The sequence below is a fragment of the Natator depressus genome, chromosome 6 (assembly GCF_965152275.1).
Source record: "Natator depressus isolate rNatDep1 chromosome 6, rNatDep2.hap1, whole genome shotgun sequence".
Taxonomy (NCBI): domain Eukaryota; kingdom Metazoa; phylum Chordata; order Testudines; family Cheloniidae; genus Natator; species Natator depressus.
The window spans coordinates 13,034,972-13,100,207 of NC_134239.1; the positions used below are offsets into that span (position 1 = coordinate 13,034,972).

The following is a 65,236-nucleotide window of genomic DNA, read 5'->3' on the forward strand; positions in this document are numbered from 1 at the left end:
GTACTGGGTACACCCTGATCCCTGAAGACTGGAAGGCACTGTTGCGCATGATGCTGACGCCCAGGCAGTATGTTATTTGGCTTAGTGAGTATCGGCAGATGGCGGAACGCCAAGCCCAGGTATATAGAGAGCAAGGTATCATTTATGAGCAGTTGGCAGGGGAGGGCCAGTTTGCTACCGTTCAGCTGCAGTCTCAACTCCCTCAGGCCGTCTTCCCCATTATTTCCGCCTGCGCCCAGCATGCTTTCCGGAAGGTCCCGGATTCGGGCAGGCCTACTAAAAGCTTTGCCAGTATCCGTCAGGGTGCATCAGAGTCCTTTATGGATTTTACCAACAGATTGCAGGAGGCCATCCTCCGACAGGTGGATAGCCCTGCAGCGGCTCAGGAGATCCTGCTAAAAATGGCGGTTGAAAATGCAAACGAGGATTGCCGCCGTGCTCTCCAGGCTGCACAAGCCTCTGGAATTCTAGAGCTGTCGGACATGCTGCGGGCGTGCCAAAACATCGGAACCCAAGCACATAAGGCTGGAGTTCTGGCTGCCGCCCTGCGAAAAACCGGGAAGGAGGGGAAGCGTTGTTACCGCTGTGGTAAGGAGGGTCACTTTCAGCGGGAATGCCGCTCATCGACGGCGCCCGCCTGCCCCTCAAAGAAGTGCCCCAAGTGTCGGAAGGGCTATCACTGGGCTAATCAGTGTCGTAGCGGGTCGGGAAACCGCACGACGGGTCCCCCCCGAACCCAGGGCCAAACGGGGGTGTTTCCCACTCAGACAACTGTTCCTCTGCCTTACAATCCATAGACTCCATGAGGGCGGCGACTGCCAGAAGTGCAGGGCTTGATTTGATTATGCAGGAGGACGCTGATTTTCAGTTGCCGGGGGAGGTTTGTGCCATACCTACACAGGTGACGGGACCTCTCCCTGCCGGATTTGTGGGTCTGTTTCTCCCTCGCTCACACGCTGGGAAACAGGGTTTTTTTGTCATCCCAGGAGTCATCGATGCTGATTACACTGGTGTTATTAAGGTTCAGGTGTGGACCCATCTTCCGCAATTGCTCCCGCGTGGACGGTCAATTGCACAATTGATTTTAGTCCCCTATCAGGTGCCAGCCGCAGAGGATCGAACCCGGGGCGGGAACGGCTTTGGATCGACGCTGTCTCAGTCGCCGTCTCACAATACGTCCTCTCCACTTGTTGCTCTGACAATGTCGGTCTGCCCCTCGAAACCTCAGTTAACACTTCTTTTAAATAATGTTCCTTTTACAGGGTTGGTGGACACTGGAGCTGACGTTACGGTGATTCGTGATCCGGAGTGGCCGGTCGGTTGGCCAACAGTTCCTTCTAAAGAGTTGTGGGGGATCGAGGGTAGCAAACCCGGGCGCCAAAGTTTGTCTTGGGTCACGGTCTCTAAACCAGGAGGCTGTGCCCTTGCTACAATCCGCCCTTTTGTACTCCCTGTCCACCTCAATATTTGGGGCCGTGATTTACTTACAAAGCTGGACACCACCCTCGATATTAATATATAATGGCCCCAAATCCTCCCTCACCCACCTTGCCATCCGCATTACCATTGGTATGGCAATCCTTAGAGCCCGTATGGATTGACTAGTGGCGCCTCCCTCTAGAAAAGCTGAAAGCGCTTCATTTACTTGTACAACAATATTTGCATGCACAGCGCTTGGAGAGCTTTACTAGTCCTTGGAACTACCTGCTGTTATTTTGGCCTTTCAACTTTTTGCTGATTGTCCCTTTAATTTGATTGTGGACACGCATTATGTTTATCAGGTAATTGATTATTACCCCTTGCCCTCATTACCCCTCAGGTCGATGCGGACCTCCTTCGCCTGTTTTTGTCCTTACAGTATTTCATCACCACTCGTAATTTCCCTTATTTTGTTGCTCATATTCGCAGTCATACCCCTCTGCCTGGGACACTCACTGAAGGCAATGCGCGTGCCGATCGCGCGTTACGTGGTCAGGTAAATTCCCTTTTTTCTGACCCCATTGAAAGCCATGCCTTTTTTCATCAGTCTGCCTCTGTCTTGGCCCGACAGTTTCACATTCCTGCTGATCATGCACGTTCTATTGTTCGTCCTGCCCCCACTGCGCCGCTGCTGCCCCTACCTTTTCTTATGCCATTAACCCCAGAGGTACCGCAGCGAATCAGCTGTGGCAAATGGACGTCACTCACGTGCCACAATTCCACCCCTATTCGTTTTTACATGTTTTCATTGATACCTATTTGGGATTCCTTTGGGAGACCCCACAGCGTGGGGAAGCCCCTCCCAAAGTTATTCACCATTTGCTAGCCTGTTTTGCTGTTATGGGTCACCCGAGCCAGATAAAAATGGATAATGCCCCAGCCTATTGCTCCATAGCACTTTTCATCTTTTGTGCCCAATGGGACGTCCGTCTCAAACACGGGATCCCTTATAATTCCACAGGCCAAGCTATTGTTGAACGTGCAAATCGCATGCTAAAAATCTTGCTCGACAAACAATTAAAACAAGGGGAGCTGCGTCTCCGAATTTTAGGAGACATTCAGCAACAACTGCATATCCTTTTGTTTACTTTAAATAATTTAACGCTGAACGCAGATCAGCAGACCCCCACGGATCGGCATTTTCACAAATGGAAAGACTGCGTGTCTATTACCATCAGCTGCCCAATCCGCAGTGGCTGGGCCCAGTACCTCTAATCACTTGGGGTTGGGGATATGCTGCTGTGTTTCTCTCTGCAGGACCGTTGTGGGTTCCAGCCCGGTGTGTTCGACCGGCACTGAAACAGCATGGCGTGGCACCAGGGGCTGTCGAACCCCATACCGGAGTTTCAGCTGACCTTGGAGGAAAACGCGGTGCCTCCCGGGTCGACAACGGCGGGACGGAGATGGAAGAGACGTAGCGTCCCAAGCCAGCCCGTGACATGCGGAGCAGTAAAAGCATTGGTCGCCGCGGCTCAACGAAGACTGGCAGCAAACCAACAGCCAGAGACTCTTGAGACTTTGTTTGTGGCAATTCTCGCCCAAATTACTGCTAATTCTGTACTGATTGTATGCCTTTTGTGCCTGCTATTTCCTGGAGGGGTTGATTCGGGAGCGCTTTCTTCATTACGGGCCCGAATGACATATAACCTATGGGAAAGATTGGCTTTAATAGCAAATGTTACCCACTTTTGTTTATTTGATTTTGTAGCAGCTGAAGAATTGTTAGGTATGTGCCTTATTCCAGTATGACATCACCCTGAGGAAATTGGGAATGAGATGATGCTTGCCGCTTACTCGAACCTCTCTTCCCAGTACTCTAGCATGGCTAATTGGGGCCCGGCCAATCACACTTTACCTTTTTAAGCTTATTTTTTGCTGCTGCTGTGTACAATGTATTCCTTTTTGTTAAGGCTTTATCGAGACCCGCCCTGGCAGGCTCCACGAGTTATGACCTTGCCTGTCCGGGAGTTAATTGGCTTGCAAATGCAAATTGATGGCTACCATGAGATGGCTGAGCACAAATAAACAAAAAAGGAGGGGATGTAGGATTCATAAAGGTTTATGCGCTTGGCAACATTCAGGGCACACCCAGAGTGTTGTGTAGGAGTAGTGCACACACTGCTCCATCCAAGGGCATCAACCTTGGAATCTCGCCAAGATGATATGTATCGTGGGAAGCCTCTCAGGACTGGGCTCAAGGCCCAAGAGCAAGGAATGCGGTAGATAGAAATTGGTAAATAAGAATGTTAAACAAAGCCAGTGTATTCCTTTTATCTGTTGGAGAATGTAATGCGCGGGGGGAGAGAGAGAGAATAAAGGGGAAGGTGGAAAGCTGACAGGCGGAAGCCCGTTAGCAGAGACCAGCCTGCTTGCTTGCTAAAAGCTGTGTTCTGTCTTGTCATTGAACCGCCACACTAATGGCATTTTGGGTTGTATAAATTGGGGCACTGGAGAGATCCACACCCCAATCTCAGGGTGGAGCTGAGGTTTCACACCTACCCCCAAGATGAAATGAATCTTCTTCTCTAGGACTGTGTCTGTACCTGTATAGACTGTGTCTCTACTTCTTCTCTAGGACTGTGTCTCTAGCACTTATGTTGGCAAAACTTTTGTCGCTCAAGGGTGTGAATAAAACACCCCCCCCCCCGCCCCGAGCAACATAAGTGTTTCCGACAAGCGCTCATGCGCACAGCGCTATGTGGGTGGGAGATACTCTCCCCCCAACAATGCTGCTGCCGTGCGTCCAGCTGGTTTAATGCTGTTGACAGAAGAGCTCTCTGCTGTCGGCGTGGAGTGGCTCCACGAGTGAGCTTACAGCAGGGGCATTGGTACAGCTGTGCCGCTCAGCTTGTCCGTGTAGACCTGGCCCACAGGCCGCCCGACTTCTGCTAGCCGGACATGCTGCTGCGCCCACATTTTCACCCTGTCGGAGCCCTTTCAGGAGCACATTTGGGTGTGACCCCTTGTGACCTGAACAGCCAGCAAACGGGTTAATTTACAAGTCACAGACCCTGCCCACAGAAGGAACCAAAGTAACTGAAGACAGGGTTCTTGTTCACAGGCCCAAGCTGCTTTCAGCCAGCAACCCTGAGCCAGGACTTCTCTCTGGGCTCCTCCCAGGATGTCAGGACTAAGGCCCTGCAGCTGGGGTGGCTCAGTCTCCTGACAGCCTAATGAGCTGCATCCGCTAGACCGCCTGACAGCGGGCCCCATCTGACTGGTGGAGGAAGCTAGCAGGCTGTGCTCTTAAACCCAGCAGCTGCTCACACTAGCGTTTGTCCAGTGCTGGTGCTGTTTCCTGTGTCTGTTTGTTCCTAGCCCCACCCCTGCCTCACACCAGCTCTGCTTTGCGGGTAACCTGGTCCTGACCGTCGGCTCCAATTTCTGACTTCAGCTCTGACATCTGGCCTCTGACTCCAGTTCTGACCTTGGGTTCCTCTTCCTGCCCATTGACTCCTGTTCCAACCACTAGGCACATCCGCCCATGTCCTGGTCTCTGACACAGGGCCTCCCCGTTCTTACTGCTGCTGCTTCGCTTCCTTTCTCCACTTCTTCAAGTGATGGTCCCTATTGTAGTCCACTGGAGGGGTATGAGCCACGTGCCCGGAGCCGGAGCTGTTCAAAGTAGTCGTGTCCGTTGGTCTGCGCATGCGCCCTTGTACCGCCTCATGGTTTCGACCAAGGGGTGGGGCCAACTGGCCATGCCTTCAGTTCCTTCTCACTGCCACATGGTCCGAGTCGGAGCTTCTGCCTTTCTCTTGTCCCTTGTGACGCACTTTCCAAACATAGCAAAAAAAGACTGTTTTATTCTTGCTCCTAGTTAGCATCTGTCAGGGTTCCCTCCCCACTCTGAACTCTAGGGTACAGATGTGGGGACCCGCAAGAAAGATCCCCTAAGCGTATTTCTACCAGCTTAGGTTAAAAACTTTCCCAAGGCACAAATTCTTCCTTGTCCTTGGCCGGGATTGCTGCCAACACCAAGTGAGTTAGACAAAGATTCAGGAAAAGGAGCACTTGGAGTTCCTGTTTCCCCAAAATATCCCCCCAAGCCCCTTCACCCCCTTTTCTGGGGAGGCTTGAGAATCATATACCAACCAAATAGGTAAACAAGGTGAGCACAGACCAGACCCTTGAGTTTTTACACCAATCAGGTTTTTAAAAACAGAACTTTATTATAAAGAAAAAGTAAAAGAAGCACCTCTGTAAAATCAGGTTGGAAGATAATTTTACAGGGTAATAAGATTTAAAACACAAAGGATTCCCCTCTAGGCAAAACTTTAAGGTTATAAAAAACAAGAATAAACCTCCCTCATAGCATAGGGAAAATTCACAAGCTAAAACAAAAGATAATCTAATGCATTTCCTTGCTTTACTTACAATTTTTGTAATCTAGATGCTTATTCCAGGTAGGGTTTTAGGAGATGGTTTTTCCTGCCCTGGTCCCTCTCTGTCCTGGAGAGAACAACAAAAGACCGCACAAACAAAACCTCCCCCCACAGATTTGAAAGGATCTTCTTCCCTTATTGGTCCTTTTGGTCCGGTGCCAACCAGGTTATTTGAGCTTCTTAATCCCTTACAGTTAAAGGAGGGATTTTATGCTGTCCTTAGCTGTATGTTTATGACAGCATCTACTTGGTTTTGTGGCAGTTTTTAGTGTTAGTGATATTTTCTTAGTGTTTAAAGAGTTTGGGACACTGCTTCGGCAATTTTTCCTGCCAACTCCCCCCTCCCCGCACCCATGCCTGGGGACTTTATTATGCTGAAGGCACCTAAGCTTGTCTCACCTCCCACACACACCCAGGTCAAACAACAGCCCGTGGAACCCCTGACCACACAGCACTAGTTTCTGGGCGGACTCCACTGTGCCTTGTTTTAGGTGGGGCTCCGTAACTGTCTCTTACAGCTGTCTTAAATGTATGGTGCTTTCACATCCATCAGTTTCAATGAGGTTTTAACCTGACCCATCGCATTATTGCAGGTCTGTGTTTCACAGAATAGTAAGGCCTCAGCTGTTTCCCCCCTCAATCTGCTTTCTTACTTTCCAGCATCTCACCACCTTCTTCAAGTCTCTCTTCTTCTCCCTCCTTCTCAGCTTTCATTTTGTGCAGATCGATAAGGGGTTAACTGAGTCCAGGTCTACACTACAGACCTATATTGGTATAACTGATTTAGTTGGGGATTGGTCCTGCTTTGAGCAGGGGGCTGGACTAGACGACCTCCGAGGGCCCCTTCCAACCCTGATATTCTAGGATTCTATGAACGACATCACTCACCCCCCTGATTTCACTCCCCTGGGTGATGCAGTTATACCGACCTAACCCCCATGTAGACAACGCTATGGTGGCAGGAGAGCTTCTCCCATCAAGAAAGCCCTGCACGGATAAAAATTGATATCCATGGACCCAGATATTCGCGGATATAAATTGGTCTCTGTGGAACCGCAGGGCTCTCCCAGGAACCGCAGCGGTGAAATCAGCAGATCACATAGCCACCACTCCCAGAAGGTAGCTATCCCTGGTCGTGCTCCTGTGTTCAAGCAGCATGCATGCTCCCGGACAGGAGATGCAGATAGGGAAGGGAAGGGACAGGGGAAGGGACAGGAGCAGGGCTGAGGGCGGGACTGGAGGCAGTACAGCCACGCCGGAGGAGCTGGCAGTGCAGGGCGCTGGCTCCTGGGAGCAGTGGCTCTACGTTCTGCTCTTTTCGCTGCTGCAGTTTTTGGGAGAGCCCTGCGGTTCTGTGGATACCGATTATAGCTGCAGATATCCACCTCCGCGGATATAAATTTGTATCCGCGCAGAGCTCTACCCATCAACATGGCAGGTGGATTAACTATGCTGATGGGAGAAACCCTCCCAAAGGTGTAGGAGCATCTTCGCTGAAGTGCTATCTGCACCGATGCAGCATTAGACCTGCCCTGAATATCCCGAACCTGACACTGACACACTGTTACGTTTAGTTACTTTCTAGTCCCTGACTCCACTAAATAGCGACAAACACTTTGGCCCAAAGGGACATCTCTATAATAAGATCCCAGGATTGTGACTCAGTCTTTGTGTGTCACTTGGAAGCCTAGATTGCCTGAGTACGTGTGAAGCAATGGAAACAGTTATAAACATGGTTGCGAGTTCTCCTTTTGTTTATAGGTTCAATAATCACTGGGATTTGCAGCTGTTATCCAGTTTTTAAGTTCTCAGACATTTTCAGCTTTTTTTACCCACTTCTTTATAAATCAAACCCATGTGACCGCAAGGGCCTGCAGATTGTTTTAAAACAATATTTCCCTTCAATGTTTCCGGATATCCTTTGAGATAAATTTATTTTGTTTTTCAACTTAATCCCAGAAAGAGAGAGAACACTGCTGAACTTTTCCATCTGTCGTTTAACCCGTTCTGCCAGATGGTCTGGATCTTCAACTGCTCTTTAGAATATACTGAATGAGAGGACAATGGTAGCAAAGCTCTCTGTGTTGGAGAGCACAGGTTGGTATTTGTTGCAGGGAGGTATTGGTTGGCTAAGTGCTACTTCTCTGAGTTGTGCAGGCAGAGTCTCAGGGTTGCAGGCACGGAAAGGAGAGTTAGCAGCGCAATTATTCTCCCACTCACACCACAGTGGCTCAACAGTGTGATTGCAAGCCACAATCCCCTCCCTGATGATTTTTTTACTGCAGATTTTATGTACAGCATCTTGATGGCTTTTCCCTGGACAGTTGAATGTAGTTGCATCAGAAATGGCCTTTCTTTGGCTCTTCACTGGACACTTTCCAATTTTTCCACATCCTTCTTGTAGTGGGGGCCGAAAACTGGACACAGTACTCCAGATGAGGCCTCACCAGTGTCGAATAGAGGGGAACGATCACGTCCCTCGATCTGCTGGCAATGCCCCTACTTATACATCCCAAAATGTCACCTCAGTCAGCCTCACCTCAGTCCCTGGAAAAATCATGGAGCAGGTCCTCAAAGAATCAATCCTGAAGCACTTACATGAGAGGAAAGTGATCAGGAACAGTCAGCATGGATTCACCAAGGGAAGGTCATGCCTGACTAATCTAATCGCCTTTTATGATGAGATTACTGGTTCTGTGGATGAAGGGAAAGCAGTGGATGTATTGTTTCTTGACTTTAGCAAAGCTTTTGACACTGTCTCCCACAGTATTCTTGTCAGCAAGTTAAGGAAGTATGGGCTAGATGAATGCACTATAAGGTGGGTAGAAAGCTGGCTAGATTGTCGGGCTCAACGGGTAGTGATAAATGGCTCCATGTCTAGTTGGCAGCCGGTGTCAAGTGGAGTGCCCCAGGGGTCGGTCCTGGGGCCGGTTTTGTTCAATATCTTCATAAATGATCTGGAGGATGGTGTGGATTGCACTCTCAGCAAATTTGCAGATGATACTAAACTGGGAGGAGTGGTAGATACGCTGGAGGGGAGGGATAGGATACAGAAGGACCTAGACAAATTGGAGGATTGGGCCAAAAGAAATCTGATGAGGTTCAATAAGGATAAGTGCAGGGTCCTGCACTTAGGATGGAAGAATCCAATGCACCGCTACAGACTAGGGACCGAATGGCTAGGCAGCAGTTCTGCGGAAAAGGACCTAGGGGTGACAGTGGACGAGAAGCTGGATATGAGTCAACAGTGTGCCCTTGTTGCCAAGAAGGCCAATGGCATTTTGGGATGTATAAGTAGGGGCATAGCGAGCAGATCGAGGGACGTGATCGTTCCCCTCTATTCGACACTGGTGAGGCCTCATCTGGAGTACTGTGTCCAGTTTTGGGCCCCACACTACAAGAAGGATGTGGATAAATTGGAGAGAGTCCAGCGAAGGGCAACAAAAATGATTAGGGGTCTAGAGCACATGACTTATGAGGAGAGGCTGAGGGAGCTGGGATTGTTTAGTCTGCAGAAGAGAAGAATGAGGGGGGATTTGATAGCTGCTTTCAACTACCTGAAAGGGGGTTCCAAAGAGGATGGCTCTAGACTGTTCTCAATGGTAGCAGATGACAGAACGAGGAGTAATGGTCTCAAGTTGCAATGGGGGAGGTTTAGATTGGATATTAGGAAAAACTTTTTCACTAAGAGGGTGGTGAAACACTGGAATGCGTTACCTAGGGAGGTGGTAGAATCTCCTTCCTTAGAGGTTTTTAAGGTCAGGCTTGACAAAGCCCTGGCTGGGATGATTTAACTGGGAATTGGTCCTGCTTCGAGCAGGGGGTTGGACTAGATGACCTTCTGGGGTCCCTTCCAACCCTGATATTCTATGATTCTATGATTCTATGATTCTAAATGCCATTGGCCTTCTTGGCAACAAGGGCACACTGTTGACTCATATCCAGCTTCTCATCCACTGTAACCCCTAGGTCCTTTTCTGCGGAACTGCTGCCTAGCCACTCGGTCTCTAGTCTGTAGCGGTGCATGGGATTCTTCCGTCCTAAGTGCAGGACTCTGCACTTGTCCTTGTTGAACCTCATCAGATTTCTTTTGGCCCAATCCTCCAATTTGTCTAGGTCCCTCTGTATCCTATCCCTACCCTCCAGCGTATCTACCTGTCCTCCCAGTTTAGTGTCATCTGCAAACTTGCTGAGGGTGCAATCCACACCATCCTCCAGATCATTTATGAAGATATTGAACAAAACCGGCCCCAGGACTGACCCTTGGGGCACCCCACTTGATACCGGCTGCCAACTAGACATAGAGCCATTGATCACTACCCGTTGAGCCTGACAATCTAGCCAGCTTTCTATCCACCTAATAGTCCATTCATCCAGCCCATACTTCTTTAACTTGCTGGCAAGAATACTGTGGGAGACAGTGTCAAAAGCTTTGCTAAAGTCAAGGAACAACACGTCCACCGCTTTCCCCTCATCCACAGAGCCAGTTATCTCGTCATAGAAGGCAATTAGATTAGTCAGGGAGGACTTGCCCTTGGTGAATCCATGCTGACTGTTCCTGATCACTTTCCTCTTGTGTAAGTGCTTCAGAATTGATTCCTTGAGGACCTGCTCCATGATTTTTCCAGGGACTGAGGTGAGGCTGACTGGCCTGTAGTTCCCAGGTTCCTCCTTCTTCCCTTTTTTAAAGATGGGCACTACATTAGCCTTTTTCCAGTCGTCCGGGACTTCCCCCCGATCGCCATGAGTTTTCAAAGATAATGGCCAATGGCTCTGCAATCACATCCGCCAACTCCTTTAGCACTCTCGGATGCAGCGCATCTGGCCCCATGGACTTGTGCTCATCCAGCTTTTCTAAATAGACCTGAACTACTTCTTTCTCCACAGAGGGCTGCTCATCTCCTCCCCATGCTGTGCTGCCCAGTGCAGTAGTCTGGGAGCTGACCTTGTTCGTGAAGACAGAGGCAAAAAAAGCATTGAGTACATTAGTTTTTTCCACATCCTCTGTCACTATGTTGCCTCCCTCATTCAGTAAGGAGCCCACACTTTCCTTGACTTTCTTCTTGTTGCTAACATACCTGAAGAAACCCTTCTTGTTACTCTTAACATCTCTTGCTAGCTGCAACTCCAGGTGTGATTTGGCCTTCCTGATTTCACTCCTGCATGCCCAAGCAATATTTTTATACTCTTCCCTTGTCATTTGTCCAATCTTCCACTTCTTGTAAGCTTCTTTTTTGTGTTGAAGATCAGCAAGGATTTCACTGTTAAGCCAAGCTGGTCGCCTGCCATATTTACTATTCTTTCGACTCATCGGGATGGTTTGTCCCTGTAACCTCAATAAGGATTCTTGAAAATACAGCCAGCTCTCCTGGACTCCTTTCTCCCTCATGTTATTCTCCCAGGGGATCTTGCCCATCAGTTCCCTGAGGGAGTCAAAGTCTGCTTTTCTGAAGTCCACGGTCCGTATTCTGCTGCTTTCCTTTCTTCCTTGTGTCAGGATCCTGAACTCGACCATCTCATAGAATCATAGAATCATAGAACCATAGAATATCAGAGTTGGAAGGGACCTCAGGAGGTCATCTAGTCCAACCCCCTGCTCAAAGCAGGACCAATCCCCAATTAAATCATCCCAGCCAGGGCTTTGTCAAGCCTGACCTTAAAAACTTCTAAGGAAGGAGATTCTACCACCTCCCTAGGTAACGCATTCCAGTGTTTCACCACCCTCCTAGTGAAAAAGTTTTTCCTAATATCCAACCTAAACCTCCCCCACTGTAACTTGAGACCATTACTCCTTGTCCTGTCCTCTTCTACCACTGAGAATAGTCTAGAACCATCCTCTTTGGAACCACCTCTCAGGTAGTTGAAAGCAGCTATCAAATCCCCCCTCATTCTTCTCTTCTGCAGACTAAACAATCCCAGTTCCCTCAGCCTCTCCTCATAAGTCATGTGATCCAGACCCCTAATCATTTTTGTTGCCCTCCGCTGGACTCTCTCCAATTTCTCCACATCCTTCTTGTAGTGTGGGGCCCAAAACTGGACACAGTACTCCAGATGAGGCCTCACCAATGTCGAATAGAGGGGAACGATCACGTCCCTCGATCTGCTGGCTATGCCCCTACTTATACAACCCCAAATGCCATTGGCTTTCTTGGCAACAAGGGCACACTGCTGACTCATATCCAGCTTCTCGTCCACTGTCACCCCTGGGTCCTTTTCCGCAGAACTGCTGCCTAGCCATTCGGTCCCTAGTCTGTAGCGGTGCATTGGATTCTTCCATCCTAAGTGCAGGACCCTGCACTTATCCTTATTGAACCTCATCAGATTTCTTTTGGCCCAATCCTTCAATTTGTCTAGGTCCCTCTGTATCCTATCCCTGCCCTCCAGCGTATCTACCACTCCTCCCAGTTTAGTATCATCCGCAAATTTGCTGAGAGTGCAATCCACACCATCCTCCAGATCATTTATGAAGATATTGAACAAAACCGGCCCCAGGACTGACCCTTGGGGCACTCCACTTGATACCGGCTGCCAACTAGACATGGAGCCATTGATCACTACCCATTGAGCCAGACAATCTAGCCAACTTTCCACCCACCTTATAGTGCATTCATCCAGCCCATACTTCTTTAACTTGCTGACAAGAATACTGTGGGAGACAGTGTCAAAAGCTTTGCTAAAGTCAAGGAACAATACATCCACTGCTTTCCCTTCATCCACAGAACCAGTAATCTCATCGTAGAAGGTGATTAGATTAGTCAGGCATGACCTTCCCTTGGTGAATCCATGCTGACTGTTCCTGATCACTTTCCTCTCGTGTAAGTGCTTCAGAATTGATTCCTTGAGGACCTGCTCCATGATTTTTCCGGGGACTGAGGTGAGGCTGACTGGCCTGTATTTCCCAGGATCCTCCTTCTTCCCTTTTTTAAAGATGGGCACTACATTAGCCTTTTTCCAGTCATCTGGGACTTCCCCCGTTCGCCATGAGTTTTCAAAGATAATGGCCAATGGCTCTGCAATCACAGCTGCCAATTCCTTTAGCACTCTCGGATGCAACACGTCCGGCCCCATAGACTTGTGCACGTCCAGCTTTTCTAAATAGTCCCTAACCACCTCTTTCTCCACAGGGGTCTGGCCTCCTACTCCCCATGCTGTGATGCCCAGCGCAGCAGTCTGGGAGCTGACCTTGTTCGTGAAGACAGAGGCAAAAAAAGCATTGAGTACATTAGCTTTTTCAACATCCTCTCTCACTAGGTTGCCTCCCTCATTCAGTAAGGGGCCCACACTTTCCTTGGCTTTCTTCTTGTTGCCAACATACCTGAAGAAACCCTTCTTGTTACTCTTAATATCTCTTGCTAGCTGCAACTCCAGGTGTGATTTGGCCTTCCTGATTTCATTCCTACATGCCCGAGCAATAATATTATACTTTTCCCTGGTCAGTTGTCCTATCTTCCACTTCTTGTAAGCTTCTTTTTTATGTTTAAGATCCGCAAGGATTTCACCGTTAAGCCAAGCTGGTCGCCTGCCATATTTACTATTCTTTCGACACATCAGGATGGTTTGTCCCTGTAACCTCAATAGGGATTCCTTGAAATACAGCCAGCTCTCCTGGACTCCTTTCCCCTTCATATTAGTCCCTCAGGGGATCCTACCCATCAGTTCCCTGATGGAGTCGAAGTCTGCTTTCCTGAAGTCCACGGTCCGTATTCTGCTGCTTACCTTTCTTCCCTGTGTCAGGATCCTGAACTCAACCAACTCATGGTCACTGCCTCCCAGATTCCCATCCACTTTTGCTTCCCCCACTAATTCTTCCTGGTTTGTGAGCAGCAGGTCAAGAAAAGCTCCCCCCCTAGTTGGTTCCTCTAGCACTTACACCAGGAAATTGTCCCCTACATTATCCAAAAACTTCCTGGATTGTCTATGCACCGCTGTAGTGCTCTCCCAACAGATATCAGGAAGATTAAAGTCGCCCATGAGAACCAGGGCGTGCGATCTAGTAGCTTCTGCAAGTTGCCGGTAGAAAGCCTCATCCACCTCATCCCCCTGGTCCGGTGGTCTATAACAGACTCCCACCACTACATCACCCTTGTTGCTCACACTTCTAAACTTAATCCAGAGACACTCAGGTTTTTCTGCAGTTTCATACCGGAGCTCTGAGCAGTCATACTGCTCCCTTACATACAGTGCTACTCCTCCACCTTTTCTGCCCTGCCTGTCCTTCCTGAACAGTTTATATCCATCCATGACAGTACTCCAGTCATGTGAGTTATCCCACCAAGTCTCTGTTATTCTCTGTTATGTCATGGTCACTGCCTCCCAGGTTCCCATCCACTTTAGCTTCCCCTACTAATTCTTCCCGGTTTGTGAGCAGCAGGTCAAGAAGAGCTCTGCCCCTAGTTGGTTCCTCCAGCACTTGCACCAGGAAATTGTCCCCTACATTTTCCAAAAACTTCCTGGATTGATGCTATTGTGTGTTGTTTTTTAACCAGTGTGTCTACCCAATTTCTGTCCTCCCCATCCAAATTGCTCTCCTTAGTTAAAAGTAGGCTTGGGGGGAACTCATCCCAGTGGGTATGATCCATGTGCACACTTCCCTTTAAGAGCTGAATTTTCCACTGCCGGGCTTCTGCTTTCTCTCTTTTCCACCTGTGCAGCCACTCTGCCCTCCCCTAACGGCAAAGAAAGGAATTGCAGGATGTGGGGTGGCTATTGCTCAGGTCCCAGGGAGATTTCCTTGTGCCTTCTCTCTCCCATGTTGTCCAGTTTCCTGCCTGAAGACAACTAGTACATTTGCCCACCACAATAAAGTGAGCAGCTGCAGGGCTTACTCCACTGGCCTCCATGTGGAGAGAGGGTTAAACCAGGCTGTTGGAGCCAGAAGGGACACAGCAGGAACATAGAGAAAGGTCAGAGGAGCGGGATTTCCTGTGATGAATCACAGCTGTGCAGAGGACTGATACAAAAGTTCCTGCATCCATTTGTGTCCTCATTATTCCACCGTGAGCAAAGCGAGAGAGCCCAACCCGAGGGGAGTCTCTGCTAGCCAGAGGGTCTGTTGGGATTTGCCTGCTGACCCCCATCCTCACCAGAGATGGAGCCCAGGACATCCCTCTATCTCGTGCTCATCTTCATTGCCTGGGGTGAGTTGGGTTATCCTTCCCTACTGCTAACCCCCAGCCCAACCACAGTGTTCTCTAGGCACCACCACCTGACCGAGACTCTAGGCACCACCACCTGACTGAGACAGCCTCATGGAGTCCATGGGGAGCCCTGGTCCTGGTAGAGAGATATCTTCACCACGCACCCCTTCTGCCGGCTCAGCACCCACTGCTTCACCTTGCTGGATTTTGGCAAAGAGTCCAAGGACTGAGAGGTCCATGGGGTCTGAACACTTCACTCACCCCAGGTTTGAGAGCTGGAAGGTGAAGCAGAGAGCATCTGGCTCCCTGTCTTCTCCTCTTCCTCCCACCTCTCACCCTAACCTTGAAGCTTCGTTTGTCTCCCCATCCCACTTGTGCCCTTTTCCATGCACCTCTGCCTGGAATGACCTCCCTCTTCCTATGCACCCAGAGTTTCCTCTGTCCAACAAAGTCATCCTAACTCCATGCTTGGGAGGAACTCCCTGTAAACATGCACAAAACTGCCTCCTTGTCCTCCTTCAAAATTCTCCCCTGCCATGACAGCTACAAAAACTTGGCATCAGTTATGCCACTGGCATGCTGAGACCCCTGCCCAACCTGCTGACCAATATGATCACATTATTTCCTTGCACTCCTCCATACAGCTGCAACCAGCTCTTGGCCTAGGTTGTAAGCTTTTGGGGCAGGCTGTCTGCTGCTTCTTTGTACAGTGCCTAGTGCAACGGGGTCTTGGTCCATGAAGAGGGCTCCGAGCCGCTCCCATAATATAATTAATCATAATAATAAAAGCATCAGCAGGATTAATCTGCCACAGAGTCAGGGCTGGCACAGGTTCAGCGCCCCCTTCTGGAGCAAAAGGGGGAAGCAGTGTGCCAACTGATTCAGGTCCCACTCTGCTCGCTGGGCAGCCCAGCTCTTCACTGCCACAAGTTAGCTCTAAATAACGTGGTTCATATTATTTTAATTTCCTTCCACCCAAAACTCTTCTCCGTTCCCTTCTTCCTCAGGTCATGATGGATTCTCCATCACTGGCCATTTCAAAATCAAGATTGGATGCTTCCTGAGAGATCTGCTGTAGGAATTATTTCAGGGCAATTCTCTGACTTGTGTTATCCAGGTAGTAACACTAGATATCACCATGGTTTCTTCTGGCCTTGGCAGCTATGAATCTTGTCTGTCACCACCTTTTATGTTTGTTCCATGTAGTTTTTAAGCAAGGGACCCCTTCTTTTTCATTCACTGTAAAGCACGAAGCAAAATGCTGCTGCTGTATTAATAATTATTGTGTATGAAAAACTACTATTGATAAATGAAGCAATCAGTGAAAATCATTAACAGTTATAGCAACCCCTAGCTCACTCTTCTCCCTGCATGAGGGTAATGATACTGCTATGGTGGTGCCACCAGATGGTGCTGTTACACACAATCTTAGCATGTGAGCCAGAGTACAGTCTTGGCAGACATAGTCTTTTTAGTTTTGTAATGCAGTTTATTTTTGGTGGGCAACTGTTGCAAAGAGCAGGAGGGTTTGTTGCTCCCTGGGAACCTGGCACTGATGAGTGGACTGAGATCCCTGACAGAGGGGCTTGGATGTGTGCTGTTTGTGACCACCTCTGTTCCAGGACTGCTGGTGCATAAATGTAAATAAACAAGGTGCACTAAGAAACTACTCAGACTCCGTATCACTGATTTCTCCTGCAATGAGCAATTGGTGTAGTATTTACCTGCCTTTGGGACCAATGCATGAAATATGCTGCACTAATGTTTTATTCTCTCTTGCATGCTTATTGCACTTGTGGTTCCCAATCTTGACACTAGGTGCCTGCTCCCAGGAGAATTGTCTCTGCACCCGTGGCTTTTGTGCTGAAGGCTGGGTGCAGTATCAAGACGCCTGCTATAAGGCTGTGATGGAACCGACGAAGTGGCCCGAAGCTGAGGCAAGTCTGAATGCAGGGAGGCAGCAAGGCCTAGTGGAAAGAGCCCCAGCCTGGGACATAGGAGAGCTGGATTCTATTCCCAGCACTGGTTTTCTGGGTGACCTAGGGCAAGTCACTCTCCTCTCTGTGCCTCAGTTTCCCAATCTGTAAAATGTAAAGATACTGACTTCCTTTGTAAAGTGCTTTGAGATCTTTTAACAGTGCACGGCCTCTGCTCCTATCTTTTTCTGAGTGCACAAAGCACTTGGAGATGCTCTGCTTGGGAACACTACGTGTAGCTGATTTACAGCAGTGATCACCAAACCATCGATTATGATCGACTGGTCCATCGTGGAGCCTCTGCCAGTTGATCGCAATCTCTGGGCCGCTAAAAGTCCCATGGCACAGCGGGGCTCAGGCAAGCTGCCTGTCTTCTGTGGCCCCACACTGCTTCCAGTAGCTGCTGGCTGCTGGCACGTGTCCGTGGCCCCTGGGGAGCAGGGGAAAGCAGCTCCGGGAACTGGCCAATGGGAGCTGCGGGGGTGGTGCTTGTGGTCAGGGGCAATGCACAGAGATCCGCTGCCCTCCTCCCCCCAAGGGGCATGCAGAGATGTGACAGCAGCCACCCGCTTCCGGGAGTGGTGTGGTGCCATGGCAGGCAGGCAGCCTGCCTGAGCCCTGCTGTGCCACCTACCAGGAGCCACCTGTGGTAAGTGCCTCCTGGATGGAGCCTGTACCTTGTACCCCCTCCTGCACCCCAAACCCCTGCCCCAGGCTGGAGCCCCTCCTGCACCCAACCTCCCTCCCAGAGCCCACACCCCTCATCCCCTCCTGCACCCCAATCCTCTGCACCAGCCCAGAGCCCCCTCCTGCACCAAACTCCCTCCCACCACCCTTACCCCTCACCCCCTCATTCACCCCAACACTCTGCCCCAGCCTGGAGCCCACTCCTGCATGCTATCTCGCGCCCAGAGATTGCATCCCTCACTCCTGCACCCCAACCCCCTGCTCCAGGCTCAGCCTGGAGCCCCCTCCCACACTCGGAACCCCTCAGCTCCAGTCCAGAGTCTGCACCCCCTCCTGCACTGCACCCCCACCCCCTGCCCCAGCCTGGTGAAAGTGAGTGAGGGTTGGGGAGAGCAAGCAACAGAGTGAGGAGGGGATGGAGTGAGCAGGATGGGGCCTCAGGGAAGGGGTGGGGCCTTGGGGAAGGGGTGGGGTAAATCCTGGGTTGATTCTTAAATTCAAAAAGGGATCTTGTGTGTAAAAAGGTTGGAGACCACTGATTTACAGTGTTCCCGCCTCACCTTTTCAGCAGAGTGCAGCACCTTATCTGCACTAGCTCATAATCCTCAGTGTCTTAGAGCAAGGACTGGAGAGGGAGGAGCGCTCTCCCTCAGAGATCTTGCCTGGGACTAATGCTGAGGGTATGTCTACACTGCGATTAAAAACCCCACTGCACAGTGTCTGAGCCCAGGTCAGCAGACTCGGGCTTGCAAGACAACAAATAGCTTTGTAGCTATTCGGGCTTGAGCTGGAGCCCAGCTCTGAAACCTTCCCCCTTCGCAGAGTTTCAGAACTGGACTGATGATGGAGCCTGATCGTCTACACTGCAATTTAAAGCTCCGTAGCCCGAGCCTCAGGATCCCAAGTCAGCTGAGCTGGGCCAGCCATGGCCATGCTGTAGGTCTTTGATTGCAGCGCAGACACTCTCCCCTGGCACTTCCTTCCTGGGCCTTTTCTACTTTCTGGGCAAATGGGCTCATTAGCCCTGTCTGTTCGCAGCCCATCTCTGATCTGTCAATTAGGCACAGCTCTGCCCCTCCGGTTTACTCTGGGGCTAGTTAATTGGTGCTCCGGTGGTCAGAGGGCTGGTGCAGCTGCTGTCACCCAGCGCTCTGGCCCAGATCGGTGGATGAGAAGCACTTTACAAGCGCTAGGGAGTATTAACAGCTGGGCTTCTTTGCTGAGCGGGGAGAGAGGGAGGGGTCAGGAAATGCTCTTGAGGGCACGTTACTAAGGGCTGGATTCTGGCCAGCCCCGGGTGGTGCTGTACGTGGTTCCCTTGAGATCAGTGGCACTATTGGTGGAGTGGGCTCCTATGCAGCGTCTGTTCAAAGGGGTCCACTGACGTCTCTCTTTAAATCCTGAGCCATGTGAGTGAATCTGCTCCTTAAGCAGCTGGTGTGACCCCTGCTAGGGGGAATCTTGGAATCCCTCCTCCGCCACACGAACAAGTCTGGGGGAATTTCCCAGCCTTCCAGATGGCCTCTGTTCACCTCCTCTAAACATTTCTCCAATCGCCATTATTCCCCTCCCACCAAGATCTCTGAATCCATAAGCTTATACTCCGCTCGAGGGCATTTCTCCGTGGGTCTGTCTGTCTGCAACGTGATAACACTTGAAGGCCGCATGCCATCTGTCCCAATACGTCAGGGAACTGTCCAGGCATCGATGCCCAGAGTTCTATTGACCTGGGGGAAAATCAGAAAAAACAAAAAAGGGGGAAATGGAGGACACAGGGCCAGTCTTTGCCATCTGGTTAGCAGAGCAGGTAGCTACAACCACCGCCTCTCGAATTGTTGGTGGATGGCAGCCATTAACACCTTCCGGCATCACACAGCTCCTGATCTTAGCTCTGCCTGTCCTCCCCACAGACTTTTCAAATGTTGACACGCTGAGCCTGTGCCTACACCAAGAGTGGTGGAAACCTCTAAAAGCGGGGGGGGGCATAGGTGCCCGAACCATGGCCCCACCCCCCACACTGCCCCTTCCACAGAGACCCCGCTCCTGTGCTAGCCCTTCCCCCACTAGGCCACGCCTCCACATGGCTTCTTCCCTCACTTTTAAAAGTGGGGGGCATGTCCCCTTGCCCCCCTCCCCCACATTCTGGCACCCCAGTCTTCACTCAAAATACTATAATGGCACAACTTACTACCGCTGCGGGAGGGGTGCTTTTGTCCCTGTAGCAAATGGACAAGTCCCCTCCCTGTGGCGGAAACCAAGGTCTGAGAAGCTACGAGACTTGCCCAAGGCCACCTGGTGAGTCTGTGGCAGAACTGGGAATTCAGCCCATCTCTCTTCATGGCTAGCCCACTGCCTCAACGACAAGACCACTCTCCTTCTCTAGGGCCCTGACCCACTGATGTTCACAGGCCCTTTTTCATTGATTTCTCAGTGTTTTGGGTCAGGTGTGCAGGTTGCAGCCTTGTGTGAGCTGTCCTTGCGGTGCCTTTTCAGGTGGCGTGTCAAAGCCTTGGCAGGAACTCCCATCTGGCCTCCATCCACAGCGCAGAGGAAAATGACTTCATCTTTCACCTGATGGGCAAGCCGCTGGATTACACTAAAGGGCAGGCCTACTGGATCGGCGCACATGACACTTTCAAGGTAGCTCCTGCCTCACCCGTCTGGCACAACCCACGATCAGAGCAACTGCAACTTCAGAGCAATTGCCAGGGACGGAGAGTCAGACTGGCCTTTCCACTTATACCCGGGGACATCCGTGGAGCTGAGAGAAGAATTTGGCTTCCTGTGTCTAAAGTTGTGGGCTTGTTATTTCAATCTGAAGTAGAGCAATGAGTGTTTGCCTGGATTAAGCCCCAGGAGTCCTCAGTTCTATTCTTGGCTCTGCCACTGGGGTGGATTTAGGCAAGTCACAGCCTCTCCTTGTGCCTCAGTTTCCCCATCTGTAAAATTAGGATAACACTACTGACCTGCTCTGTAAAGTGTTTTGAGCTCTACTAATGAAAAGTGCTAGAGAAGAGGTAGATGTTACTGCTCCTGAGCTGCAAAGCATGCTGGGACACAGGGTGTAGAAAAGGTGCAGTGGAAACTACAGCTGTTTTGTCACTGCCGCCCTCCGGCTGATGTTCACTCTCTAAGAACCAGGCCCTGCCGTCTGAGCTTGCAGGAGAGCTGGGGCTGGGCGTGGCATGGCTGCTGCATGTGGGGAAGACGTGTTGCGATCTGGTGGAGGCTGGTGCGATCCCAAAGTGGAGGTGACACTGGCACGCAATGATGAACGCAGTGCCAGCTTAGGGCTGCAGCTGAGGGTTATAACAGAGCTGATTCCAAGCCAGGTCGGCGCTGCTCACTCTGCCAGCCCGACAGACAGAAGGATGGCCCAGCGCTTAGGGCAGTGCAAGGGGACTTGAGAGTCCTGGGTTCAGTTCCTGGGTCTGCCACTGTCTCCCTGTGTGACCTTGGTGCAGTCACTTAATCTACCCTGTGCTGAGTTCCCCTATCTGTAACATGGGGAGGACCCTTCCCCACTCCCCGGGGTGGTGTGAGGCTGACTCTGTCTGTGCTGGAGAGGGCTGCAGTGAGGAAAGACATGGGGACACCTAGAGAAGGGACCTCCACAGCTGGGATATTAGGGGCAGCTGAGGTGTTAGAGACAATGCTGATTCTTGAGTGGCTATTGCTCCACTCCTGGCCCCTGGTTCAGTCACTAACACCATCACCTTTTCCCTAGGAGGGGTCTTTCATGTGGACGGATGGTTCCAAATACAATTTCAAGACATTTCCTGCAGACCTGCCCGATGGCCTCCCGGGAGAAAACTACCTGGGCTCCTGGATCCTGGAAAACGGTGGGAGCTTTGTCCTGGGGTGGTGTGTGTGTGTGTGTGTGTGTGCGGGGGGGCGGGGGCAGATGCTTTGTGGCTCTGTTTGGTCAGGGCTGGCTCATTATCTCAACCCCCTGACTCTCACCAGAAGATCATCGCCCAGCTTCAGTTCCTGCTGGTTGGCTGGACCATCTGATCAAAGCATTGAGCTGTCTGGTTTGGTCCCCTACCCCTGCCCTAGCAGCTCAGCCCACTGACCTCTGCCTCTGACTGTCTCTGACTAGGGCTTACGCCAAATGCTTCAGAGGAAGACAACCCCTGCCTCCCCCCGTCCCAAGACCACCCCAATCCAAACAAAAGCCCATCCTAGTGGCTGGCCAGTTTCCTGGGGAGAGCCCTCCCCAATACACCCCGATCAGTGATCAGCACATGCATGTAAGCCTGAGGACTGACAATTCCAGTGCATTGTGACCCACTTTCAAAGTGAACTCCACAGATGGAACAGTGTGTGATCACCTCGGGCTGGGATCAGCTCCGGCCTGCCCCATGTGCCCTCAGGTATACCACAGCTACATGAGTGCAAACAGGGGATGTGTAGTGGGGTCAAGCAGGGTCGCACCCACCCGCCCCAGATTTGCTGCTTGGCTTGTACTGAGCATGCTCAGTAACACTACTGAAGCTGGCTGCCCTCACTCCCCCCCCCCCACTATTGGCAGGCATGGGTCACCCAGTTACACCAATTTGCACTGGAGAAATTGAGGACCCAAGATGCAAGGTGGCAATGGAGCAGGGCAATGTTGCTCTCAGCCTTTCTTTTCAGGCCTCATCTAAGTTCCCACTAGGGTTTTCCACTATTTATCTATCTATCTTTCTATCACCCCAGTCATGACCCAACAGATGCCCGCACAGGTAGAGCAGTTACATTAGCTCTCACATGCAGATGACTTTCCTAGTCATGGACGTGCCTGTTCCTGCCAGCGGGCGGTTTGTTCCTGGGTTGATTCCTTCTGATTCCATCTCTTTCAGGCTTCGTCACCTGGAACGACTTTGGCGGCAGCTGGTCCTTCCCGTTCGTTTGCAAATACACCCTGCGGAACAGGTACCATCCAGCTTCGCTCCCACCAGGGCAGGCTCTTCTCCAGACAGGCAAACTCTAGCAGTGGCTGAAGGTGTCCCGGTGACTGTTCGGGCACCCAGGGGGCCCTGTTGTTGTTTATATTGCACTTGTGCTCAGACTGTGCCAGCCACTGTACAAACACGGAGGAAGACACAGTCTGTCCCAGTGAGCTCCACATACAGCGATGGCAGTGTCCTGCCTGCATACTGCCTGCTCGGGAAGAGACGTCTCTAGGGAGCTTAGTCTCCAGGGCTCCTCTGGCCCAAGGGTGGGTGACTCCTGTGAGATGGGCACCATCCTCCCAGGCTGAGATCCTCCAGCTCAGGCAGGAGCCACTAAACGGCCTTCAGACAGGAGCATCTTTAGTTACTGCTGACCTGAAACTGGCCATACTGGCATTAGAGCCTCAAATGGGAAAGGCCCCGTATCCCCTTCCCTGACCCCCCTAAACCCGCCAGGACCACTGCTCTGGGGCCACATTGGAGCTAGCACCCCCTACAGGGCAAAGGCCCCATGTCCCATTTCCCATCCCCTGAGCCAGCACCCTGGGGCCAGATCAGAACTGGCGCCCCTAGAGAGGAAAGGTCCCAGCCACATCTGGGCACCACAACCAACAGCTCTTTCTCTTCCTCTTTTGCATGGGCAATGCCTGTTCCCACAGCTTCAGGGACCAATCCTGGTAACAGGATGTGGTGGAAGACATGGCCTGTATCCTGCAGTGGAGGCTGCGTCACCTTCCTATGCTGTAGCTTCACATCTGGAACCAATTACTGCTGTGTCCTTATCCCGTCTTTTGTGTCCTTGGTAGAAATGGGCAAATAACAGGTCTTGGGGTTTGCTGAGAATTCTGAAAAATTGGGGTGGGGGGATAAATGTTTAAAAAATATTCTGCAAATGGAGAAGTGGGGGAATCATTTTGCACCAGACGAAAATTTTGTTTTGAGTGTGACCATTTAAAAACTTTGTTTGTTTGTAATCAAACTAAAGGCCATTTCAAAAGGAAAAGTAGTTTCAGACCAAACACGCCAAATGTTTAGATTTGTTCTGGGTTGGTTTTTAGTTTTGACAGATACACTTTAGTGAAGCCAAAACAATTCACCAAATGGTTCGGTTTCACCAAATCTGCATTTTTCACCGGAAAAGGGGCTGGTCTGAAAAATGTCACCCAACTGGATTCCCCCTCGGTCCCAGCTGGCGGGTGCCTGCTGGGAGCCACTTTCCAATGGGAACCTGCAGCAGGCCTGAGGCAGGGGGAACAAGGGTCACAGTCTCTTTGGACTCCAGAGCCACCCAGCTGTACACTGCGCTCTCACTGGCATGGCATCATTCGGCGATTCTGCTGATACAAGCTTAGCGAGCTCCCTGCTCCGATCCCTGCTTGTCTTTCTCCCTCCCCTTCCTCCTGCTTTATACATGTACCAGGTCATTCATACAAATGTTCTGGGCTAAAACAAAATGATCAATAAAAAAGCTGCGCGCCCAGAGAACAAATGTAGTCGTCATTGTACAGCGCCTGGCACAATGGGGTCCTGTCCATGGGTGGGGCACCCAAATGCTACCGTAATACACCTAATAATGTGCAGCGCCTGCACAATGGGTCCTGTCCATGACTGGATCTCCCAGGTGATCTCTCGTCATACACCTAATAAGGTACCGCACCTGGCACCATGGGCCCTGTCCCTGACTGGGACTCCCAGGTACTACTGTAATACACCTAATAATGTGCAGTGCCTGGCACAATGCAGTCCTGGTCCATGACTGGGGTGCTCGGGTGCTACCATAATACACCTAATAAATAATAATGCCCGTGACAATGTGGAGGCTGTAAGGCTCAGTTCTGCTCCTGAATGGTTGATGTTTTTAACCTTCAAAGCGAGGTGGGGTGGGGGGAGGAAAGGGCAGCGACCTGTGGGGAAAGGTTTATAAAACCACGGCAGCTTTGCCAGGTGGAACACTCGCTCGCCGCATTGCTTGGGGATAAGCCAGGCTTCCAGATTTCCTCTTGACTCTCTGAGATTTCAAGGGACAGGGCGATTTCTACCCTCTCCCGTAGCTGAATTTCCCATCTCAAGTCACCAACACGACCCAACGGGGCTCTGCTGAATCCCCGAGGTGGAATTGCTCTGGCAAGCGTTGGGCTGCGTCCACTCTTGACCATAACCACAATGGACTGAACCCCAGGGCCCTTATCCAGCCGGTGACACTGGGGCTTTTGCCTGGCTAAGGGATGTGTGAAATCTGAAGGCCCAACCTTACAGCCTCATGTTACAAGGTGCCCCGTATGGAGACTCTTCTTCTGCAGGGAGGCAGCGTTTACTCCACGGCAGAAAAATGAGGGGCTCATCCTCCTCAGCCCACCTGGATCCCCACCTGCATCAGGCCATTGGAAGACTGAGGCTGACTTGATGGCAGCCTTTACATTCTGCCCAGGGGAGAACAGCCCAGGTACCGACGGGCTCTCTAACCTGGTGGAGAAAGGCAGCACAAGAACCAACAGCTGGAAGGTTAAAGCCAGACACACCTGAGTTAGAAACAAGGCATGGATGTTTGCCAGGCTGGGTGAGTAACCCTGGCACAGCCTGCCAAGGGAAGGGGGGGGGCTTCAAACTCAGTCGGGAGGCTTTGGGGGAAGACGCTTCAGCCAGACACTTGTTACTGGGCGCAGGGCAGGGGGAAATGGGTGAACTTTGAGGCCTGTGATATACAGGAGTTCAGACTCGATGATCTAATGGTCCCTTCAGGCCTTAAATTCCATGAGTCTCTGCAAGGCACTGTACACATAGGCTCGCTGGGTAGGTCTGCGCAGGATCTTGGGCTCCTATGGCTCTTCTCCAGGCCCCGGACAGCCAGCAGAGGGACACCTCAACCAACATCTGCCCCACAAGGGGCACCTCAGGAAAATCAGTGCGGTCTCTGGAGCAGTCTCCAGGAAGCCGGTGGGGGGTGATTTGTGCCCCCTGTGACAAGGTGTGACTCACCACAGTGGCACCTCTTGCTGGCAGGTTGGTGCACCTTCTCCCAACGGTGCTTTCCCCGCTATCACATCTGCTCTCGGGTCCATCTCACGGCAGAAGGACCGGGGTATCCTCTGAGTCATGATCTGTGCTCCCCCCTTCTCGGGGGCCGGCAGGCAGCTGTTCAGTCACTTCCCCAGTGGTGAGTGGGGGGACTCAGACCCTGAATGTAAAGGTGCTGGGGGACCCAGTGGGGCAAGTGAAAGATAAACTAGCCATTGCAAAGGGCAGAGGGAGACCTAGCATACCAGAGGGGAAAGTTTAGTGATGATGTGCAGGACCAGGAAGACGTGTGTCCCCTGTTGAGGGAGGCAGACAGAGAAAGGGGTGAGCTACGGGGTAGGAGACACCCAACCCCTTGAGCGATGCAGTCTTGAGGGGGATGGTTTGTGATGGGGTGTCTACCTCACACACTGTAAAAGGAGTTAATCCTGCATGCGAGCAGTGGATGTGAGTCCTCCAATCAGCCTAGAGAGGCTGCATTGGGCGCAGGCAATCTGGGAAGGGCTGCAGGGAGTGACCAATCAGGGCCCAGCGGGCTCACATAAAAGAAGCCCCTGGGCCAGAGGTGGTCAGTGGCTGCTGGGAGCTTGAGGAGGAAGAAGTGTGTCTCTAGCAGCCGGAGACCCTGCGGCACCATGAACAGAGCAGTGCTGGCGGGGACCGAGGGAACTCGCAGCTGGCTGCTAGGATGGATGTGCTGCGGCCCTGACGTAAGCGTGAAGAAGGTGCTGGGGTCGTGGGGAAGTGGCCCCAGAAAATGTGCTGAGCAGTTGGTTGGGGCGCAGTGTGTGGCTGCCATCTACACGGTCCCTGGGCTGGGACCAGGAGTCGTGGGTGGGCCTGGGTCTCCCCTCCCCGCCACTGGGGAAGTGACTGGACTGTTAGGCGGGAATAGTAACCCCCAGAAGGGGGAATACGGATGGCGACACGGCTGGAGGGCCGAGTCGCGAAGAGGGTGCTGTGGTTCCTGAGGGGGGTTGCAGGCAGATGCAGTGATGGTGTGCAAGCTGCAGATGGGGGGGCTGGCCTTGAGCTCCTCCCCAGCGTGACCAGGAGGAGGCGCCAGTCTGGTGATGTGCCCTGTGACACCCCATCCCAGAGACAGCATCTCTCCAAGCGCTTGTTGCTTTGCATCCTTCTACCCTAGTGTGTCAGTAGCTGCGCTGGACACCCGTAGCCTTGTGCTTCACTGTCCTGTTCTGGGTGCTCAGCTCCTGCTGAGGTGTTTGCCTCAGACTGGTTGCCAGCCAGCCTCACCTGGGACTTGGGCCCTTCCTGGCCCTGCAGGATTGAGTGGCCCAGTGTTTGCAGGGCTGGCTCAGTGCTGGGAAATGAATGGCAGTGCTTCCCCCAGGGACTGTGGCATTCAGCACAAAGCTTCAGCCCAGAGTGACAGGCCGGCGGCAACGCCCCACTAAAGGCTGTGGCCACAAACTCTTTGGAGGAAGAAACTGCATTTTACCAGGGTTGGCCCTTTGGCCCGAGCCATTAGCAGATGTTTGGGGCCTTGTTTCTGTTACCATGGGTCAGTCCATGATGTGACACAAGATATCACCAAAGAATAGACTTGACTATCTCCAAAGAATGTACACACAGTCCTGACAGCAGCGGGCAGCTTCATTGCCAGAAATCCCCACACCTGCCTCTCCAACGGGCTCTCTGCCCAAGAAGCCCAGCAGGTCCTTCCTCTCAGGGCCATGCTCACATCTGCAGCTTCTGGCTTTCTCTGTCTCCAGCACACACAGGCTTCTAAACCAATTACCCAGCCCCTGTGTTTGCAACTAGGGAAACCCCTTGTTACAGGGATTGATCAGCTGCCTCCTGATTGGGTTTAAGAGAGGGCACCTGGGCCCTAGGCCAGTCCACTGGGAGCTGCTTGACTCTGAGAAGGAAAGGAAAGACTTAGGAGCAGCAGGGGAGAGCTGCCAGAGCGAGAGGAGCAACAATACTGAGAGCTTTGGGCATTGAGGGTGTAGCATTTTCCAGATCCAGACCCTGGTTGTCGGCAGGCAGGATCAAACCTGGGACCTCTGGAGCTAAATGCATGCATGCATTAGCTGAAAGCCACATGGTGCATAGCTAAAGCAGTAGCAGATTCATTAATCTCAAACGGTCTCTGTGCCACTAGAGGGGACAGAGAACCACACCCACAAGGTGTGTGGGTTACACAGGTAAACCTGATTTCAGTTTCTACACTTCCTCCAGCTGTCAAGCCACTCAGGATCCTCCCCCCCACAATTGCCTCCAGCTGACCACTGTTGTGCACATTGATGGAGCACAAGTAAGTGTAGAAAATGTAAGTATTTAAGAAGGTGGGGGAGGGGGTGTTCTATTATGTGGCCTAGTGGATGGTGCTGTGGACTGGAATTCAGGAGATATGGCTTCTATTCCTGGATCTGCTGCAACACCTTGGGCAGGTCATATCCCCTCTCTGAGCCTCAGTTTCCCTATCTGTGAAAGGGGGATGCTAATTACTTTGTGAAATGCATTGAAATTTCCTGATAAAAAGTGCACTGTAAACACTAGGATGACTAATCTGGTCTCCAGCCCTAACTACAGAGCTCGGTCCCAGCTCTCGGGTGGTAAGGTGATGTAGTAGATGACCCTGGGATTACAGGCTGTGATGCAATCAGGCAAATACCCAAGGAATCAGAGTTAAGATTGTGCATAGCCCTTTAGCTCTGGCATCTGCTGCCTTGCCAGTGCTCAGTCTTAATGCAGTATTTTTTTTTTAATGGAATAAATAAAATACATTCCCCATTAGGCCCATCCTGTGGAATGCTCCCTAGGGATTAGGGAGATAAAAGAAATGGGTAAAACAAATGGTGCTTGCATCCTGAAATCTTTGGATTTCATCAGATACATTGTTCTGTTTCTGGTCTGCCATTGTCATCCAGATCAGACAAGGCTCCCGTTGTATATTTCTTCACGCTTCATAGCCTTAATTCCCAACACAGGTTGAGCTGTGACAGCCACAATCAGAAAAATGAAGAGACTTCTCAGTGCCTTTATCTACACACCCTGCCCTTATCCTGTTTCTAATATTGTTCAATTGTTTATTACTCCACAATTATATGACATCATAAATTGAGTCCTACCAAATTCACAGCCATGAAAAACATGTCACAGATTGTGAAATCTGGTCTCCCCTGTAAAATCTCGCTATTGGGGGGGGGGGGGTGGTCATGATATTGCCACCCTTACTTCTGCGCTGCCTTCCGAGCTGGGTGGTCGGAGAGCAACAGCTGCTGGCCAGGCACCCAGCTCTGGAGGCAGCGCTGCTGCCAGCAGCAGCGCAGAAGTAAGGGTAACATGGCAGGGTATTGGGGTTCTAACTCTGAATTTTAGCAGACATCCTTATCCAAGGTGACTTACAAACATTACAGTTGTACAATACTTGTGTATATACTGTATGAACACATCCACAAAATTTACTATTTATGCTGTGATCAACCTGTGAAAAATGTGATTTCTCCACAATGTCAGTCGACCCTAATCCTAAGTAAAGCTGTATTGTTACCAGTGTAATGATCTGTACCTGCAGGGCGGTATTCGGACATTAGATGTCTCTATGCACTTTATAGAGTTCCAAATGGGGTGTGGGTCCTGGTAAACAACGGTAACAAAACCGGAATTCACACCAGGTGGAAGCCAATTTGTTTGGCACTAGTTGTGGCTGTTTTCTTTCTGTTTTATGAATGGTTAGAAGTCCATGGATCACAACCACCGCTAGAAGGAGCTATTGTACGAATTTAGCATAATCCTGCTTTGTGCGACCAATGACACATCCCTGCACTGGTCTCTCACTTCCGGAGAGCGAAGAAAGGAGCTGCAGCTGGGCTCGTGAGGCGGGTTTAGTCCGCGCCCTCATATCTGGACAGGGATTAAAAACCAAGGCGTGGTTCCTGCTGCCTTTGTCTTGCCAGCCCCTGTGTCCTCTAGCACTCTCTTCCAGTCGATGCACAATACAGCTGCTGCAGCTCCCCATGGCCAATCATGGAGATGGATCTATGCACTTTACATGCAAGACCAGGCTGGGAAATGGCTCCAAGGCCTGCAAGGAACCTACAGGCTCTAGCAGCTGAAGAGCTATGCAGCAAGGGACTTAGGCCCACATCTTCACAGAGACTTCAGTGCCCAACTCCCATTGTTTTTAATGCGGGTTAAGTGCCTAAAAATACCTTTGAAGATCTAGGCCTTAAAATATCATCCATGCATAGACCTAGAAGCTGCTGTGACCCTTGCTTAGGAGATCAATGGAGTTTTCTTGTGGTATTTGACTCTGTAGTGTAATCCTGGTTGCAGCTCTTTTTACGTACAGAAGGGCCTGGGTTCAAGCCCCAGTGGAACCAGCTGAGCTCTGCTGCCAGAGTGTAAAAGCCAATGCTGCAACTTTCTGGGCTGATTTTATATCATTGGGGGAGCCTATGTTAGTACCTACCCCTCTTCTCAGCCATCTTGATTCCCAGAGGCTCTTTCCCAGTGAAATGCAAGGGGGTACTGTATGGCCTAGGGCACTAGATTGTGGCTGGAGAGAGCTGGTTCTATGTCATTGGCTTTCTGGCCTGGGGTACGTCACTTCACTTCTTTAGTGTGTCGGTTTTCTCATGAGTAGCACAGGGAGAATGATGCTGACCTGCTCTGGAAAGCACTTTGAGATCTGCTGATGGTCAATCTGCTATTGGGACCCCTGGCCTGTGCTGCCACCATGTGGTCACTGGCACTCTGGATTCCCTGCTGAGTCCACCAGAGATCCTCATGAATGCAGCAAGGTTACCCATCTGTCTCACCTGCCCCCCAAGCTGGGGCTGCACCCCCCCCCCCCCCACTCCTATCAGCATAAGTGCACCAGCTGTGTGTCAGCAGGGACTATGAGATGGGGCACAGGTATTCTGTGCCCTTTGGGGGGCTCTTCAGGCACCCACCTGGGGACCATGGATGACCCCTACCTGAAACGCTGCCTGGTGGGATTCAGCCAGCACCTGGCTCTGATAAGCAACAGCTGCCAAGTAGAGTACTGCATCCAGTCCAGGATCTTCACTGGAGGGGCCCTGCCCCTGGCGCAGCTCCCTCCCTATATTTGCCATGACCCTGGTGGGCATTGACACAGTCCTGGTGACCAATGCCAAGGGAGAGCGTTGCTGGGTCAAAGACGCCCAGACCCAGCTGTGGTGGCTCAGGGATCCCGCTGAGCCGTGCCCTGCCACAGGGCTGGGTGATGGAGGGGGCCTGTCTGGCACGGCCACTGGCCTGGCCGCGTACGGCTCCCGGAGGCACAAGGCCAAAGGTTACCACACAGTGGAAGAGGGACAGAGCCTGGTCCCAGACAGCTCTGCGTATGGCACCGCTGCTGAGCTGGGGGCGGGGGGGGGAGATGCCAGCCTGACCCGGAGAGCCAGACAGGTTAACTCCCACTGGCTCCTACTGGGAAAAGCCCCCTCCGGCCCCAGGCACAGCAACAAGCTTCCCGCTGCGCAGAACCGTGAGCTCCCGCTTGGCAGAACCCGAACTCTTCTTTCCCTCTCCATGCTGCATGGCAGAGCCACAAGCTCCTCCTCCTCTGCTGGGCAGAGACAGGAGATCCCTCTCCTCCCAGGCTGTCGCAGGGTCCAAGCCCCCTGGAGCTAGAGATATGTGTGCACAGGAGTCAGGGCAGGGGTAATGCTGAAGTCCACCTCAGAGAGCTGGTGGAGTGTCTGTGCTCTGAACTGTGCAGTGATTCAATGCAGATGGGAGGGCAACTCCCTAGCCTTCCCCCAGGGCCGACCTGTGGGGGTGGAATTAACCCAGCAGGGTGGTGGGGAACGAGCCACCGTTGAGATCAGGCTGTGGGTGGGGGGGATGGCCTGTGACCCAGGCACTACACCGTGCAGGGATCACTCTAAAGGCCCCCCTCATGGGCCAGCCCAGAGCGTCTTTGCTCCTTTCACCTCTACCCCGCCCCCCTGAATCCCCTTTGCGAATTCTCCAAAATGAGATGTGGGCCTCAATTTCCACAGGGCCCAACCTGAAGTCCCTTAAAGGGACCTGACTCATTGTCCTGGCACCTAACTCTTTTGGAGTGTCACTTTTTGCCCCCCCCCCCCCCCCAAGTCATGAGCCCCTTCCCAATGCTCAGGTGTAGAGAGGAAAGCATAACCAGCCAGGGTAGGAGCCAGGAGCCTTTCTCCATGGGCAGCTCCAGGAGGAGGAGGGCAGGGTTGCAACACTGAGGTGTCTGAATAGGGGATGTCATCTATCTCCTGCAAGGTGGTGGGGTGGGGGGCAGGAGTTCAGAGCCATCTCAGTCTATAGGCACATAGACACCCACCCTCCCATGCAGCAATGCCAGGGAGCCAACACCAAGGGAGGGGGAAATACATGCACTCTGTATTTCAGAGCCCCCATCCCCTCCCAGGAACCCTCAGTCTGGAGCCTGCCTCTCTCTCTCTCTAACCCCTGGCACCCCCTGCCCAGCCACACCAGCTTAATGCCCCTTGTCTCACCTATGCTTACATGATCCCACCAGGGGTGCTGTGTAGTTTGGGGTGTCTTTAGGGTCATCCTTCAACAAGGGGAACCTCCCCTACCCATGCCCCCAGCTCTCCTTCCCCCTTTCTCTCATGCTACAGGCCCCAGACCTCCTTTAGCTCTCTTCTGCATGGAGATGGCTGCCACAGAGCTGCTGGGCTATAGCAGCAGATTGGCAGAGCACAGAGCTCCGTTCACAGCTCTGCGTCCCCCCCTGCCCCATGTTAGTTTCCCCAGCTGGAAAGGCAGGATGATGTTCACACTTCAGGAGAGGGTGGTGGTAATGGATGGACAGACCTCCTTTGCACCCCGGCAGGCAGAGCAAACCCCAATAAAAGCCAAAGAGCCTGCTCTTGGGCAAAAATTGAGACCCACACAAAGAGCGGCGTGGCCTTTGTCCATCCATAGGAAGTTTTTCCAGCATGCTCCTAGGGGGCATCCATAAAAGCAAGAACTAAAATGGTTTGAGGTTGAGTTCTATCAAAAATACCCCCTCTCTCGCCCCCATTCCTTCCCCCCCTTACCCTTTTCTGAGTACTCACAGTCGGCTCACATGCCATTATAAAAAAGGAACCCAGTATCCTGAGTCAGCCACTACCTTCTCTCTCTAACCTCTGGCAGGTTTCCACAATAGATTAGAAAGATGCAGCTTTTCTTTTATTTCAGCCAGCAGTTAATTGCACAGGGGACAATGCATTAAAAAAAATTGTAAAAAAATATATATGTATATACTGTGTTGTAGTCTATGAAATCCAGCATGTATTTGGGTGAACAGATTCCTAGATCAAGAGGGATTTTTCATAGATTGGCCCTGCTCTTCCCTAGGGAAACAGTCTCAGGTTTTTAGGGGTGACTCCTAGTATAACCCACCTTGTTCTACCACTTGTGAACTCAGCCCTCTACCTTGGGGTAGAGGGAATTAAACACTCACAGCTCATGAGGGGGGCATCACCTCTGGAGAGTGAGAGGGGCAGTGCCTGCTCAGACAGACCAAAGCAGAGAACTGTTTCAGCTCAACTCACTGATACGAAAAGATTGTTGGCAGCCATGCTCGTCCCAGATTATCAGCGAGAGCAGGTGGGCGAGGGAATCTCTCTTATGGAACCAACTTCTACTGGTGAATGAGAATCAGACTCCATAACTCCCTCTTGGCCTTGGTTTGACCATCCCCCTGGAAGGAAGAGGCTCTCACATGACCACTTGCCACAAACGGTAACAAAAGACACACGGACAGGCCCGGGTGATGCAGACAGCAAACGCCCCCACCACCTGGTGGGAGAGCTCTCTGTTTATTAAACTGGCACATCCACCCCACACGAGCGGGCAGCGCCATCGTGTGGCAACACACCAGAGAGACGGGCACAGTGCACCGTTCACAAACAGAACACAATATACAGCAGGACACTGCCCCACCCCAGCCGCACACCCCGCATCCAATGCCACGAGGACACACAAAGAGAGGGGAGGGATGACCCTTCCCACAGCCCAGCCACCCTACCCCACCCAGGTCCTTCTAGAGAAAGTATAAAACCACAGTTAGAAATAAAACAAAAGCACAGCTGGAGGGGGAGGGAGGAAGAGACAATCAACACCCCACCCCTCCCTGGGAGCAACAATCACAGGGGCCTGTAGGAGACCCCTTCCAAGCCTCTTCCCCTATCCCAGAAACCAAGTCCGACTGGAGGCCACTCCTTGCTAGCGCAGCAGGGGTAGGGGGCGGGTAACGTGTGACAATCTTACTGGCTAGGAGGGGGAATATGGGACTGGGGCGGGAGCTGAGATATACTTGGGGGGGATAGAGGATGTGGGGAAGGCTAGGGCAGGGAGCTCAGATATGCACAGTGGGGAATCTCAAGGGTTGGGGGGAGATCTGTGTGATTAACAGCATTTTCAGTTTGCTGGTGGTTCAAAAAATAATAGTTTAAAAACCAAAAAATTCTGGCAACTCAAAGGAAAAAAGATAGTTTCAAGTTTAGAGCATTTTAAAGATTAAAAAAAAAAAAAAAGAAAATGGAAAGCAATTTTGAAGCAAAAAAGCATCATTTGCCTTGTAAAAAAATCAAAACATTTCCATTTTTTAGTGTTTTGTTTTGTTTTTTTTCCTTTTTCCCCCTGTTCTAGTCTGGGGGTAGGACTACTCCCCCATCATTAGCAAGTGCATAGGAAATACAGAAAAGGGTGGGTCTTGGGGCACTGGCACCCCTGGGAGACAAAAGGGGTGCTCAGGACAGGATGATCTCAGCCCCTCACTAAAAGGGGCTGTTGTGGCAATGAAGGGGGTTTCCAGGCAGTTTGGAACAGGATCAGTTCCTCAGGCATCCCAGCTTGGGGGCTGCTGTGATCTCTCTGGGGCAGGGTGAACAGGCCTTGTGAAGCCTCTGGGTTTCCCCTCCTCCTCTCCCTGCTCCTGCCACCACTCTGGCAAACTCCATCTGCAGCCAATCGCAACTCCTATCCCTCCCTAGTCCTGCCTCACCTACCCCCACCCAGCCACATCACCTGCTCCCCTCTCCTCTGCCCCACAGGGACTTCACAAGGGCTGCAAGGGGAAAATCCCCAAGCCAGGAAAGCCCAAGAAGCCAAAGAACTAAGTAACAAGACAGGAGAGGGTCAGGATCCCAACAGGGAGCCACCTCACCCATCCCTTCCCCATCTCACTACAGGGATGGGACCTGGCACCCCACTCACTAGCTGCAAAGAGGCCATTAGGTCACAGCACCACAGAGGCCAAGCAGGGTTATGGATGAACTATAGATTTTACTGGGTTCCTGTTTCCCCAACATGGAGGCTAACCCCAGGTCAGGCATGTTTCCAATCAGCCCCCTGCCCCCCCCCCCACCTCCGAACAGCACAGAGTCACACTAACAGGAGTGTATTTGTGCCCTTTTCCCACCTTCCTGAGGGGCATGCGGTGGCCATTTTGCAATGTGGCCAAGCCTGACTGGGCGCCTCTCTTTCAAGATGGCCGCCCAGCTTGCCTCGCCCCCATGCCGTGGTGAACAGCCAGTGCCAGCGGACTTGGCCTCCAGGTCTAACTTAAGTACCGTTTCCTTTAAGCGTCCTAGCGCCAACGTCATCTTCAAGTGTGACGTGATAGATATACGTACATATATACGACAAACCCCCAAAACATGAGGTATATAAATTCAGATTGTACCCAGGGGGACTCCCCCATACAAACAGTTCAAAGAACCCATCTTATGGGGGGGGGCGGGGGGGGAGAAAATCAGACCTCCCCTCCCCACATAACAACTCACCCCCACCAGGTCTGACCAGACAGAGCCACCCCGGGGGTATGGCTCCTTCACAGGTACAAGGAGATCAGCTCACACAGTTCTGGACGGGACTGCAGTAAACTACACTTACTGAGACAGGGAGAACCAGACTTGGTTTTGAGCCGTACAGAAGGTATCAGGGACTGAGGGATTTCTCTCCCGCACACCCCACTGCACAAAACTGAGCCACCTGGACTAGTTCTGACGCAGGTGAGAATGGATTAGGGGGAGTGGGAGGGGAAGAGGGACCCGGAGAAGACCGGGTCTGGTTCTGATCCATCCATCACGGATTCCCATCCCCTGCTCTAGCACTGTTCACATAGTGGCTGGAATGAATCGTTAAGGAACTCGTTCTGCTCCAGCCCACTATGGACCGGCACCAGGAGACTCGTACCCAGCTAGTTCTGGTCCTGACCCAGTGTGGAACATATCAAGGAGACGGGATTTCCATCTCATTTCCCCAAGGCTCAGATCCAAGCAGGCAGCAGACCTGGTTCTGACCCGATGTGCGGTGGGATCGGGGAGGCAGGCAGGCCTGGGAGGGTGAGGTGGGTTGGGAGGGGGGTACCAGACCTGCAAACAGCACATTTCCAACTCACACTGAGTCCACAACATGAAAGCAGCAGTGACATAACAACACGCAACCAGTCTCCTAACCGGGCAAGACTAGGACCGGTTTGAATCCTTGGCATTCCCACAGGCCTTTGCAGCGGCTCCCATGCGGTGCCGGAGCTGCCTTATGGGACAGGAGCACTTCCCGCAGGGTAGTGCCCTAAGAGGCAGTTCATTTTCACAGGGTTTAGCGGTTCAATCCCCCCTCCATTCCCAGCCAAGTGCAACAAGATTAACGTAACCTTGGGTGCGGGCGGCGCCCATGTTGGGAGACCAGCCCCACAGATATGCCCATTGACGAGGCACTGTGGGCCCCCTCCTCTGCTCCAACCCCAAGCCACACGTCTCAATGGTGCGACTGGTGCCCTCTGAGCGTCACAGCAGCGGGAGGAGGAGGTGGGGGAGGGTGCAGGCACCGGGGCAGAGAGGAGGCAGCGAGTGTGGGGCACCGCCACGTGACAAAGCGCTGCTCCCACCACAAAGAAATGCCATCTCCTCCCCTCCCTCTGTTCTCAGTCCTTCTCCTGGGCTGCGCTCTCCTCCGTGATGCCCTGCACCGCCAGCTCGGCCAGCACATTGTCCAGATAGTTGGAGTCTGGGTAGCCGTGGCCCGTGAGGTTAGAACCAAACTCCGTCTTGTGGTGGATCTCGTTCCAGATCACCGTGTCCGACTCACCGGTGGTGCTGGAGGTACCGATGGCAAAGATCAGGCGGCGGTCCCAGGCCACGAGCAGCAGCTTCAGCACCTGGGGGAGTGCAGGAGGGAAAGGTTAATACACAAGCAGCTGAGAGCCCACCCCAAGACAGGCTGGAGTCTGCGCACAGCCTCTCCCAAGCTTGAGTGGCGCGGTTCATCGTTAACTCTGAAACATAATGATGACAGATAACATGATAACTCTGTTATTTCACAGCTGTTCATCCAGCTGATGTGCTTCTCCACCACCAACCTGGCTCCCCAACCAAAATCTCCAGCTGCCTCTCATGACAGGCAAGGCACTGAGTTTTCCATACAAAATGCGGCAACATGTTATGACCAGCACATTCAGAAGCAGCACAAAACAAACATGAGTTTATTTTCATATCAAAATTCAATAAAAAACTCCAGGGTTCAATTTGGGGGTTTGTTTTTTGTTTTAAATGGTCTGCAACTGACATTGTATCTGGTCTCTTGTGCACAGAGCGCTCCTGGACTTAGGTCTGGCTCGCTGTGAAGTATACCGGGGCTTTCTCTGGCATGAACCCACAGCCTCTGAAAAGGCCTCGATTGTCCATTAGAGATGTCACTGAAATGGTGGGCTCCTGGCATCTTAGGTCTTTTGCAGGAGACCAAGTGAAAGGAGCTGGTACGTCCCAGAGCTGAAGATCATCTACTAAGAAGAGCTTGTGTCGGGGACGCAAGCACCATCATTATGTATGAATCCCCATCATCATCCAAAGATGCCTGGGCTAGTCCGGCAACCCTAAATCTCCTACAGATTTCCCTCCCTCATCGGCTCTCCAATGAGGAGGGGGCAGCCTGTCCTATGACAGCCCCTTCTCTCAGCTCCACAGGACAATAACCCCACTCTGCAGGGATGCTCTGTCCCCTCTCCGGATCTGGAGAACACTTTCCACCTGGGATGTTAGGGGTGTGTGGTTCTTCCTTTGGCTATTGTCCCGCCCCAAACCAGCTGCTCTCTTGGGGAAAGCTCACCTCACCCCACCCCACACTGCCCTAATGAACCACTGACTGAAGGCAGAATCCCCCCCCCAGTCCGAATGTCCTGGGTTTGGGAGACATAGGACAAGACTTAAGTTCCCTCTAAGCTGCACAGCCACGCAGCAGCCTATTAAGCACCGCGCAGGTGCTCAGGGCTGTGGTGGGGAGAGGCCAATCCAGCCAAGCCCTAGAGCTTCCGTGGTGGGGAGAGGCGCCTCTTCCCTGCCACCCCCCCAGCCCAGGTGCTACTGCGGGGTGGGGGGGAGAGCTGGTGGGGAGTCCTCTCTCCCCGCTGTATCCCTGGGACAGCCTGCATCCCAAACCCTTCATCCCCGGCCCCACCCCACAGCCCTCTCCCCTCCCCACCCCAACCCTCTGCCCCAGTCCTGAGCCCCTCATTGCCAGCCAGAGCCCGCACCTCAACCCTCTGCCCCAGCCCTGAGCCCCCTCCCACACTCCAAACCCCTTGGCCCCACGCCCACCACATGAATTTTGTAATGTGCACAATATGAAGGTGATGTGTCACACATTGCCTTCATATTGGTGCACATAACAAAATTCATTCTGCATATGTGTGGGAAAAATCAGAGGGAACACTGGCAGGACACCCCTCACCTTTCGGCCCTTCTCGCTGTCCGGGAGGTAACAGTGTCGAGGGAATCCGCGGGCTGTGAAGCCTTTCCCGGGGTTTGGGTGTTCTGGTCCCTGTGCAGATCGAGAGAGAGAAATTGCATCCTTTGGGATCTTGAGAGGGTGCATAAGCGCTGTTTAATCTTGAGTCATCACAGCATCACCAGCTGCAGGGCTACACAACTGCAGGGCCCTCCAGTGCCCCCATCACCCACTGCTGGATCTGCTACAAGCCCCCCGCCAGGGAGAAGGGTGCCCAGCCAGGGGCCCATGGCCCTGCAGAGAGACATTACCCCGAGCTCCCCATGCAGCCTGCCTGTCCGGCAGCACTTCCAAAGAAGGCTGCTTCTAATGTACGCGCCATCACCAAGCACAAGACAGCTGCTGCACCAGCACGATCATTCCCTCCAGGAACTGGGTCACAACCAGAGACAGCCCTTGTGGGTATGGAGTTATCACAGATCTCTCTCCATGGCTGCACCAAGGCAGCTACACGCAACAATACAGCAACTGCTCTCAGGAGAGGCGCCTTCCACACCCATCTGCTCTGATCCAGGGATCTCCTGAGGCAAGTGGGCAGAGGGGGTACATAGGGTTTTATAGGGATCCCCCGAGTTGGAAATCTGCATAATAATTCATCAAAGGGTGGCACATGAGGTCTCTACAGAGCGCCAGCAGCCCACTGGTCATCACGATCGCTGTGACATATATGTACAGATAATATTTAAGGGGTTATGCATCTATACTGAAAATTATGTTCTCAAGGTATGTGAGTTAAGGCGGGTGTGACATTGCACCCCATATTCTTCACAGTGATATGACGATATGCTAAGGACATAATTATGATGCATTTTGTACAAGATGGGTAATGTGAGGTGTCATTGGAAAAGTTATAATTTGCTGAATATGATTATTTGCGTGCATGAATCATTTTTGTATATAAAATTAGGAATATTGACTATGTAGCTGTATTTCCATCCTGCTTACTCTGGGTGACACCCACAACTAGCCTTTCTGGTACAACAATGAAGAAGCCAGACAGTGCTGATGGCCCATCAGCAAAGACAATGGACCATGGAAAAACTTAATCTTCCCCTGTAAACATTCCAGGCAGCCTGTAAGTAATGGCTGCTATAACTCAGCAAGGTATGCAAGGGCATTTAACCAGGCCCCATGACTCTGGGCTCCATCTTGGGGATGTCAGTGTTTTTCCACAAACTGAGTTTGGGACAAAAGATTCACGCCATATGCTAAAGCTATATAAGGCAGGGAGTGACATCATCTGTTGTTCTTCACTCCACACACAAGAGGACTCCTGAAAACACCTGAGGAACAAAAACTGAACTGGGGGAAGTGCTGGACCCAGGCTAAAGGGATTTCTAGCCTGTGTATGAAAACCTGGGGATTCCAAGCTGCAAAGCAAGCTTGTGCCTTAAGAATCTGCAGCCTCCTTGTATCATCCATCAGGGTGAGAGACTGTTAATTCAAATCCTATCTTTCTAGTATGTTGAGCTTAGTTTGCATTTTTGTTTATTTACTAGGTAATCTGCTTTGATCTGCTATCTTTTGTAGTTAAACTTATTTTATGTTTTAATCTAAATCAGTAAGTTTGGAGTGAAGTGCTTGGGAATCTTAGCTCAGGGGGCTGTTGCATTTCCTCTCCACATTTAGGGAGGGATGAACTCTATTAGCTTACAGTGCAAGATGGTATAATTTTGGGTTTATACTCCAGTGTGTGTGTGGGTGGCGGGGGTGGTGGTTCTAGCTGGGAAGCTGGTGGTTACTTTGGCTGTAGCCTCTCTATTGTTGGTTCATGCAGTGGCTGGTCAGAGAGCTTGCATGTAACTGCAGCTGGGTGTGTCCCTACCTGTGTGAATGCTGGAGAAAGTGCAGGACCGGGAGTGAGTCTGCTGCTTGTCACAGCAGCATAGTGTGAGAAGAAGCGCCCAGGCTGGTGGGTCAGAGGGCTCAGTGGTACCAAACTTCCAGGTGGCACCCCAGGGGGAACCCATCATAGTGGGTAAACAGGTGACGTGCCTCAGACCATTCCAGGCTGAGCTTACCTCCCTGTCTGAGCAATACAGATCTATTTGCATACATAGCCAAGCTGCTAATCAAGTAAGGAAATATACAAGGGATCCTGCTTACAAGTACAGATGACAGATTGTCAGGGGATATCTGGGGGGGCAGGGGTACCCCTGGCATTCTTTACTGAGGACACAAGCGTGACTTGCCTCATGGGAAAAGGATCACAGCCAGGCCTGGCTGAAACACACTGGCAGGGCTTTGTGGGGAGCTTTAGCTGACTCGGTCTAGGTTATCGAACACACATTATGATTTCACTTTAGATGTAACCTTTTGTTTCTAAAATTTCTACTTGCTTTCATTTGAATCTCCGTGCCTATATTGGAATTGGAAAAGGTACAGAAAAGGGCAACAAAAAGGATTAGGGGCATGAAACAGCTTCCATATGAGGAGAGATTAAAAAGATTGAGACTTTTCAGCTTGGAAAAGAGACAACTAAGGGGGGGATATGATGGAGGTCTATAAAATCATGATTGGTGTGGAGAAAGTAAATAAGGAAGTGTTATTTATTCCTTCTCATAACACAAGAACTAGGGCTCACCCAATGAAATTAATAGGCAGCAGGTTTAAAACAAACAAAAAAATATTTCTTCACACAATGCACAGTCAACCTGTGGAACTCTTTGCTAGGGTATGTTCTGAAGGCCAAGACTACAAGAGGATTCAAAAAAGAACTAGAAAAATTCATGGAGGATAGATCCATCAATTGTTATTAGCCAGAACAGGTAGGGATTGTGTCTGTAGCCGCCTCTGTTTGCCAGAAGCTGGGAATGGGCAACAGGGGATGGATCACTTGATGGTTACCTGTTCTGTTCATTCCCTATGGGGCACCTGGCATTGGCCACTGTTGGAAGACAGGATACGGGGCTAGATGGACCTTTGGTCTGACCCAGTATGGCCATTCTTATGCCTTGTTAAATAAAGTTTGGCTTGTTTTCACGACACACTTGTCTCAGTGCTGTGTGTTTCACAGAGTCGTGACTGGAGGTGGAACTGGTAAACTGGGAGCAGCGAATCTGTGAATTTTGTGAGTGTCCAGTGGAGCGGGGGCTGGATGCTCCAGGGAGATGCTCAGAGGGTTTAAGGTTGGAGTGTGCTTATCGCTATGCCACTTGAGTGATGGAGGGCTGGCGAGGCCTAGAGGGGATTGAATCTGTTGCCTGCGGAGGCAGGGAACAGGCCCCCTGTAGGCACAGACAAGGTTTCCTCACGCTAAGGGCAGGTGGTAGCAAAGCGCCTCCCAACCCCAGATAACTCCGGGAAGTGTCACACACGCCCCCTCTCTCCTGTAGAGCTGGGGTCTCACCTGGACCCCTGGCGCGATGTTGTAGATGATCCGAATGGTTTTACAGTCAGGGTGCCCAGGCAGCGAGTGAGGGATGAGGTGATATTCCATCTTCCCGGGGGGCTGAGTCCCAGTCTTCACCCCATATATGGTTTTGCAGGTTGGGCACTGCAAGCTCCCATCCTGAGAACAAGAGTAAGAAAGGAAGAAAGGAGAGAAAGAAACCAAATCAGGAGAGCTTCCTCCTTCGTTTTTACTGTTGTCAGACTGACATTCCTCCAATCCCGCCACATACCCCTCTACTGAACCACACACACTCCCCCCGCACCTTGTCTAGGAAATAATATGAATGATCAAAAATGGTTTTTCCCATAAAATGATTGAGAATGAAACATTCTTTGTTTCTTTCAAAAACGTTTATGGAATTTTTTCAGGTTTTTTGACTAAACAATTTCCTTTTCTCCCCCATTTAATTTAAAATCGAAAAGTTTTGTTCTGAGTTTCATGTTTCTTCCTTCTTCCTCACGCCTTTCCCTCGCTTTTCTTGGTGGGGGGACAAAACCCAAAAATGAAAATCAAAATGATGCAAAACATTTTTGATTCCCCAGAAAATTTCAAACCAAACAAAAATTTGTTTGGTTTGAAAAGCCATTTTTCAATTAGAAAAACTTCAACCTTCCCTAGAATATATTGAATGGATCTTCTTCCCAAGACGCACTGATCAATGGTCATCTGCGTGAATCATTTTCAAGAAGAAAGAGAGAGAGACCTGCCCCAGTGCCCATAGGACACTCTTCTGCAACGTGAGAGACCCAACTTCAAATCTCTTCTTCCGATCAGGAGGTGGGGAGGGAGGGGGATTGAATTCATGTCTCCCACAATCCAGGGGAGTGTCCTAACTCCTGGGAAAAAGCTTTTAAGGGAGGTGGCACCAATGCTTCCTTCTCTGGCCATTTTGTGACTCTAGATCAGTGGTTCTCAATCTTTCCAGGCTACCATACCCCTTTCCGGAGGATGATTTGTCTTGTGTACCACCCCCAGGTTTCTTAAAAACTACTTGCTTACAAAATCAGACATAAGAATACAAAAGTGTCACAGCACACTATTACTGACAAATTGCTGACTTTCATCTTTACCATTAATTATAAAATAAATCAATTGGGATGTAAATATTATAGTCACAATTCAGTGTACAGTATATGGAGCAGTATAAACAAGTCATTCTATGAAATTTTAGTTTGCACTGACTTCGCTAGGGCTTTCTATGTAGCCTGTTGTAAAACTAGGAAATATCTAGATGAGTTGATGTACCTCTGCAAACCCCCACGGGTACGTGTACCCCTGGTTGAGCACCACTGCTCTAGGCCTTTAAAAATGCCCAAAACAAAATGTCTTGGGTTGCTAAAACATTTCATTTGACCCAAAACAAACTTTTTTGATGTGGCAAATTTTTTCAGAATTTTCAAATTCAGCTTGACCCAAACCCTTTTTTTTTTTTTTTTTTTTTAAACTTTCCAGAACGGTCAGCAAACCAAAAAAAATGCAGTGATTCACCCCGCTCTACTCACAATACCTTCTGTAGTACAGATGGGGAAAATGAGGCACAGAGCAGGGACCTTACTGGAGTTGAATTTCAGCGGTCTCATGCTCCCATTCTCTTCTATGGTCTGGGCTCCTCAGCTGGACTTCAACTCCCATGATGCATCGTGGCTATACACCAGTCCTGATGCAACCGCCTCCCCTCACCAAGACAAGGAGGCCGTGATGCAACAGGGGAGACATAGTCCAAGCAGGTAGCCTGGCCAATAGAGGAGAATGGCGTCATAAGGCACCTACAAAGTAACTCGTAGGAGGCACCACAGCTTACTTTCCAAATGGAAATATTTGGATTGTAGCCAAGATACTCTAGCTTTAGATTTTTTTGCCAAAAACTCAAAAATTCTCCAGCAGGTGAGGGGACATTTTCCAACCATATCTGCACATCTGCAAAGGTCTCATGACTCCCCATCTGTACCTCTAACTACTGCCTCATGCCCAGCAGCAAACCAGATAATCTTTGCAGCACAGACAGGTGTCCTAACGAAACAGGATAAAACCATGGGAAAGCTGTGTGAAATTCACTGATGGTTTAAGGGAAGAGAATGGAAGAGGCCGTCTGGGGCAGGGATGGCCAGATATGAGGAAGACCCACGCTGAGAATGGTTTCTACTCGACTTGCTAACGTTTACTGAGACAGCCAAGCATTCAGGAAGGGTCAATCGGCGCTCACCGCAAAGTGACTAAGCAAAGCCCTCCTGTCCCACAGAGCCAATGGAAGACACCAGGAGAAATAGCAGAGAGAACACTGGGCTCTTACAGCCTATCAGGAGGGAGGATTCAGCCCCAGGCAAGCGATCTGATTGGCTCAGCGTCCAACCCCAGGGAACATTCTATGCTAGGACCCAGTCCTAGCCAGGGCCCTGTAGTGGCAGCTGGCCGAGCCCCCCACGCACCTTGTTGCCGTTGTTGTACATGGCGACCAGGCAGTGGAGGTGGTAGATGTGGCCACACTTGGACAGTTTTCCCACTAGGTCGGGCTTGACAGCTGGCTGGGGTCCCTTGTAGCCAGAGGGGGTGGAGAGGCACTCCATACAGATGGTGCAGTCCTGGGGGGGGGGGGGGGGGGGAGGAGCAGCAGAGGAGGAGGAGGCAGTAAGAGGAGAAAGTTGAGTCAGACAGGAGAGACGGACCTGGTCTGAATCCAGCCCAGGCTCGCAGCGATTGAGCACGCAGGCCAATGTGAATGAGCCACGTTGGGGGGGGAGAGAGAGGAGCATTTTTCAGCCCAGGTCCCACTGGGCAAGAACTACTGCCACGCAGGTTCAGTGGGGCGGCGAGGCTAAACAGGAATCAGAGCCCCGTCATCAGGGTAGGGTCAGGGCCCACTGGCGGGGGAAGCCAGAGCTGGCCTTGCTCTGTGGAAGGACAGGCAGATGTGAGCTCCAGTGGCATCAGCCTAGCCCTGTTTGCCGGCGCAAGGATCCCCTTCCCGAGGACACACCAACAGTCAGAAGCAAGCAGCTATGAAACGCCCCGAGTGCAACTCTGCCATGTGCTTACACCCACCCAGACAACGTGCACACAGCATGCAACCCCCTACACCTCACATACAGCGTGAGCAACCTTTCCTCACATTTCACCCAAAAGGGTGTGTTTGCATGGCAAGATAACCAACCAGGGACAGCTCCAGCTCGCTGTACGATCCTGGTGTAGACGTGGCTCTGATCTCGCTGTAGCTGGCAGAGGTCACCTGAGGGATGCGGGGGTAGAGCATTGACTTTGTCCAGCTACACTGAGGTCAAATCTACCTGTGCCTTGTCTTCTCCAGGATTGTACAGCCAGAGCCCTAATGCACTGCAGAACTACAGAGATTTTGGCAGTGAAGACCTAGCCCAAGACAGACGACCGACCCTACACCCCAACAGACGGCAACCTGGCACACCACGCTCTCACCTCGTCCGGAGGATGACGCACCTTCTGCAGGTATTTCTTCAGCACCTCCTCCGGGGTTTTACCTGGGGCAGGTAGGAAGAGAACCGGCACATGGGAGCAAGAGTTACACTGCCCTGAACGTGTCTGGGGAGACATGAGGCACCCTAGGAAAGGGGCGCCATGGGGAAGGGAGGGTTGAGGGGGGACAGAGCCCTGGGGGGAGGGGAAGCTGTGCAATAAGGCTGGGGTGAATGGCACCCTGGTGGGGAGATTGGCAGGACATGGGGACAGAAAGGGGCTCCCGCTAGGGGCGTGCAGACTCCCAGAGGCTCTGAGTAAGGGCTCACACTCACCTTTCTTGGCCTGCTTTTTGGTGGTCTTGCGGCAGGTGTTGGCCACGCCCGGGATGGATTTGATTTCGCTCTTGCTGACGGGTGGGGGGTGCAGCACCAGCTTGGGGGGGCGGGTGAGGCAGACGGGCAGCCCCGCCGCACTCATGAGGATCCCGGTGATCCCTGCCGGAGAAAGATGAGGAAAGGCCCTGAGAAGCCAGCTCCGAGGAATCTCAGGCACCCCCACAAGCCCTTCGGGCCAGCGACCCAAAGCCCCACCCTGCCTCTAACAGATCCAGACCCACCCTGTGAATCCCCAGCACCCTCACAGAACGGACATCCCAACCCCACTCGCTCCTAAACCGCAGCCTATGAGCCCCCTGTCCTGCCCTCCAATGGTGCTCTCCATCCCCTACCTAGAACAGGGACCCTCCCCACCCACCCCTTACAACAAATGGACCAATATCACTGTCTGTCCCCATTCCTCTGGGGTACAGGCTTGCCCAGAACCCCCCATCCCTTTCTACACAGGTGCTGCTCAAAGCTCACTCCCCACACCAGCCCCAGAAGTGTGAGTCTGCACCCCTGCCCCCGGAGGTCTTTATTGCTCAGTCACACTAGGCTGGCCCAACCGGTTGGCTCCCTCACCTGCCAGCGCGGGGTTAACAGGGCTTGAGCCGTTGAGATTCTTCACTGGTACGGTGGGAACCCTGAGGGGAAGGAATTGGGGGGTCAGAATTCACTGTGAGTCCATCCCCTTGGGGAAAGCCCCTGGCCCACTGATTGGTGCAATGCATGGACCCACCGCCCCCCAGAGGCTCCCCTGTCTCAGGCCACCGCCCCCCACCATGGGAGTCCTGGCTAGGGAGTGGGGGGGGCAAGTGAGGAGCAAACAGGAGCCCTCCAAACAGAGAGGGAGCGGGAACATCAATGGACAACGGAGAGCCCGAAAAGCAGGGGACATGGTCTGGGGCTGGGGCAGGCTGAGCGATCCGAGGACAAGGGGCTCAGCAAACCAGGGAGTGAATGTGGCTCAGCCTGAAGTTCACAAGACACCCCCCACTGGAGAAGGGGGCTGGCAAAGCAAGGGTACGTGGCACATTCCCTTTCCCAGGATGCCTTGCACCCAGCTCCCACCGCAGCCACTTGTCCTCTCCTCTCCTCTCCAGGCTGCACCTTGCAGGGGATGGGAGCTGTTATTGTTCATGTGACCCAACCAGACCAGCAGGTTTTACCTCCGGCTAACATCCTGCAGTTCACACACCTTGTGGGCCAACCCAGTCTGGCAAGGGCCAGCATGTGCACACGCGAGCCAGGGTGCGCACCCAATCTGGGTAGGAGCATAGGGCTAGAGGGTGGGTGGGGGAGACACTCATCATCTGATCTGGAAATACAGCCACCAGAGACAATGACAGGCTGAGGGGAGTGTGGGGCAGAGGCTAGAGAGCTCTAGTCCCCACAAGGCCTTGCCCCCAAAATTTCCTTGTCCTGATGACAACTGCACTCCAGAGTATTTCTAACCTCTGTACCTGGCCCTAAAAATCACCTCAGGCCACTGCTCCACCCACCCACGCACTTCAGACATGTCCGTGGCAGCCTGAGAGCAGCAGAAAGCTCCAGTTACACCCAGATGGTACACAGCCCTGTTTTCCGGGGCTAGCTCTTCCGCCAGGACTGACACAGCAGGAACATCACGATAATCCAGGCAATGGGATTTTTATACACACATCTCCTACTCATTCAAGAGATCATTTCTAGGGCTGGTGGGGCTACAATCTTTCAGACCTGGAAGCACAGCCAAGCTTTGGGGGTGGCAGTGCTGTTCTGGCCCAGACCAAGGCGCCGGGACTGAATATCACAAGACCTTGGGCTAGCACCGAACCTAATGACTGCACCACCTGAGATGGACTTACGAAAAGGAAAAGACAACACTGCAACAAGACTCGGGGAAATATACCACCAAGGGGGACTCTGGGTACAAGGCAGAACCCAGGGGGCAGAGGTCCCACTACGCCACCCACTCTCGTGTCCAGTGTTTGCTGCCAACCAGGTTGAGCCCAGAAAATAGCAGACATAGGCACCATCACAGACTGCTGGCTGGGCATGTACCGCTCATTGCCAATGAGGTCAGCTGAGCCCACAACTGGTGCCCCCCCCCTCTCTCTTCTCCATGCCCTGCGCTTTTTGCTGGTGTCCCAGTGAGGCCTGCTTTGCCCATTTTCTCCATCAATGCTTATGCCCCTGAAGGGCTAAGTGGCATTGGAGAGTCAGGGGAAGAAGTGGGGCTTCTAGGGGGCGATGATGGCAAAACAGCCCCACACACTTTGCACTGGGGGTGGCCCGTGTCCCATTCTGCGGCCTTGGAAGGGACAAATGGCCGTGTGAGGCTGCGGAATGAGAGACAGCTCCCCGGCGAGACACAGGGGTCGGGTGGCACAATGCCAGGGCACCAGCACGCCCGGCCGAGTCAGAATGTGCCATTTCCTGGCTGGACTTTTGACATGGCTTAGGGCGGGGGGGAAGCAGGGGGATCTATTTAATTCCTGGGGGCGGCAACAGAGGAGGGCGAGCCAGAACCGGGCACCTTCCTAGCCGGACAACAGTTGCCGTAGCGACAGACCAAGGCCTAGCCAGAGAATCCTCTACTCTAGAGACATGCCTGCCCCCCCCCCCCCCCCCGCGCGCTCCTCCTCCCCATGTCCCTTTTCTCTCAATCTTTAGAAACCCTGCCTGAGTCTCTGAACCATTCACAGCTCCTTTTGTTCCCGTGGCCCTTTCCTCCTGCTCTCTATCATGGGAAAGTTTCCCGGAGGGGTCACAGGCCTGGGCGAACGGCGACAGAAGGCCGATGGAAAAGACAGACAAAGGGCGAGAACCACGCTAATTAAATGGCCAAGAAAGGGATTTCTGGGGAGGGGGGCGAAATGTTTTCCTCATCAGGCAGCGGCATGAAAAGCTTTCTATAGGCCTTTTGATAGCGCCCCCCTCCCCCTGCAGGGCCGAGTGAAAGAATGTCCCATAGCCTCATTAAGATTCAAAAGGGGATTGCGGGCCTCCCCCATTTTATCGTTAAAGAGGTCTCTGGTATTTGTCGAGGGGGAAAGAGAGGGGCTGGGATGGGAAGAGGGAGATAGAGAGGGGCTGAGGTGTGGGCTACAGTTACAGGGGGCTTTATTTCTTCCTTAGGGACTTTCCACCACCCTGGAGGTTTGTGCCGTATAGATTTGGAGGTGACAAATAGCCACCACAAAGATTCTGGGCCTGATCCTCAGTGGGTGTAAATCAGAAGATGAAGTCAATGGAGCGATGGCCCATGTAGCTCCAGTGGAATCAGTGGGCCAGATCCCCAGCTGGGCTCAAACTGATTTACACCAGCTGGGATCTGGAACTTGGGGTTTCCTCCACCTACGGCAGCTAAAACACAGATACTATGGAATCCCCAGGCCAATTGTTAACGAAACTCCCAGGTCTTAATGGCTGGAACCTGGGACTGGCTGACATGGTCTAGACCCCAGTCACCTGGTGTAAATGCACCCTGCACACTTGGGCTGGGACTCACAAGAAAACTGCCAGTCTGGATCAGACCCCAGATCCAGCTAGCCCAATCTCCTGTCTCTGACAGTGGTTGGCACCATATGCTGCAGAAGAAGCTACATGAGCCTTACAGGAGCAGACAGGTTATAATTTCCCCCCACATTAGGTCTCATCGTGGTCTCTACTAGAGACTGGCTTAACCCCTGCATCAGGAGGTTTAATATCCCTGCTACCTTTGTTATCACTGACTGTTATAACTCTGGGTATTCTTGTTAATAGTGAAAATGTCCAGTTCCTTTTTGAACCTTACTAGATCGTTGGCCTCAACGACATCCTGTGGCAGAGAGTTCCACTGGCTAATGACAAAATGTGTGGAAAAGTATTTCCTTTCATCAATTTTGAATTCCCCCCCTCTCCGTTTCACTGACTCGCCCTTGTTCTTATGTTATGAGACAGGGATCTCCCTTCTCTAGACCAGTCAGTATTTTACATATTTCCATCACATCCCCTCTTATACAGCTCCTCTTTAAGGTAATCTTTTGCTATCTCTCTTCACAGAAGTTTTTTCAGGGCCCCAGCCATTCACACCGCCCTTCTCTGAACCCCTCTAATTCTACAACATCCTTCTGGAGACAGGGTGACCTGTGCCGTCAAAGGCATCCAGGCAAAGCCACCCCACTGGCTGACGTATTGGCACTACAAGTCTCTGTGTTATTCTCCATCCCATTCCTTGAGCACCCGAACAGCTTTTCTGACCATAGCTGCACACTGCGCAGAGGTCTCCACTGAGCTGTCTACAATGACAACTTATTCCTGAGCTGATGCGATTAATGTACGGTGCACGAGTGTTTAAATTTTCCCCTCCAGTATGCATTACACGGCATTTATTGACACTGAACTTCATTTATCATCACGTTGGCCATTCCCCAGGCTTGTTTGGGTCTCTCTGAAGTTCCTCGGAGCCCTCTCTGGTCCTAACTAACCTAAATAGCTTTGTGTCTTCTGCACATTTTCCTGTCCACCCTCCTTTCCAGATCACTAATAAATATATAAAATACCACACGGTCCAGTATGGAAATTATATCCCTCTGTTCACCTTCTGCCGGGATGAGAACGGACCACTGGACCCTACTTTTTGCTTTCCGACTCCTATCCAGATTTTGATCTACGACAACACTTGGCCTCCCATCCCATGCCAGCCTGGTGTCTTGACTGCTGAAGGCCTTTAAAGTAAAACAGCAGCAACACCAGAATGCAAGTACACACACAGCACGCGACTGAAACAACAGATGCACAGTCCCAGATGGGCAGCCATGACAGACGGACCCATGCTATAGTGGCAGCACAGATGTCCATGGACAAGGCCGAGGGTGCAGGGCACCGGAAACAAACAGCGGGACCCGTGATGCAGGCTCTCCTTTCAATGGATGTTAACTGAACGCAGCTGAAAGGGCCAGTGGGGCAGCCCTCGGAGCCCATTCCCAGAGTGGGTACTGGACAGGTTACCCCAGGGCAAGTTCCCCCCTCCCTCATGCACAGTCCTGCCAACAGCCACCAGGAAGTTCGGCCTCCATAGCCCACTTCACTGACCGTTGGCTAAGAAGCTGATTAGCACCAGCTATTGGAGGGCTGGCATTCTGTGATGTGGGTACCCTGGACCTGGGCTGATTATTAAGAACCCCAGGGGGAACCTCGCTTGCTCGCTCACTCACCCGGAGGCAATCAGCACACGGGACTGAGCGATGGCCAGGCGCTGCAGGTGGGTGCGGTTGAGGGTGTTGAGGCTGGCGCGTGTGGTCTTCCCATTGGCGGCAGGCGGGCTGGTGGCCGAGCTCAGGGCCGGTGTGCTGGCTGCCTGCCTCCGGCTCACCTGGGAGGCCAGGGTCTTCAGCGAGCTGCGCGTGGTGGCCGTGCCATCCGGGGGCTTGAGCCCAGGTGCTGGGATGGGAGGCTTGGGGCCACCCAACGGGGCGGAGGCTTTACGCTGCTGCTGCTGGGGGACCGCGGCGCCAGTCCCGCCATTGGCCCCAGCCGCAACCGCCGCCTTGACACTCATGACCAGAAGGCACTGGGGGCAGGTGCAGGGTGGGGTGGGGGGTGAGCTGGAAACGCCCGGGCTGGCCGGCCATGACTGGGACTTAGGCAGGGTGCCGGTGACCAGTGGGTAGACCAGGTCGAGGCGTCGGCGGATGCGGCGCTTGCGTTGGGTCTGCCGGTTGATCTGGCCCATAGTGCTGAAGTCAATGACGTAGCAGAAGCCAATGGAGGTGAGGTCGATCCAGGGGTGCTGCTTCTCGTAGGCATGCTGGATGGTGATGCCCACCTCCATGTCGTAGGCCGTCCACGAGCCGCTGTCGTTCTCCCACTCCCACACCACACCCTTGCCTGGCGCCGAGGAGGGGTCATAGTAACTCCGCCGCACTGGGCGGATGGTGCCTAGGGAGAAACAGAGAGATGAGAAGAGTCTGTGGTAGCCAGGCTACATACATTGTCCATACCCCACTCCCCAAGAGCATCCCTGGGAAGGGATGGGGGTTACAAGCTGGGGGCCCACAGCCTCCATGGGATGGGATGGGGGTACGAGCTGGGGGATACAAGACGTAACCAGCCCAAAGCAAGATGTCAGAGCCTTAGACCAGTGGTTCTCAACCAGGGGTATGTGTACCCCTGGGGGTACATCAACTTATCTAGATATTTGCCTAGTTTTACAACAGGCTACATAAAAAGCAATAGCGAAGTCAGTACTCTCTAAAATTTTATACAGACAATGACATGTTTATACTGCTCTATATACTCTACACTGAAATGTAAGTACAGTATTTATATTCCAATTGATTTTTTTTTTTTAATAATTATGTGGTAAAAATGAGAAAGTCAGCAATTTCTCAGTATTAGTGTGCTCTCACACTTTTGTATTTTTATGTCTGATTTTGTAAGCAAGTAGTTTTTAAGTGAGGTGTAGCTTGGGGGTATGCACGACAATTCAGACTCCTGAAAGGGGTACAGTAGTCTGGAAAGGTTGAGAGCCATTGCCTTAGACTGTAATTGAAATCAATGGGAATTAACCACCTAAATACCTTTTAGGGGATCTGGACTTAAGTTTTTAGGGGCAAAGAGTGTTTCTTGCACTTCAAACAAAGTCGCATGAGCTTAAGGGGAAGGGCTGATTTTATACCAGTTTATTTATCAGCACAATTGTGCGTGTGGACTCTCTTCCATCAGGCCTCATCTCCACTAGATTCATAGATTCCAAGACCAGAAGGGACCATTGCGATCATCTTGTCTGACCTCCTGTCTAATACAGCCAAGAGACCTGCTCCAAAACAATTCCCAGAGAACAGCTTTTAATAAAATGATCCCATCTTGATTTAAAAATGACCAGTGATGGAGTATCCACTGCGAGACTTGCTAAATTGTTCGAACGATTCATTAGCCTCCCTGTTACAAAGGAAAGCGTTTGCAGGTATAGCGATCCTGGCAACCCCTCCTACTGGAGGCACAGCTGATGCCAGCAAGAGTTCCTCCGCTGGTAGAGTTTATACCTGTTCTTTGAACAAAACAAGCAAAACCAGCAAAAGGACCTTTTTTGCCAGTGTAACTTTGTCTACACTGGAGCTTTTACCAGCACAGTTATGTTGACTAGAGGTGTGATTCTCCCTCCCCCCTCGTAATCAACACAGCTATGCCAGCAAATATTTTAAGTGTAGACCAGGCCTTAATCCAGCTGGTAGTAGTTTGTCCCTCATCAGTAGATTTACAAGCAGAAACTAAACAGATATAACCAGCACTAAGCTGGTACACAAGTCCACTCAAAAGTTGCACTCACTTGACTAAACCAATTTAAGTTAGACGAATGGAACTTGGGAGCAAAGACAAGCTGAGGGTCTGTGCAGCACCCACCACCATGAAGCCCAATTGGAGCTCGGGCCTTTATTGGCTACAAATAATGATTTTTTTTTAACTCTGTAAAAGACAGAAAATTTACAGTCATGGTTCCACAAACAGCCTTAACTCGGACCACCCCACCTCCCTACCCACCTCTCTTTGGAGTCTGCTGCTCATGTGGAGGTTACAGATACAAGGTGTATTACAATCAACAGGATAGAAAGGGTAGCCTGAGCTTTCTGTCCCCTTGGTTTTGATTTCCTCCACACAATCACCTCCAAATGCTGTTTGCACCAATGACATTAGTTGAATTGGACCTGAATGCAGTTTGACACCGCCCATAGCACTCAGCCCCAGCTCAGCTATGCGAGTCGTAGAGGACTATATTCAGAGGTGGCTACATTTTGTAGCAGAGCCAAGCCACAGGTATCCAGGGCAGCATCATTTCTGGGCTGTAGGCGGAGGGGTAAGAGCAGAGATGTGTCTCTCTGTTGACAGGTGGCTGAATGGAAGGAGAGTCTGTGTGTGAGTTGCTGCTCCACGGAGAGGTGAGAATGGAGGAGTAGAAGCGTATCTACATTACGGTAGTTGATAGTATTCCCAGCATGAATCAGAACCCAAAATTCACGGGACTCCAGTACTGGGAGAGTCCCAGTGAGCTGTAGTTCTCTGTGTGTGGGCACCCCAGAATTGGGCTGAGCCGCAGCAACTCATTTCATCCCTGGCACGGTGCAATGGCATTCTGTGTATTTTTGGTAATTCAAGGTTTGTGGTGCATACCGAGAATGTGGATGAAGGGTAGGGGTAGAAGGGAGTGGGGCATGGGTAGAGGACAAGCACTGGTAAAAGTGCAGAGTCCAGTTAAATGAGGTTCCACAAACTAGGAGATTCCTGAATTTCAGATGTTTTGTTGTTAAAATTACTACAAAATTTCTCTTTCCATTTTAAGAACCAACCTCCATTTGTAGCCTTCACACAATTGTGCATTTGGGAATTTCCTTAGTTTTTAAAGGAAATGTTTTACGACACTGATGCAAAAAAATTGTCACAAGGCAATACACGTGGGACTACAGTCCCTGCAAAGCCGAACCATGTTAGGCGATGAAACCAAGAAGACAACACTCAGATCCAGTACTCCGCGGGTGCCGCATGGACCCTCTCTGACCCAGCGCAGCTCAGTTGGTGAATCTCACAAACTCGGACAGCGTTAAGTTGTAAAACCCTGCTGGGCTTATTCTGATCACATGAGATCTCAGAGAGAGACACTGCTGGGGCACACTAACTGCTCTGCTGTGGTTCCCCTCTTGTGCCCGGTCCTGCCACCACCCAGGGCAGCAGCACAATTTCCCCTGACTTCAACACTGCAGGATCAAACTCCTCAAGAAAAAACTAACCTTTAGCTCTGTATGCGATACCTCATCCAGTCACTATTGCACTAAACAAACATGCAGCTGCTGGACCCAGCCCTCTGTGAGTAGGGCGTTCCCAAAAATAAAAAGCTTCTAGAGACTTTAAAAACAAACAAACACAGCAATGGAACCACACTAATCAATACTAATGACAGAGTCCCATTAGATATCCCATCGAGGATGGACAGCCCAGAGGTTAGGGTACCAGCCTGGGATTTAGGACACCCACGGTCAATTCGCTGCTCTGGCACAGATTTCTTGCAGGATCTTGGGCAAGTCCCTTAGTTTCTTAGAGGATCCCTTAGAGGATTGGTCCAAAAGAAATCTGGTTCAATGAGGTTCAACAAGGACAAGTGCAGAGACCTGCACTTAGGACGGAAGAATCCCATGCACCACTACAGACTAGGGACCGAATGGCTCGGCAGCAGTTCTGCAGAAAAGGACCTAGGGGTTACAGTGGACGAGAAGCTGGATATGAGTCAGCAGTGTGCCCTTGTTGCCAAGAAGGCCAATGGCATTTTGGGGTGTGTAAGTAGGGGCATTGCCAGCAAATCGAGGGATGTAATCGTTCCCCTCCATTCGACATTGGTAAGGCCTCATCTGGAGTACTGTGTCCAGTTTTGGGTCCCACACTACAAGAAGGATGTGGAAAAATTGGAAAGAGTCCAGCGGAGGACAACAAAAATGATTAGGGAACTGGAACACATGACTTATGAGGAGAGGCTGAGGGAACTGGGATTGTTTAGTCTGCGGAAGAATGAGAGGGGATTTGATAGCTACTTTCAACTACCTGAAAGGGGGTTCCAAAGAGGATGGATCTAGACTGTTCTCAGTGGTAGCAGATGACAGAACAAGGAGTAATGGTCTCAAGTTGCAGTGGGGGAGGTTTAGGTTGGATATTAGGAAAGCCTTTTTCACTAGGAGGGTGGTGAAACACTGGAATGCGTTACCTAGGGAGGTGGTGGAATCTCCTTCCTTTGAAGTTTTTAAGGTCAGGCTTGCCAAAGCCCTGGCTGGGATGATTTAGTTGGGGATTGGTCCTGCTTTGAGCAGGGGGTTGGACTAGATGACCTCCTGAGGTCCCTTCCAACCCTGATATTCTATGATTCTATGGGCCTCAGATCTGCATCAGTAAAGCAGACACACAGACACAGACACACACACAGACAGACACACACACACACACAGACAGACACACAGAGATGTGTGTGGATAAATATTAGAGATTGTGAGGCACCCAGACACTGCAATGGTGGAAGTAGAATAGAACACACTGAATTTTGCAGCTCAGCATGTGAACAAAGAAAGAATAAACTGGAGTTTAACTGTAATTACATACGGTGCTTCGTAACATGCACGTAAGCATGCTGTAAAGCACAAGGAAGTCTCAGAGCTGGTCTACACACCAGTTTGGTACCACTGTAATTATTCTGGTGAGATTCTACCTTCACATTTAAATCAGTACAACCCCTAGCATGGTTTATACTGGCATAGCTTCTGCCTCTTCCCAAATGGCAACAGCTATCACATCATAAGCACCGGTATATAGTTGAAGTGCTACAATTTTGGGGTACAACCCCTCACTTTGTCAGCTCCAACACTTCATTATATCTCCATGGGAGGTCACGCTTGGATTTTTAATTGTGCACATTAACATGGCAGGGGAAGGGAGTTCGAACGCTTCCCACATGATTTTTCGAACTCCAAGCTTGACAGAATTCCTCAGCCAATTAGTCTTGAGTTTTCAGTAGAAAATGTTTTAACTCTCCCGCATCGAGAAAGGCCACAGAATGAGACGTGAGGGGGACAAAGGGGGAACTGCCAAGGGAGCTGTGTGTGGGGAGGGGTGGGTCGAGAAACCAAGCTCCGAACAGCATCTGTAATTTATTATAATCCCAGATGAGAAGGGGAAGGAGCCAGTGCTGGCATTCAGCATCTGGCAGGTCCAGCGCCATGCAGCAATCCTGTGGGAAAGTCCCCCCTCCCCTCCCAAAGCCAGGGACATGCGGCCAGCCTCCCATTCAAGAAGGGAAGAAAAGGGACAATAGCTATTCAAGGCTCAGCTGGGGTCGTGACCCCCCACATCAGAACCCCTTAATGACCCAAAACAACAACATTCAGAGCAAGCCAGCGAGAGGCAGAACAATTCCCCATTCAGCCCAGCAGTAGGGCTGGGGTGGGGTGGGGGCCCACTCTAGCATCCACCACCCCACCCCCCTCCCTCCATCAGAGCCCCTGTTTCACTATTACTCCCTGCCTTCCTCTCAGCTGGAACCTGGGGAAAGAGAGGGTTGCCACTGGGAGCCCCATGTATGTAGGGGTGCCTCCACTGGAAACCGACTCCCCATCCCACCAAAGTGGATGGGGGGGGCCCTGCTGTCTGCAGATCTCAGGCCTGTACAAAAATGGAGAACCCCCCTCCCCTATCAACCCAGGGGAGATCTCAGAGCTGGGAGTGGGGTGGGCTTAACTCTCTGTGCCAGGAGCACTAGCCCACCAAGGGGCAGTTCATCTGGAGGGCTGTGGCGCCCTCCCCAGCCACATGGGAAATGAAAAGGGATCCGAGGACGGGTGCAATCACCATTGGGCCACAGCCCCCAGCCACGGACACCTGTAGCTTCTGGAGGGGTGTCACGCCAAGAGCAAAACCAACATCCCATTCAGAAAGGCTGCCCGCACCCTGGTCACCGCCCCTCTCCCGGGCATCCACCTGGGGGTCACCATCTCCCTCCCACTCCTCCGTGCTGGCTCACCATGTCACTTTTCTGGGCAGACCGGCTCACCATGTCACTTTTCTGGGCAGACCGTGAGCAATGGATTGCCTGGTCCTTCCATCACTGGGAGTGGTGTGTGTGTGGAGGGGTTATTCTGGACAGTCTCTAGAGAAAAATCTGGCCCCAATGAACCTGGACAGACAACTTGCCTCTCTCTCCATGGTGACTAGCCCACTGAGTGGGGTGATTCTGGAGGGCCTGGACCGAGCAGACACAGGGCCAGCAGGAAGGATGGGGAGTGGGAGCTGAGCCACGCCCCATGGGGGAAAGGAACCCACAGCAGGAGCGGTGCCAGTCCATGATCCATCTTGCTTGGGAACATCCAGGGCTAGGAGCATGGTGCCCATCTTCCCCAGCATCATGTCCGGCCATGCACAGGCCACCACTGCACCCTTGTTTCTGGGCAGGGCCACTGTTGTCTCCAGCTCAGCCCCCACAGCCAACTTATACCCTTGCATGTACGGGGCTGCACGGGGCACCAAGCCGAGAGTGCCAGAGAGGCTAGCTGAGGAGCCAACCACTGTGGCCCCACAGTAGCCCCAGCCAGCACCCTTCCCCATGCCAACAACCAGATTCTGCTCTGCCCTTTCGAGCGGCATAGCTTCAGCCAAGAGCCAGCATTTCCCCGCTTTATAACAAAGCAGGGAGGGGCTGCCAGAAAGCTGGGAGCCCCTGTGCTGTCAGGAGTCTCCCCATCCCAGCTGGCACTCCCCATGCTGCCATCTCTTCCCCCCACCCCTCCCAGTTCTACTCCCTTCCCACCCAGGTTCACTGGCCACCCACAGCCCCCCGGTGCCAGACTAGGCTCACACTGCTCCACACCCTGCATGCTGGGGGAGCTGCCCCACCTGCAACCTCTTTCCCCCTCCTCTCGGGATGCAGTGGGGATTCCCCAGCTCGGTGTGAGCTCACAGGCGCCCAGGGATTCCCAGGCAAGCCGCCTTTCCTGGGTATATTCCCGTTCTCGGAAACACCCACATCCTTCCCATTGCGAACCGGGGGCTGCCTCCCCGCAGGGAGCCCAGGTGCACCTGGGCTGGGAACACCAGCCTCCAAGTCTCGGGGACTGAAAAAAATCATGGGCACCAACCAGGGGCACTGTCACGCTTCGGGACCCCGGCCCTGCCAGTGCCCCTCAATCCCGACCCTCCCCCCTCAGCTCCCGCCACGGCTCTGCCAGTGCCCCTCAATCCGGACCAGGGCGCTACAGGGCAGAAAACAGAACGACCCGAGACAGGGACGGGACAATCCGGGTCGGGCTCCCCTTCCCCAGGGCGATCCGGGTCAGGCCAGGCCCGGCAGTGCAGGGCGATCCGGGTCACGCTGGGCGCCCCCCACTCACCGGTATCCTGGCGGAACTGGTGCATAGAGTGCAGATCCAGCAGGTAGGGCGCCAGCCGCCGGTCCGCCTGGCCCAGCACCACGCTGCCCGCCCGCGGCCCGGCCCGGATCACCGCCTCGATGTGGTGGCTGACGGCCGGGCTGTAGGGTCTCCAGCGGCCGTGCTCGTTCAGCCATTCCCAGACCACCACGGCCGAGGCCAGCAGCATGGCTCCGCCGGCCGGGTTCAGCGCCGCATCTGCCCGCGACCTCAATAAATCGGGGGGGGGGCCGGGTCCCTCCGGGCTGCTTGTTGAGGGGGGATGCAGCTCGCCCTCACTCCCCCCTCCCTGCAACGTGCCCCCCCGGAGCTCCCCTGCAGCGCCGAGACATTGCACTCATCCACCAAGACCCAGCTACGGGGCGCTGCTCTGCAATGGGGCTCCCGGGAGGAGGATTAGCTCGCTCTGGGTTTGTTGGGGGCGGGGGTTTAGTTACACTAGTTGCAGCGCCTCCGCCTCCTGCTGCTGCTTCTTTCTGCAACAAGCCCTTCTCGAAATTTCATGCTCTAGTTTTTTTCTCCCCCCCTTTGCACGGGATGAGCAGCAGCTCCACCTCCCTGTTGCTCTCCTGCCTCCTTGTTTTAGAGGAATTTGGGTGGTCGGGCTTTCCCGGACGCAGGCAGGGAAATGCAAGCCGTCACCCAGCTCGACGTCCCCTTTCCAAAGCCAGGAAGCGACGCCCCATTGCACGGCCCGGTTGCTTCCTTCTCTCCTGCCTATTGTATCCTCCCCAAACAACTTCCTTGGGTTTTGCAGCCGGGGAGTCTGAGCCGCAGCGCGAGCTCCCAGGAGCGTAGCGTCTCGAGGGCCCTCGCTGCCCCCTCCCTACTCTCACCACATTACCTCATGCCCGGCCCAGCGCCAGGACGCCACCTGCTGACCACGTAGCTGGAACTGCAGCTGCAGGGTTGGGTTAAACCATCTCACCCCAAAAGAGGGGGATTTCACCTGGGGGTTAAACCATTTATCAGCACTTTAGTGTAAAGAGAGGAGGGGTGGGGGGATTCCCCCCAGAAAAGGAAGCTCCAGGCCCTGGGTGGGCCTGAGGGTGTCTGTGAGACTCCCCCACACACAGCTGGGCCAGTGCCCCTCGATCCCAACCCACAGCCCCCTGCTATCCCAGGCCTACACCCCCAGCTCTGCTCCTGCCTGTCAGTCCCAACTTGCAGCCCCCTGACTATCCCAACCTTGTGTCCCTCAACCTGCACCCCCCCACACGCTATGCCAGCCCTGTGCCCCCGGCTCTGCTGCTGCCCCTCAATCCCAATCCAAAGTCCCCTGCTATCTCAACCCTGCCCCCCAGAGCCTGCCGGTGCCCCTCAACCCCAACCTGCAGCCCCCCCCCACTATCCCAGCCCTGCCCCCAGAACCCCTCAGTCCCAACCTGCAGCCCCCACAATATCCCAGCCCTGAACCCCCTGCTCTGCTTGTGCCCCTTGATCCTGACTCACCACCCCCTGCTATCCCAGCCCAGGGCCTTCCCCACATGGCTCTGCAGTTGTATGCCTAACTCAATTCTGAAATCAGACCTGTAGCTTTTTTAGCCTGGCAGGATCCCTTTTAGAATCTCCCTTAAGGAGCTCTCAGGGCTCGTTCGCCGCTTCCCAGCCAGCACTCCCCTTCCTAATCATCCTTAGAATTTGTCAACACAATCTGCTTAGTGTTTGCAGATACAGTGCTGTGCGCAGCCAGAACTGGTTTGAACAGCTGCAAACCCTGATTAATAGGCAACTGCTATCCAGGTGTCTGGGTCTTTATGACCCGAGCATGCCAGTGGTGCAAATCCTTTCAAAGGAACATGATCCCCACAGCCAGAGCCATTTGGACTGGCTTTTACTGAGAAGTGACCTGAGTATCAACCCTGTGTGTTGTTGAGTCATTCCATTGGAGCTGGCTTCCTAGAAACTTGGGCGTAGGCCCAAGGGGAACAGTGACCATTGCTTAGTGACTGGAAGTTGGAACCTGGAAGGTTCAACTCACCAGCAACGATCGCCCATTTCTCTCCCCATTGCCCTTCACACCTGGTAACAGCCACACAGCCAGCATGTCTCACCTATAGCATGCATTGCGGTGACACCCTAGATCAGTGGTTCTCAAACTTTTGTACTGGTGACCCCTTTCACATAGCAAGCCTCTGAGTGTGACCCCCCTAATAAATTAAAAACTCTTTTTAATATATTTAACACCATTATAAATGCTGGAGGCAAAGCAGGGTTTGGGGTGGAGGCTGACAGCTTGCAACCCCCCATGTAATAAACCGCATGACCCCCTGAGGGGCCCTGACCCCCAGTTTGAGAACCCCTGCCCTAGATAGCTGCGCTGCAGGGTTTGAACCCGTGAGTCGCCGTGACTCTGGGCAGCTATAAAGCAGGGGCTTTGATTGCCTGAGCTAAAGGATGGGCTCCTGCAGCCCCGAGGCTGTAGAAGTCATAAATCTCTATAAGTGATGCCCCCACTAGAGGAAGACAGAGTGCCGCTAGCCTGGGTTATGCATACAGCTCACTGCCCCACTTGTCTGTGAATTGCAATAGCTTTTCCTGACTGGTTGCCAACAGCACCTGCAGCCAGACTGCCCTGAAACCTTGATGCTACTTTCACACAGCGAGTGTTTCTCTCAGCTGTTCGCTTAGCTTTTGAGTTAAACAGGTAAAAATCACACTCCTCAGAGGAAGAAAAGGAGGACTTGTGGCACCTTAGAGACTAACAAATTTATTTGAGCATAAGCTTTCGTGAGCTACAGCTCACTTCATCGGATGCATTCAGTGGGGATCCTCAGAGGGGAATTGCCTTGGTCAAGAAGATGCCTCCCCAAGACGTAGGCAGTTCCCTGGGGATGCTAGGGTTATAGCATGGCTGGAAAATTGTCCCCTAACTGTCTCAGCCCTTTCCTAACTGCGACCCTGCTCACTCCTGGCTGCTACACCCCCCCGCCAACTGATTCCCCCTCCTCCTCTGCTCCCCATTTAGCTGAACGAGTCTCCAATCTCTTCCAACCAACAGGGCTGGCTGCCCAGAGCAAGATCTCCCGCAACCATGGGGAGGAGACCCATCCCCGGTTTCCTCTTCGCCTGCCCAAGAGCCTCCCACTTCCTACTCGTGAGCGAGGTCCCCCCACCCCCAGCAGCACAGAGCCTAGGAACTCCCTAGCACGGTAGGTGCAGCTGGGAGAGCAGATGCCAGCTGGATGGGAGTAATCAGCAGCACTACAACTGCCACCCACAGTCCTGAGACCCCAAGCCAGGAGCCAAGGGTCCGATAATTTCACAGTAGCGAAGGCTGCTCCAGTCAGAATGTTCTGAGTCACCTGGCTGGGGCTGCTCTCATACCACTAGGAAATTCCCACAAACCCTAGCAGGGGCACCTGGTAAGTTTCTCGGATTCATTATCATTCACCTAACAAGGGAAATCATTATTGTGGAGCTAGTGTTGAGCCCTGAAAAGCAGGTCGGAGCCAGCTGAGATCTCAGCTTCCCCCTTCCTTCACAAACCAGCTAGATCATAGAATCATAGAAGATTAGGGTGGGAAGAGACCTCAGGAGGTCATCTAGTCCAACCCCCTGCTCAAAGCAGGACCAATCCCCAACTAAATCATCCCAGCCCGGGCTTTGTCAAGCCAGGCCTTAAAAACCTCTAAGAATGGAGATTCCACCACCTCCCTAGGGAACCCATTCCAGTGCTTCACCACCCTCCTAGGCACCCCCAAAACACCTCGCTCCCTGGTGCCCCCAAACACCTCGCTATGTGACATGAGCGAGTGCCACAGCTGCAGCACTGAGACCTAACATCCTTCCAGTGGGTTTAGCATCTGGGTTCACCTCCCAGCTCTGCTCTGGACTCTTTCCAAGGCCTTGGGTGACTCAGGCAGCTAAATACCTCTGAGGCGCTGGGCCTGTCATGTACACCTTGTGCACAGTAGGTTGCAGGGGTGCTCCTAGCAGGTCAGGCACCTGTACCAGATATGGACTGGCTGCAGAGCTTCCATCAGAGAAAGCGTTACCAGAGATGTGTTCCCTGTAAGGGACACGAATACACTGCCAGGTATGGCTGGTATATGCTCAGGGAAGGGATGTTACAGATGGTGCCGCCTAGTTTGGCATTCTAGCGTAGGGCCTTCTTAGGCCATGTCTACATGTCTACAGCTGTTACAGTGGCCTAGCTAGTACTGCAGCTGTGCCAGTATAACCCATAGTATAGATGTGTCCTACAGCAATGGAAGGGATTTTTCCATCAGTATAGTTAATCCACCTCTCCGAGGATTAGGGTTCCCAACCCTCCCTCTTTCGCCGGGAGTCTCCCGCAATCACTCTCTATCTCCCGGAGGCTACCTCAGCCAAACCAGGAGATTTTGGGCGCTAACAGTCGGCACGGCAACGGAGCGAAAGCAGGCCCCCTTACCTTCTTTCACTCTGCCCCACACCTGGAAGCAGCCAGCACCATCCCTGCAGCCTGGAGGGGAACAGGGAGTCTCCGCGCACTGCCTCCACCCGGAGTGCCGACTCCGCAGCTCCCATTGGCCGGGAGCTGTCTCTATCTCTCTGGGCCTCAGTTCCTTCCCCTGAGATGATTAAAGGATTGGAAAACATGCCATAGAGTGAGAGAGACAAGGGGCTCAATCTGTTGAATTTAACAAACAGAAAATTGAGGGGTGACTTGATCCCAGCCTGTAAGTACCTACATGGGGAACAGACGTTTGATAATGGGCTCTTCAGTCTAGCAGACAAAGCTGTAACAAAATCCAATTGCTGGAAGTTGAAGCTAGACAAATTCAGACTGGAAATAAGGTGGACATTTTTAACAGCGAGGGTAATTAACCATTGGACCAATTTACCAAGCCAAGCCTTGTGGTGGATTCTCCATTACTAGCAATTTTTCAACCAAGACGGGATGTTTTTCTGGCTCAAACAGGGATTATTTGGGGGCAGGTCTCTGGCCTGAGTTAGACAGAAGGTCAAACTAGATGATCACACTGGTCCCTTCTGGCCCTAGAATCTATGGATCTCTGTGCCATGAAGCTATGACCTGGTCCTTCTTTGGAAAGTGCTTTGAGATCCAGCTATAAAAGGTGCCGTAGCTGTTCCATGCCATATTGTTATTAGCTGAGATGAGATGATCCACTCCATGTAAACCAGCAGTCCTACCCATGTCTCTTCACTGACCAAACAATCTACTGCTACATAGCTAAGGGTCATCTATGCCCCAATCCCTTGTGCATCCCACAATCACGCCAGTGCTATCTACCCCCTTGCTACAGACAGGAAACTGAGGCACAGAGAGGTTAAGGGCCAGATTGGGCACTTTTGAAAATCTGCTAGACATCTTGGCATCTTTAAGTGCCCACATACCTTTGCAGAGCTGGCCCCGAGTGACTCGCTCAAGGGCAAACGGGGAGTTTGTGCCAGAGCCAGGGAGTGGAACCCAGGTCCCAGGCTAGGGCCCTACCCATCGGGCAGCCTTCTTCTGTGTGGGGGAGCTCAGAAGAGCCCTTTGTGGCCAGATTTGGTGTGAAGAGCACCCCTGCCCAACAGTTAGGAGAGGAGAGCCCATGCAATCCACGCACAACTCATCTGCCTTGGGGAGTGGACAGGGGGGCAGGCCTGCTGGGGTGAGCCTGGGGAGGGGAGCTGAGGGGGGATGGGACTTGGGACTCTGTGGATATGGGGAAAGCGGTGGATGTGATATATCTTGACTTTAGCAAAGCTTTTGATACGGTCTTCCACAGTATTCTTGCCAGCAAGTTAAAGAAGTATGGATTGGATGAATGGACTATAACGTGGATAGAAAGCTGACTAGATTGTCAGGCTCAACAGGTAGTAATCAACTGCTCAATGTCTAGTTGGCAGCTGGTATCAAGCGGGGTGCCCCAGGGGTCGGTCCCGGGGCTGGTTTTGTTCAACATCTTTATCAATGATTTGGATGATGGGATTAAATGCACCCGCAACAAGTTCGCGGATGACACTAACCTGCGGGGAGAGGTCGATAAGCTGGAGGGTAGGGATAGGGTCCAGAGTGACCTAGACAAATTGGAGGATTGGGCCAAAAGAAATCTGATGAGGTTCAACAAGGACAATGCAGAGTCCTGCACTTAGGAAGGAAGAATCCCATGCACCACTACAGGCTGGGGATCGACTGGCTAAGCAGCAGTTCTGCAGAAAAGGACCTGGGGATTACAGTGGATGAGAAGCTGGATATGAGTCAGCAGTGTGTCCTTGTTGCAAAGAAGGCCAACGGCGTATTGGGCTGTATTAGTAGGAGCATTGCCAGCAGATCGAGGGAAGTGGTTATTCCCCTCTATTCGGCACTGGTGAGTCCACATCTGGAGTATTGCGTCCAATTTTGGCCCTCCCACTACAGAAGGGATGTGGACAAATTGGAGAGAGTCCAGCGGAGGGCAACAAAAATGATTAGGGGGCTGGGGCACATGACTTACGAGGAGAAGCTGAGGGAACTGGGGTTATTTAGTCTGCAGAAGAAAAGAGTGAATGAGGATTTGATAGCAGCCTTCAGATACCTGAAGGGGGGTTCCAAAGAGGATGGAGCTCGGCTATTCTCAGTGGTGGCAGTTGACAGAACAAGTAGTAATGGTCTCAAGTTGCAGTGGGGGAGGTTTAGTCTGGATATTAGGAAACACTATTTCACTAGGAGGGTGATGAAGCACTGGAATGGGTTCCCTAGGTGGTGGAATCTCCATCCTTAGAGGTTTTTAAGTTCAGGCTTGACAAAGCCCTGGCTGGGATGAT

The 65,236-nt window shown here is 52.1% G+C and overlaps 3 protein-coding genes across 5 annotated transcripts in view; 2 read left to right on the top strand and 1 right to left on the bottom strand.

Annotated features, from left to right (window-relative positions):
• Positions 1–2,874, top strand: part of LOC141989904 (endogenous retrovirus group K member 9 Gag polyprotein-like) — a 3,900-nt gene extending 1,026 nt beyond the window's left edge. Inside the window, exons 2-4 of one of the 3 annotated variants that reach the window (XR_012640031.1) lie at positions 1,263–1,315; positions 1,909–1,975; positions 2,737–2,874. Coding sequence is in view for 1 of the 3 variants with exons in the window: in XM_074956830.1 (XP_074812931.1) it covers positions 1–588; positions 1,909–1,975; positions 2,737–2,833 (752 nt within the window). In the remaining 2 variants the exon portion in view is untranslated. Of the gene's footprint in view, positions 589–1,262; positions 1,316–1,908; positions 1,976–2,736 lie in introns of all 3 variants that reach the window. The other 2 variants (XR_012640030.1, XM_074956830.1) reach the window with 2 other exon arrangements.
• Positions 2,875–14,853: 11,979 nt separating this feature from the next.
• LOC141989905 (lectin-like) lies at positions 14,854–24,079 on the top strand. Its single transcript, XM_074956831.1, has 6 exons — positions 14,854–15,001; positions 16,820–16,938; positions 20,158–20,304; positions 21,392–21,506; positions 22,509–22,581; positions 23,261–24,079. The coding sequence occupies exons 1-6, from the start codon at positions 14,953–14,955 to the stop codon at positions 23,280–23,282; spliced, it is 525 nt and encodes a 174-aa protein (XP_074812932.1). The 5' UTR covers positions 14,854–14,952; the 3' UTR covers positions 23,283–24,079.
• An 11,300-nt stretch (positions 24,080–35,379) lies between these two features.
• On the bottom strand, positions 35,380–59,361 carry DTX4 (deltex E3 ubiquitin ligase 4). The gene is made up of 9 exons (XM_074954501.1): positions 58,460–59,361; positions 50,762–51,485; positions 46,164–46,225; positions 45,537–45,698; positions 45,205–45,266; positions 44,205–44,357; positions 41,734–41,895; positions 38,328–38,417; positions 35,380–36,759 (listed from the first exon to the last, which is right to left on the bottom strand). Exons 1-9 carry the CDS (start codon positions 58,665–58,667, stop codon positions 36,526–36,528), a joined length of 1,857 nt encoding a protein of 618 aa, XP_074810602.1. The 5' UTR covers positions 58,668–59,361; the 3' UTR covers positions 35,380–36,525.
• Between the last annotated feature and the right edge of the window lie 5,875 nt (positions 59,362–65,236).

Bases quoted from the DNA above. Each gene is read 5' to 3' on its own strand.
- DTX4 (XM_074954501.1), bottom strand. From the start codon at position 58,667: ATGCTGCTGGCCTCGGCCGTGGTGGTCTGGGAATGGCTGAACGAGCAC. The intron at 51,486-58,459 runs GTGAGTGGGGGG...GTTTCTCCCTAG, and splicing joins CCAGTTCCGCCAGGATACCG to GCACCATCCGCCCAGTGCGG. The intron at 36,760-38,327 runs GTGAGGGGTGTC...GCACTCCCCCAG, and splicing joins ACAGCGAGAAGGGCCGAAAG to GTGCTGAAGCTGCTGCTCGT.
- LOC141989905 (XM_074956831.1), top strand. From the start codon at position 14,953: ATGGAGCCCAGGACATCCCTCTATCTCGTGCTCATCTTCATTGCCTGG. The intron at 15,002-16,819 runs GTGAGTTGGGTT...TCTTGACACTAG, and splicing joins GCTCATCTTCATTGCCTGGG to GTGCCTGCTCCCAGGAGAAT. The intron at 21,507-22,508 runs GTGGGAGCTTTG...CATCTCTTTCAG, and splicing joins CTCCTGGATCCTGGAAAACG to GCTTCGTCACCTGGAACGAC.